Below are 72,089 nucleotides of genomic sequence, written 5' to 3' on the forward strand. Positions count from 1 at the left end.
TTGTGGAGAAGGTACCCTTCAAATTGGGCTTAAGATTCCCTTCTGAGAATGAAAATTTGAAGAATTTTACTGTGATTGAGATCAGTAATCTGTAACAATAACATAACCAGAGATCGCCTTTTAATATTTGATTAGCATTTGAGTAATACCCCAAATCCAGTCAAGGTGACATGGCTATAAATACAGAGAAGCAACACTTCTACATATGGCTCAAATTAAGAAAACTTAAACTTCATCACTTGTAATGAGCTCTTTTGGAAGGTAGAGTTATTAGAGGTAGGGAGTACATGATGCCTGTAATAATCACTTGGACAGTGAGGTGGAAAGCAAGCATTGATTGGTTATGTGTCTCCAAGATGGAGCAGAGGGTCTTAACCAACCAACATTCAGTCTACTTGGAAATGTTTATTCCCATGGATAATATGTGTATATCAGGTAAAAGCCATTAAGGTTAACCAACCAGACCCTGGTATGCTCCCTGTGGCACCTACCCAGGTTTATTTGGCTTCTCCTACAGGTTTAACTGCAGCCAGCCTAACTTGATCCATTCCAGTCTTATAAGACACATGGGTACTTTAGGAGTCATTTAGTTTTAACATCTTCCCAGTAAAAGAATATTCCCTGACTTCTTATCACTTCTTACCCCAGACTCACCGTCTATCATTCTTTTAAATAAACTTGTTCTGTCAGTCCCTGCATAAACTTTCCCTCCCACCTGCAGTCAAGATTTTATGAGGAGAAATTCTTCAGGCTTCTTTTAAGGTTCCTGAAACCCAAATCCACTTTTATCAGGGAAATAGTTAATGTTCTCACAACTTTATTTGGGGGAAGGAAACCAGTACAACTGTTACTTTAATTCCTTTATTTATCAATAGTATCCAAAAAAAAAAAAAAAAAAAATCAGGAGTTACAAAAACAAGTTAAATGCAATATGGAAGCCTACTAAATACATTTCACAAACACACAGGCAACAGAAACTTGTTCAAATTGCTTCTTGAAAATTGACTATTTAAAAACATAAGTGTAAAAGACATTCAGACTGGTTTACATGGGCTTATTAGCAGGTGGAGGAGCCCTGCTTTCCACAAACAGTGATGGAGTCCAGAGTCATGGCATGTGAGGTTTCCATGGACGCTGGATCTTAACAGAGGCTGTAATTAATGTTTATAAAACGTTATACACACAGAGAAAGCCTAAGGAAGCTTGTGGTCTAAGCCCTGTGCTTTTAGAGAGCTGGAGGAACTGAACCCAATTAAATCCTGTTTGCTCCATGCAAAGCTCTATGCAAGATTCCCCAAACTAGGCTAGTTAGCAGCTTCTCATGGATGGTCATTAGATCATGTGATTCTATGGTACAGACAATAGCTTTCCTATTTACAGGAGGAATGCAGATTTGCTTTTGGGAATTCAATGTTGCAGGGTAGGGTAACTCTTGGAGGGCAACCACTGTCCTAAATGTAACTGATGGGGAGACACTCTGGCTTCTTGCTTTAAACTGGTACTCTTGCCCTTTCTCCCATAGTGTCCAAGGGCTGGCAAAACTTGATCAAGGTGTGCTGTTGTGTTCTCCAAGGCACTTGGACAGGAGGTGCATTTCAGACTGCACATATGGGGTTTGAAAAGAGCTTTTAAAGTGGAATGATACATAAAAGCTCAGAATTTGAAACAAAGTGGAATGTTCTCCTTTCAAAAGACAGCAAGGAAAATTGTTTAGAAGAAATTCCATTTTCAGCACATCTTTCAGAGTTGCCTGCGCATACAACCTACATAATTTCCCTCTGGTGGTCTGTAATGTGCTTTCTGAAAATGAGATCTTATGTCAAGTTTTTAATCTTTATTATTCCAAATGGATCTTAAATATGGTATCGAATGGGTTAATAATCCTAGAGGCCAAAAGACACATGAATATCTTCCCCCAATCACAATTTTAAGATTTGATTTCCATTTTTCCCCTTCTTGAAATGTTAAACCTCTTTTTGTCTATCTTCTCTAAAGGAAAAGCCAATTCGGTCTCCAAGGTCAAAAAGGAAACGTAATAGTGAAGACAAAGTGGAGTAGTTCTCTTTCCCACTTTCTTCCCGGGCAGGCTTTACCCGAGAGGACTCTACATCATAGCACAACCTGTGGGGCCATTCAGACTGAGGGCAAATTTGGTCATCGTGTTTTTGGCTGCCTGACTCTTCTTGATATAACAACAAAGTTTCATTTATCCTAAGGAGAGGAAGGAAAATCTTAGGAACCTGTCTCCTCTGGACCAATGATCAGAACCACAGAACTTACCATTTATGAAATCAAAAGGTTAATGCATTCCTACCTACTCACTGAGGAAAGTGAGGCCCAGAAATAAGAGAAGACAGGGACACAGTCACTCTCCTAGTTAGTGGTGGATCAGTGAGCATATTGATAGGCTGGAATAGCTAAGTCTTACTTGGCTGCACTTGTCTCCATTCTTTGCAATACTGATTTGCATGAGCTTATCAGAATAAATGAAAACAAATTAGCTTTTCTAATCTTGAAAGCTTTGTATGGAGACACTTCTCTTCCCCTGGCTTCTATCTGAGGTGCCCACTGCTCCTCCAGACTGACTGCTGAATCACTGCAATCCAGGGGGGCTAACTCTGGGCTGCAGCTAGTATGTGGCAGGGTGGGAGAAGTCTGGGTTATAGCAGTCCCTGCACCAGGAAGAACCCCAAACTCTCCCACCTCTGAAATGATAGGGCTATGAAGAAATAATTACAAAAGCTTAATTTCTAGTCAAGAAAATAAAATATTAAAAAAAAAAAAACACAATAATATAATGATTATAATTGAAGAATGAAGTCAACTTGCCAAAAAAAAGTTTTACAGAAAAATAGCACCTTTGGTAAAAAGTATTTTTAAAATTTGGTTAGGTCTCTAAGGGGCTGAAAGTACACAAGTATCTGCATCATTTGGGTGCACCCTCCCAGAAACTCCATCAAGTCTGAGGGACACTGGGTAATCAGCAGGATGGCCGTGTATCTAGAGGCAGTGGTTGGGGCCATGAAGAGAAGCACAGATGCTGGAGTCTGTTATGTTGATGGCAGTGGAAAGGGCTGGAAGCAGAATACATTCTTCTCCACTGAGCTTCCCAAACCCTTCCTTTAGGGACAGTTAAGTTCTTTCTGGCATTGCTTGCACTCCATGCAGTGTGTTTATAGCTTTGGTAGACTCAGAAGTGGTTCAGATCTGGGTCTGCTCCTCTCCCAACCCTGATGCACTTTCCTTACTTGCCTCCAGCCCCCGAGCTCCATTTATACAGTTTCTCTCAAAGCACTCCTAGAAGGGAAGGCTTTGGTCCTTCCCTTCCTAGCCAGCCACCCTCATTTCCTTTATTGCAAAACAAATATACAAAATAAAACTCATTGCTATACAAGCAAATACTGGTGATTTGGCAATTGTAGCAGACACTTGCGTATACTGGACTCAGCACTGAAGTAGAAGAGAAGGTGCCAGGCTCTCGACACCATTGCCAGATGCCTCCTCATTAGATCTCTTTGGTGCTCACTCTCTTGGATTTTTCAGCTGTTTCCTTTGAGAAGCAAGAGAAAATAAGCATTATGAAATATAAAAATATTATTGACATTTATCTAGTCCTCAAGACTTTGTATAGCATTGACAGATACACATCTATGCTGAATTTTAGTTCTGTCTATTTGTCTTTGTGGATGGCAAACAATATGAGGGCAAGAATCATGTCTTATTCATGACATAGTCGTGTAGGGGCCATCACTGAATTAAGAGCTGACCTCATTTGAACTCCCATGAAACAATCAGGTCAGACATTATTCTCCCCATTAAAAAAGACAAACAGGATACTAAGTGGAAGTGCTACGAGATGTCCTGACCCAAGTGCAGAGAAGCATTAAGAGCAGCAGGCTCTGGAGGTTTGAGATTGAGTTGTGACTGTGATACTTTTGGGGAGGCTTTGGGCATACTATAAAACCTTCTGTGCCTTTATGTCTTCAACTAAAATATGAGGTAATAAGGTACCCCCTCTTACAATGGTGGTACATTTCTCCAAAGAAGTCATTCTTCTTATGGCCAATGAGCACACGAGAAAATGTTCAACATCATCGATCATTAGGGAAATGCAAAACTACAATGAGATGCCACTTCACACCCACTAAGATGGCTAAAATAAATAACGGACAATGACAAATGTTGATGAGTTTGCGGAGAAATTAAAACACTGCTGATGAGGATGTAAAATGGTACAGCCACTTTGGAAAACACTCCAGCAGTTCCTCAAAAGATTAAACACAGAGTTACCCTATGATCCAGCAATTCCACTCCTAGGTGTATACCCAAGAAACTGAAAACACTTCCACACAAAAACTTGTACAAGAATGTTCATGACAGCATTATTCATTAGTCAAAAAGTAGAAACAACCTAAATACCCATCAACTGATGAAGATACACAAAATGTGATATATCCATACCATGAAATGTTATTTAGCCATAAAGATTAAAGTACTGATTGATGCTACAAAAATAAACCTTGAAACCATTATGCTAAATGAAGTCAAACAGAAAATGCCATATATTATATAATTCCACTTATATGTGTCCAAAACAGGTAAACCTATAGAGTTAGAAAATAGATTAGTGGTTGCCAGGAGTTGGGGGAGGAGAGAATGTAGAATGACTCCTATGGGTGTGGGGTTTCTTTTGGGGATGATGAAAATGTTCTGAAATTAGATAGTGATAATGGTTGACAATCTCATGAATATACTAAAAACCATAAACTTTAAAAGGGTGAATTTTATATGTGAATTATATCTCAATACAAAAATTAAATAGGAAGTAAGAAGCACCAAGCAGCAACAGTGCCTAGCATCTAGAAGACACTGTACGGTTCCTATCCATGGCCCCTTGTCTTCACCATGTCAGTACACTGGCATGGCTTCTGACTGCCAGCAACTGCATCTCTTTGCTTGAGGCTTTCTTTGGCTTCTGGGCCTGTTCCACCCACACATACTGGCAGGCCAGAAATGCCAGGTAATTTAGGTTTGCTGGTGGCAGCCCTCAGCCAATGGTTGACTGGCTCTCGTGTACCCAGCTGCCTTCCTCCTCCGGCATGGTATGACTGTTCCCAGAGTTCCGCATCAGGACTAAGCTCCACTTGCCCACAGTGGTAACTCTCCTAAATACACACTCTTTATTGCTTCCTTCTCTTCCTGGGCTCACTTCCCAACTCCCTTCTGGTGTTTCCTGGGATTGCCTCCCAAATAAACTATTTGTACTTGAGTCCTTGCCTTTGCATCTGCTTCTGCAGGAACTCACATAAGACAGAGATCCTTAAAAATAAGAGCTATTATAATTCACTTTCCACTATCTACTCTGATCATATCTCCACCCTAGATAGAAGGAATTCCTAGGAAGTTCTTTTTCTCTTGTGGAGTGGTACTCATCTGGAGACTCAAGGCTGCTGAAATGTGGAAATACAGAAGGATAGGAGATTTTGCTTTTGCTTAAAAAACTAACATAAGGTTTCTACATTATCAGTCACAATAATGACAAAATTCATATGAAAATCAAATATGAGCAATTGTTATTTTTGAGCAATTATTAACAGTTCTTGATTTTCAAGTCAAATATTTTATTTCAATAGTTTAGCAGTTCTTGTGATTGTAATATTCCTTAAAAACTTCTGTCAGAGAGAAGGCTTCTGACAGGTGATCTAAAGTGCAATATCCTTTAAGACTATCTGGTGAACCAGTGGAAAGTCAGGCCTGGGAGTCCAGCATACCCATGTTTTCTCTCCAGGCCCTTAGCAAAATATGCCAGTGGACCACTATTCTTCTAAGAACCTTTGCCCCAAGAAGGCCTTCAACTTTCATTAACAGAATTCTTTCCTATTATCTTCTCCAGTCTCCAGGAAGCAGAACCTTGAAGTTCTCTGTGTTTGTCAATTCCTGGCTGTTTAATCCTTTCTGCGAGAGTCCAAAGCTGTTAATTTCATGCTCATTGAAAGCCAACTACATACCTGTGCTAAATGCAGGGATGCAATGGTGAGCAAGCCATAGAGCCTGCCCTCCTGGAGCTCATAGGCTTTGGGTCTGGGCATTGGCCACAGGCCACGATGGGGAAACAGTAACACTTCTTTAGACTGTACTCATTTGCAAACCACTTCCAACCCACTTGCAAATCACGACCTGTCTGATTCTTACTTATAAAGCAATTTACCAAGTTGTAACCCACACTTGCTGGGACTTGTAGGACCCTGCAAAGACCCTATCAGGGAACTGTATCTTGGTTTGATACTATAGATATATAATCCAGGACCTATTATATTAAACAGAGTATATCTCTTTGGTCCCCTGAAACATCAGGCAATGCCTGAGTGGTGGAAAGGCCTGGTGGCAGCAGAGATACCTGACCCACAATGGAGGCTGCAACTCACCTGGTGCTTTTGGAGCTCCTGGACATATCTGGTCATCTCCTCCTCTCTCTGGGTCTGGGCCCCTTTCTGATTCTTTCCTATAAGAAGAACCAAGGCTCAGAGCAGTGGTGGCTGAGGGGAGCCAGTTGGGGATCCCACAAATATCTACTTTCTAAGTTCTTAATTTTATCTCCCATTTAAATGGTGGAAGAGGAGAACTACCTGAATTTCTACAAATATGAAGAGTCCAAGTGCTACTGACACCTCCAAAGTAACTCACGGTAAGCAAGGAAATCTACCCCCACTCTTCTCTGGTTTGCATTCCTACTGCCTTCAACTGCTCCAGCGCATCCATGCCAGGAGCTGAGCCTGCAGGAAGAGCTACAGATAAAATCTGGATCCTGACTCGGGAAGTTCTTCTGGGTCAGTGATTCTCAACCTTCATGTGCCCTCATAATGTCCTGGAGAACATTTAGAAATATAATTTCTTAGATTCCACCTTTGGAGACTCTGATTTAATTACTGTGAGGCGGGGCCTACGCACCAGGGTTTTATAAGGACTCTCTAGGTAGTTCTAATGTACAGCTGGGGTTAATAACCACTGCATCTAGCTATGTTTCCCAAACTTGCATAGTGATTAAAAAAGAAAACTTAGAATACATCTTAAAAACAAAGGTTCCCAAGCTGCTCTTTTACAGATTCTGATTCAGTACGTTTAGGATGAAGCTCAGGAACCTGTATGTTTATCAAAAAAGAGTTTGTTAGGAAACACTGCTCAGTCACACCTTCCTGACTTCAGCATTAGGCTGCCCCTCATGGCAGTTTCTCTCAGCTCTGGCCCCAGCTGGCTTCACATCTCAGTGCCTCTTCTTCTTTGCTCTATTGCTATTTGTGATCTAACCAGACTAACTTTCAGGTACTGACCTGAAAATGCCTTGGGATGCCACCACTACAATGTCCTCTCAGATCCATGGCCCACACACTAAGACGTGCTCAGGTCTCTGGGGCACCACCATCAAGTGCTCTTTATACTGTAGAGCTCTGAACCTGGGCCATCCAGTGAGGATAAACAGTCTAGTGTATCTGTTGAAACGGGCATCATCCATGGGTGCAATCATCTGGATTTTGTCCGTTGCATGTGATGAGGCTTATTATCTAGATGATCATAAATCAGCCATTTACCAACTGCCTCCATCTTAGAAATGGATGGCTACCTTTACAAAGCTAGGAGCAGTTAGGTGTGGAAAGCTACTGCAGCAAGTTTTGGGAAGATGGGTAGAGGGTGCTTCCTGGTTGGGGTAGGCTGGGCACTGTTTTGAGATGTTCTCTCTTGGCTTCAGTAGCTATTGTGTGCTCGGCCTGGCTACCCTGGCTTAGTTTTGGCCTTCAGCAACTTTGAGGCATTTCTAGTCTCTAAATAGCCTCTTCCTGCTCTTCCACTTGTCTCTGGAGTTAGGTTGGTCTCCCACTCTCCCACTCTGAGAAGAGACTTGGTTCCGGGCAGTGGGAGACTAGACATCCCTTGGTTAGTAATGAGTTCTACTAGTACTATTGGTGTTGCCTGGGCTTCTTGTCTAGAAGAAACTCTTCCTGGGTTCTTGACCTCTGTCTCCAGTTACCAGCTTACCTGACCTTGAACATGATCCTAGAACCTGCTCTTTCTTATCTCTTGACTTTTTAAGATATAATTTTAGGTTCAGTCCACCTGGTATAAATTTTGGGCCTGATTCCTTCCAAGTGACCATTTTTCCCAGACTGAATGTGACTTGGCTTCACTCTTATGTCTTGCCTCTATCTGAATACTGTCTAGGGCTCAGCTTTGATTAAAGAGTCCCTCTTATCTTTGACATCACTGTAGCTCAAGACCGTGATAAGACTCTAGTGGTTCCAACATACCCTTGGGCTTCTTCACTGGCCCCCAAACTCTAACATCTCTATATCCCCAACCCATTCTGACTATGTCTCAACTACTTCAAACTTCTCTCTCTCTCTTTTTTTTTTTAAGGATTACCCAATTCTGTTAGTTCAAAGAGGGTCTACAAACATTTTTCCTTTTACTGCTGAGGACAGATGACAAGGAGTCGTCATTTTGTCTATCAAGGAGTCTTTTAGATAAAGGATTTCCTAAGTTGTCATAAAGGTTAAATGAGTTAATATGTAAAGTGCTTAGAAGAGTGCCTGGCACACAGTTCTCACTAAACACACGTTTGCTTTTATTATTATTTCTATTCCAATCTTGTATTAACCTTTGATCTTTCCCTGGGTCTTGAACCTCTTTTGTTCTGAGCTCTGGAGTGATTTTCAAACTTTATGTGTCTGGGATAAATGCTTTGCCCTCACTACTGCTCCCTGGGAACTCTGACCTTACAAGTTTGAATTTGTCACTTTCTCCTCAAGTTCCTTGCTCCCAGCCATCGTATTCTTCTCCAACATCCCCACCCTGACTCCTCTTGTGGTGATTTCATGAAGGAAGCTCCCTCCTGGCTGTTCCTTCTTCCCGCCTGAGGCACAGCTCACCGTCACAGGTCATGGCTGTGCAGACCCAGTTCCCGCAGGCGCAGACGCAGCGGTTACAGTCCACCTCGGTCTCGGCTCCATCTGCATACGTTTCGTCCTCCAGGGCACACTCTGTTGGCACCAGAAATAAGGGACAACAGTTTAGAGTGAAGGTGGAACACAGTGTCTTGGCTACAGTCTGTGCACCTTACCCTTTTCCTAGACTAGAACTGCCTGCCCCTCAGAGGCACTATATTTGAGCAAATGCTACCATCAACCCAGAGGTTTTGAGACCTGAACATCACCATGGAGATGATGGGCTGGGGCCTAATCTCGACTCATGGAAGGGGAATTTTATTAGCAAGCTCTGGATAATTCCATCAATTCCCTCAAAATGTTCCCACTCTCTATAACTCCTTATTTCTCAGGTTAAGCATACTCTTCTCTGGAGGGTTGAAGGATGGGTTGAGGCACTGGAGGAACTCTTGGAAGCTGAGTTTCCAGTCAGCATTTTCATCAGACAGTTCAATGAGAGCATCGACACAGAGTCCTCTGAAACAAAACACAGGAGATATGTTGTCAGCCAGACCTCCGCTTCACTCCCAAAGAAAGGAAATAAGCACCAGGATCATATACATCTGGGTTCCCAGAGGAGGCCAAGAAGGCAACGGTCAATGGAGAAAGTTTCTCTCTACACTGACTTCCCACAATCATTAACCATTCTGATTCCTGTAAGCATCCAACCTTTGGTTATTATACCAGGTGTTAGATCCATCGAGCTGTTCAAATGTTCCTTCCCAAATGACAAAAATTTCCTGAATAGTCTTGTCCACTTTGATTGACAAATGTTTCAATATCTGCACATCTTCCACTCGTAATTGCCTTTCCCCATAGCATAAATGTCAAGCCAACCAAACTAGGAAAATTGAAACAGAAGAGAAATAGATGATATGAAAGGAATGTGTGACTTCGTAGAATATGGAATTCAGCAAGCCTCACCACTGTTACCATTCTAGCAAGAGATGTTTCAGAAAAGTTTTATAGAACGCCAGCTTCCTCACTCTCCCCATAGCCTGGATTTAAGCCCTAGCTCAATCACTACCCAAATGGCCTAGCGCTAGTTATTCAACCTTTCTGCGCTTGTTTACTCATCTGTAAAATGGGGACAAGGAGTCTTCCTTCACTGGGATATAATGAGGATCAAATGGTAAACTTATAAAATATTGTCTAATTTTAGGTTATCAAAATATAAAGGATTCTCGGACACTATACTTTAAAATGATGGACTGTTATTAAGAAAGAATCTGTATAGAATCTGGGCTTCATGCTTTACACTTCTTTTGAATGAAGAGCTGCTTAAACTATTTTTAATTCTTACCAGTGTACTGGAATCACACCAGAAGTTTCTTAGTTCATTTTTATTAACATTTACTGTGGACTAATACCAGAGAAGGAGAGGGACATGCTCACATTTATAATAATTAGGGTTCTCTACAGGAAATTGCACCAGTTATCTTAAAAATCAGAACTAAAGCTATATATTAGATTTACAGTTAAGTGATACATTAAAGTAATTCCTTCAGAAAATTAACCATTAAAACATTACCCACAACACTCAGAAACAACTTTGCTCTGAGGTGACCTTGGTAATTTATTTTAAAATTACATTCTTATATTCCTTGCAAGTTCTAGCCAAAAACAATAACTATTTGATCAGATACCAGTGCTGCTCAATCTATTAGTTCATAATGTTTGTAATGATCACATAATAGACCAGGACAGAATTCCTATTTTGCTTTTTTTACTTCGCACTGGCACTGGTGGCTCCTTTGCAGGTAGAAAGGGTTCAAATCCCCTCTCCTATCCAGCCTTTCCCTCGTGGACCACTCCCTGCATCCCTTAACTCCACTCACCTGAGTAGCTTGTTGTTCTCCTGATCTGCATAGGTGGTGATGTTGATGGCGGTTTCATTCTGCTCCACAAATTTCAGGAATTCACTGGAGTCCAAGCGAGAGTCACCATTATCAAAGTTCTAGAAGGGCAATGAAGAGATCTTTCAAGAAAATGTTGTAGAACCCAGTTCCATCAATTCCCCCACTTGGCTCAACCTATCTCTGGTTCCTCTTGTTCTTGACATATTCCAACCCTGCCCTGGCCTACGAGAGCTATAGCAACAAAGGCTTGAAGTCCTAGGGCACCAGCGAAGGTACCTGCACCCAAAGATGTGAATGAAAGTGCCTGGGCAGAGGTCATTGGGGGCCTTTCAAACTCAGTTCCCCCTTAGGAGGACAGACAGGCCTGTGCTGCCCGAGAAGTCAGGTCTGGGGAGCTTGAGAATGCTCTGCAACCCCACTCCTGACAGTCCCACAGTCTGGACTGCACCCTGGGATCGGTCCAGCCACCATGTCTCATTCTCAAACGTTAACAAACATATAACAACAAAGTTGAGAGTCAGAATCTCTGTGGTGGAGCCCAGGATGTGTATTTGTGCCACACTGCTGTGAGATGATGACACCAGTGGCCCTCAGTTCTCACTTTGGGAATCACAGGACCATTTCTTGCTGCCTGATTGCCGGCCTCCCTGGCCACTCTCAGTGTTTAATTTTCACACTGGCGCCCCTAACCGACCACATCAGTGAGAAGTCAAAGGTAAAGGGCCTGCACTGATAACCTGCAGATGGAGGCGGTGCAAAGTGCCTCCTCCTTTGCCCAATGCTGTGGGCCCCACTACAGACATGTGCACCGGTCCTTGACTTACTCAGCTTAGGATACCCTCACGACCTAGCTGATATCCTGTGAGCATGAGGCGAGGGTGTAGCAAGCTCAGGCATTGTTCCTACTTTGGCAAGATGCTAAACTGAGACTTTAGCCTTCTGGGACCATCAAAGACACCCAGACTGAGCTGCAGGAAGAGGGTGTCAATTTCAAGGTTCTGATCAAATTCCAAATTGGATACTGCTGTTTTCTTAAATGGTTCCCATGGGGAAAAATCTTTTTTCTCCAAAATTCTTTTCCAAGACTGCTTCCTATACCCAACCTGGGAAGTAACCCCCATTATACATCCAGGCTTCTAGGTAACAGGTAAAGATAATAGCCACTGACTTTCCTTCCGTAACTGTCAGGGTCACATGTATTCCACTCTAAGGTTGAAAATCTTTCCATTGCATATACAATGACGGGAATGTGCAAGGCAATGATATAGGCTCTTGTTTAGTACCTATTCATCATTCTTGTCCCAATTCCTAGGAACAAGTTTCAGATGTTCCAGTCACTATATACTCACTCTGAGGAAACTTCCCTAAATGTTCACCTTGTGAGGTTTGATCAGTTAATGGAGAGAAATGATATCGGGTTGGCCAGGTGCCATTCTTAGCAGCACGGGGCTTTCTCGAGTCCAGATGTTGCAAATACCGGACAGAACGGAGCTACTCACAGACCCCAGCACCATCAGGGCCTGAATACAGGGGGAGTGTCGGGGGGAGGAACAGTCCAGCAATGGCTGTAGACCCAGAGGGCACCAGGGGCACCCGGAACCCAGCAACTACAACCCAGGCAGCTCCCAAAGGGCAGTGCTAAGTGTATTTGCTTCACATTCGGTGGGACCAGAATCCAGGGCTGAAGCTGAGGGAGGTGCCAGCCTGCCTACACTCATCTCATGAGGGCTCTATTGGGCTTCTTCAGGCCAGATTTGTATGTGGAATCCACAGGAAAACAGAAGTCTGTTACCTGCCCCAGAAACAGCCTGGAATGCCTATGGGGCCTGCCTGAGGGGTCATGAACTTGGACCATGAGTCAACCTAATTCACTTGACCTCTGTTCAACCAACCATTTACAAAGGCTTAGTGCCTGTGTATACCTGCATTTCCCAGCTATATACTTGAGATAAGGCTTTTCTTCTGTGTAACCATAGCGTTGTTAAAAGGAAGGAAGATTTGTCACGAGACCCACATTTAGGGGTTTACTGCAAGTTTGGAGACTGTTTGGGCTGGGCCAGGTGCTCACCATGCATAGCATCTGGGGCAACGGGGAACGTAATACTTGGGGAAGGGAGATAAGAAGGCTGGCTCCAGTTTCAGCCCTGGCCACCAGGAGTCTGTGTGTGTGCGTGCGCGCATGCACGTGCCATGAAAGGCGCTTTTTACCCGAGTCTTCCCTTCATTCTGCTACACTTTCACCTAATAGATAGTGACTGAATCACCAGTTGAAGGGACAGTCTGATTTTGGTCTTACCCAGATTCTGATTACATTTGCTTTTCAACTAATTTTGATAAAAGGAATGCCAGCTGGGCTAGAGGTCAATTCACTGGGTCAGAAACAATATCTGTGAGATATCGGATCTCTCACCAACAAGCAGCTGTTAGCTTAATGGAGGGACGCTGAAGACTGCACCACACGGGACTCAGATAATCATCAAAAGGTGGAGAGTGGAATCCCTACCGGCTCGGAAGACACTGGCAGAGTGTCTGGGAAGAGTGAGCGCTGTGTCAGTGATGATCAAACTTCCTTGGTTGGCAGTGAGAATGTCCTAGAGAAAAGCAGCTTACTCAAGGGGACTTGTAGGTTTCCGACAGGAGCCTGTCAGAAGAGGTTGCCCTGTGTCGAGAGGGATTTGGGACTTAGGTGCTTAGGAATCAAATTAATAGCCGGTGTCAGTGATGTCCAGGACAGGGTGCCATCAAGGGGCCACTACGAATGGCTATGAGATCCCGAGGCTCCTCAGAAAGATTGTCTTGGGCCCCACAATTTCCATGCTGTAATGGCCATGGCGAAGTCCCTGCTCACAGCAGACCCTGCAGGTGCCACTAACTCAACTTTGGAGAAATCATTTTAAGTTACTTTCTTTTCATGTCGAATTCTCCTGGTTCAGCACTATGATGTGTTTTGCTGTAGGTGAGTGACCACCCCCTGCCCCCAGAGCTCTATAATGTGGGAGTGGTCGAGGCAGAGGACAGAGTGAGAAGGGCTGTGCTTTCTCACCCACCTGTCATCTCAAACATGTGGAATCCAAAGAGATATACTTTCTGCCATAGAGGAGAGAACTCTCTATCTAAAGACAATAACACATACATACACAAAAAAATAAAAATAAAGACAATAACACAAGTGAATCTCAAATGACTATCCTATTTCAGCCCAATCCAATGTTTTCCATCTGCGTCCATAACATCAGTTAGAAAGAGGACTCCATAGACTACGATGGTGCTGACCACATCTGGTGGCCACAGAGCTGCCAAGAAGTCTCTCGTGTGTCTGGGGTTGCTCCTGAGTTTGGGCTGGTTGGGCGCTGGGATGGCAGGCCCTGGAGGTGCTCGAGGGCGTCTATGTCTGGGCATGAGCGTCTGAGGGCATCGACCCAGATGTGTGTCTGTAAGTGAAGGGGCTTTTTTGCTTATGTGGGAATGTGGGTGACTGAATGTGTGTCTGTGAGGAGGCTGTGTCTCTGTAGGGCGTGCACCTCTCTGTAAGTGGTGTGAGTGTGTGCACTATTGCATTTGATACGTTCATCTCTAAGTGTAATGTACATATATATGTGTGCGTCTGTCCTCATCCATAAACTGGAAGAGCGCCTTTAACTGCTTCTTCCAACAACTGTCTCAAGTTCTCTGAAAGATCTCCATGCCACTGGAGCCCTGCTCATTTCTAAGTACTACCTCCTCCTTTATTTTCCTTTTTGAAATCAGCATCTCTCCCGTCCCTAACTGGAACGATATGCCTCTTCAACTAAATATGAAGGGAGCAGCAATATCTAGGTTCATGAAGGATCCTGGGCCCATGAAATGCCAGTCCACTGCCTCTTCTCAGATGAAGAGGAGCTCTGCAGGCCAAGTTAATGACTTGGAGAAATGTCAAAGTGGGTGAGAAAGAGGCTGAAGCGTCCTGTTTCTGGGTGAGATCAGGAGATAATTCGTATGGACAGCCAGATCTATAAGGTGTCTTACTGGCCATATTTTTCATGGACAGGCTCTCTAAGACTTTGTGGTTTTATTTGCCCAAAGGGCACGTATGTGTTAGATCCCAGAGGTTCTACTGCTGGACTCCCACTGACCAAGCTGGTCAGAAGGCAACTGTCTCAGCTCCACGGAATGATCTGCGATGAGGAAGCACACCGTGACTCTGCACAGGTTTACACTTCCTCGTGGTCGGGGAAGATGCGACCAGGCAATGGGAGAGGACGTCTCCCTTTCTCTGGGACTGACCAGTCTTTGACCCCAACTCTGGATTACCTTAAAGTACTTGTCTAGGATTTCACTGTAGTTGCTGCCTTTAGAGAACCAGCCGTCTGGAATGATCTCTGCTTCCAGCCACTGGATGATGCGACGCCGGAGCTCATCGCGGTTGGACTGATAGCAGACAACTGCAGGAAAGGGGAGGGAGGTCTGCTGGGTGGAGAGGACCCCAGAGTCACCCAGCACCCACTACAAGGGAGACTTGTGCCTGGGACTCCGTGTGTGTCATCACTTTGAATTTCCACAGCACTCAGGGAAACCAGATGATCACACATGTGTCACAGAGCAACAAAGCCCAGGTATATACTGGAAAGTGTCTAAACCAGGAATCAAGCTCATGTCTCTAAAAAGTTTATAAAGATTGAGAATACTGAGACAGAGAGATTATGTTGCTTAGCTGAGGAAAAAAGCAGAGCAGAAAATTAAAGGACATTTTCATTAACTTTGGGAAGCAGAAGGAAAAAACGTCAATAAGACAGCTCTCTGGCTCGAAGATGAGTTGAAACAATAAGTGAATAAAAGGGAACATTATAATTGTTTATGCCAGTGGATTTCTGATTCTCTCTGCATAGCTTTTCCTTCTCTCACCAACTAAGTGTATCAAAACTTTCTCCCACCCAAATTTTACACTGCTTATATTGTCCTTTATTATAAACAATAGAAAACTGGGCCAAGGAAGGGCCATGTTGAAGCCGGCTCTGGACAGCTGTGGTAAGCCACATGGAAAGAACAGGTGGGGCTGAGAGTTAAGTGAATAGGGAAGTAGAGAAGGGAAAGACTCGGCAAAAGGGAATTCCTGGAAGACAACACGTGTTGGGATGTGAGGAGGGCACTGAGCCAGGGCAATGAAAATCTGGGCGCTTCTCCCCTCTCTACCACATCTTAGCTGCGTGATTCAGGGAAATGCGCTTGGCCTCTCTGAGCCTCAATTTCCTCACCTATAAGGTAATTACAGTAAGATCTACCTCACAAGGTTATTTGAAGATCTAAGGATAAGTATATGTAAAGGGGTCTATAACTATAAATCACGAAGACATTTTACTTTTTACTCATAGAAAATTAAGGACAAAGTCTTACTGGCATTTCCAATTATCCCCTTTCAAAAAAAAGTGCCTTCTGATTCTGTTTGTCCCATGACATCAGCATGTCCCATATAGCACTGAAGGAAAGAACTGGTGGCTTTCATGTCTTTGCAGTTCAGTCACGACTCAGCAAAAATGGAAAACACGGTCTACATTCTGACTTAACCAGTTGCTTCAAATGGCAAACTCACAAAAAATGCAGTTTTGTAGCTTTTCTGAGCTGTGTTGAGGAGCAACCAGTTCTGGTTCACAAGTGCTGACACAGAGAAGGTACTGTGACCTTCAGCAGGGAATGTAGAACATGAAATTTCTGTCATGAAAAGAATTTCCTTCCTAAGATGCACACCTTAGGAAAAAAAGGCACTCACCTGGGCTGGCAGATGGGCTTACAGATTTCTTCTCTGCAAGACAAAAGGAGAAAATGCATAATGCAAAGTGAAGAAAAAAGAAAATTTCTGTGTGTTACTAGGATTAAAACTGCCTCATATTTAAGGGGCCCGCTTACAACCTTTTCATCATTTTGTCTTGAGTCCTTGCCCCATTCCTTTTTCTAGAACCCAAGTATATGGATCTTTCCTCTCCTGCTTTGTTTGACATTTTGGGGCCACTGAGTTGCCCTCTTGGTCTCACACCTTGTCCTGTTAGGCTGAGGGGCGGAGGGGTCACTGGGACTTTGAGAATTCACATGGAATCATTATAGACAGGGAAATAGAATAGAGACCAACATGTGGGAAACAGGTTCTTGTTTCTCCAGGGAAGTTCAAGGCTGAGAGGGGCCAGGCAGGGTGGCTGGTGTCTAATTAGTTCTAAGCTTGGGACCCTTTCTCTGTTATTCTAATGGCAATGGCTTGAGTGCAAAATAGAGGAAATATAATGCTACCAGGACTGAGAAGTGCCCAAATTTAAAAAGCATGGGAAAAGTGAAATTTACCTGCTTTTTAAAAAGGTACAGAATTCATTTAAACACTTTCCTATTATTATTGTTGTGGTCCCTTATCCACTATCCAGCTGCAGACTGAGCTGGAAGCCTATCGGGGAATCTAATGCAGGAAACCCTGGGCAGAGGCCTGGGGCACCCAGGGCGAAGCCAGCAGGCTCCTGAATGCCAAGAAGGTACGCCTCCAAGAACCCAGGTGGTCTCCACAGCTTTGGGTGCTGTGGTCAGAGTGGAAAGGACTCTAGGAATCCACGCCGCTCTGCTTAGTTCCCTGGCTCCCCACGGCTGCAGTTAGGATGTAGTGAGAGCACTCCTTACCTTTGCAGTGTCCATCATAATCGACCTGGATTTTGGATCCAGTGAGGCAGGCATCTCGATGCAGCTCACAGTGGTTGAGGTAGGTCTTGCCATTGCTGCCGCACACAGGCCTCTTGTGAGGTTTGCATTGCTGAAACAGACCCGCAGAGGATGTTTGTGCAGCCAAATGTGCCAGCACACGCATAAGCATGTGCACACGCACGTCGACCCATCTTGTGAGGGGACTTCCACCAGCAGAGATGGCCTCTATCCAATCAGGGCATAGGGAGCCCCAGCTCCGGCATCAGTAGCCCTACCCACTCAGTGTCGGAGGCACCCCATCACCTTGCATACCCTCTGTGCTGATCCTGGTTCAGAGTCATGTATTCCGTGGAAAAATAGAACCCCATGCCCACCCTCCACCCCCAGTCCAGCTCCTATCAAATTAGCAGGAAAGGCATTTTATTAGAAGTCAGGAATTTGGATTCTCCATCACTTTGTCACTTTGTGGAAAGTCACTCAGTGTCTTTGGATAATCTAAGAACATTTAAAATTTCAACATTCTCTGACACAAAACAGCCAGAGCTGAGAGCTGAGAATGTGGAGAAACTGAAAAGCAGGCACCCCCAACCCCCATTTCTTCAACTTTTCTGAACTATGAGGATCTTCGCTCTTTTGCTTTGTTTAGTATTTTGGGGCCATTCTGTTTCTCTCCCAATCTTATAATAACTGTTGCGAGGCGGGCAGTGGGGGTGCCTGGGTCTTCGTGAAGTACTACAGAGAATCATTATGGACAAGGAAATGGATTAAAGTTCACTTGGCAACTCGGTTCTACTTCGGCTATTTAAAGTGCCATGGGCACAGGCAAACTCAGTGTCTTGAGACTTTTGCGGTTTTTGAAAGGAGGGAGGGGGAAGCAAGTTCAGCTCAAACCTAATAAAGGCACCAAAGCAAGAAAGAGGAGATACGGTGAAAAGAAACAGAACAATGGAGCTGGGAGGTAGCACAACCTCTCTAGTTTACAGACGAGAATACCAAAGCCAGAAAGATAAACTGCACTTAATCAATACTTATTACTGAGTCCTCACTACGTACAGGGCCCTGGGCAAGGCCAAACATAATTTCTGTCTTCCTGGCATCCAGTGGCAACTACTTCTCTCAAAATCATACAATCGTGTGTGGCCGAACTAAGACTATAGATGCCGGGTTTCTGGACTCTGAGTCTGGCTCAAGCTACCCACAGCGGCTAGGTATAACTCCAGTGAGGCCCTGCCAGGGTCCCCAGAAGATCTTATTTTCAGGTTACAGAGTTGGAAGACTTCCTTTCTAGGGCAGTGGATCATGCTTCTTCACCTTGGGACTAAGATGGGTGTGTTTGTTTGCAGAAAAACATGTATTTCTAGGCGTGGGTTGGTTTGACAGAATGGGAGAAAAGGCCACCCATACAGGATATTTATGTCTGCCTGAGGAGTGAGAACTCATTAGAATCCTGTTTACAAAAGAAGTATTTCTCAAAAGCTCACTTTGCTTTATATATAGTTCATTAAAAACCAAATCAAACTTGACAAAACTGCATTCTATTTTTTTAAATTTGCATGTTCTTTGACCTACTAAGCCCTAGTGGGAATCAATCCTACAGAAATAAAGACAGCAGCATGTAAGGCTGTTCGCACAAGGATGTTATTATTTAGTAGTAAACAACCTAAGTGTCCATCTATAGGAAAATGATTACATAAATCTGGTTCTTATATATCACTAAATATTATAAAGCTGTTAAAAAATGAGTTAGAACCATATGTGCTGACTCGAGGGCTGTCCATGGTATATGAATGAGTTCAAAACACAAGTTGCATACATATATCCATATCTCTATACATACTAAGATCCCATTTTTGTATAATACAGGAGGAAACCTATATGTTTATAATACCAAATAAAAAAAAATGTGGAACAAATATCTACTAAACTGTTAACACTGGTTATCTCAGACTAATAGGATTAGAGTTCTGGGGAAGATTATTCATTTTATGTTTGTACAAATGCCTGTGCTATTTAACTTATATAAAGCAATTGTTCATTTTGTAACTTAAAAATCTTATAAAGCTAAACATTTTTTAAAAAAGAAAAGGCATCTCTACATTCACATCCGAATTTTAACTCCTGGGATGAAAATTCCACTTCTTTCAGATAGACAAGGTGTGTTTTTATAAAGATGATGAAATTGTTGGCACTGTTACACTGACTGGCAGCTCCAGCCAGGTAGCCACACTGGCCTTGGCCACTGTCCTCTGGCTCCTGACCTCAGGACTTACCTCAATGCAGAGGCAGGTGGGCTCTCCCTTCTCTGTGACTGCACATTCCCGGCCGGCTCCACAAAACACATTGGCACAGATCTTGGATTTGCTCCTTAGTTCTTCCTAAAACACAAAATCATAAAGGAAACCATGTCACTGAGATGAGGCTGTCACGGGATGAGCCAATGGTGGTGATCAACTTTCAGGCTTAGGCCTCAGTCTGGAGTCACGGCTCATGGTATTGAAGGGTCCTGAACAGCCAGAAGCTGTCCCAAGCAGCCCGCACCAAACAGCCTTTCCAGAACTGCTCCATCCCAGGCCAGGCTACCTCCGAGTCCTTAAAACTGTTTCTTGACGAGCAAGAGCTCTTTTCTTGCGTGTTCCCTTTCTTCTAAGAATGTTTATTGTGCAATAGAATATTACCCATTATATGCCAACACTACACTAAGGGGTGCAGATATAAAGGCACAGTCTCTGTCCTCAAGAAGCTCCATGACCCTCTGAGGAAACACAGAGACCTGTAGGAAGCAATATGGAAGCGCAACAACGGGAGCACTGTTGTTGGAGGGGAGGAGGGCGATAATCAAATGAGACTCTGAAGATAAGATGCCTTAACTGATTCCTAAAGGATAATAAGAGTAAGCTAGACAGAAATGGAAACATTTGAGAGCAATATGGATATCTGAAGGACCAAAATCTTACTGAGTAGTGTTCAAGGCAATATCATCTCAAAAGGCAAAACAAGGATAGCTAAACCATCAACATCTGGATCTGCTATTATTCAACATGGTCTTATTCAGCTGCCATCCACATCTGCCTCTGGCTTCAAGACTAAGAGGGCCAAACCACCTGACAAGCAGCAGAACCATTCTCAAACCACTTATGGTCAGATATAGGCACCAGAACTGACAAGGCCAAGAATGGCTCTAATGTATGCCACTGAAAATGTGGGTGATTGTAGGCACTGATCTGTTGGTGAAACATTCCTTCCGTCACATTAATTGGTGGCCAAAAGCCAGCCCTACCTCATTTGCTCCTTGGGACAGCAGTAGTGGTGGTTGAATGAAGGAGAATTTGATTCCTTCAGCCACTCTCCCTGACTGCCTGAGCAGGCCGTCACCACCAGCCTCTGCGCCCCAGCCCACTGAGGTAGCATTGGCTGTGACAAAATCAGCAAAGATGGCAGGAACTGTGATGGGGCCATGAGACTGGCCGTAGTAAAGTAGGGATGGAACCTAAGATTCTGCCCTTCAGGCCATGTCTACCATGTCATGCAGAGAACACAAAGCTTTTAACAGTACATTCTTATAGTCAGTAAATGTTTTAGATCAAAGAAAGATTAGATCAAAGAAAGCAAGAAAACAAAGTAGATATTCAGAGGCGAGGGGCTGTGTTCAATACAGCTGGTTTGCTGCCACCTGGAGGCTGCTTTGCAAACTCCAGGTTATTATTTCCTCTCCGGAGCCAGCTTGCCTGTCATGCAAGGCTCCCATTGGTCTAGAAACACTTTCCATGTTCACATTTCATTGGTTCACACGCTGTTGCTAAACCCATTCTTTTTTGGGTGTTGCTAAGCCAAATGCAATCTTGCTGGCAGGCAGGGAAGAAAAAAGGAAGTAATTCCCAGAAGGCTGAGAGGACTGGAGAGCTGTTTCCTAAACCAGGAATGGAGATAAAATAGAGCATATTCTCCAGGCAGAGCCCTCTTGGAAACTGTGCCTGGGAATGGAAAGCAGCTTTAAAAGGGAAGAGGAAAAGGCTATCACTGACCAGTGTAAAAAAAAAATTTCAGATAAAACTACCTTCTTTCCCTTTCACGAAACAACATGCTGATTGAAAGATACAAATATATAACCCTCTGTGGGTGTGTCATGTGAGTTACAGACCACAAATGTGTAAAAGAGCATGCTGAGACAGAGGCTTACACTCAAAGACACACCAGCACATAGCTCCACAGGCAGATAGCTACAACCTTTAGCATTTATTAGCTCAGTGTCCATAACCAGTCACTTTAATTCTTTGAGCCTCAGTTCCCTCATCTGTAAAAAAGGTGTATATACCAGCCCTGCCCTGTGAAGATTAAATGAAATAATATACTTGGAAATACATCATGAACTGTAAAGCGAGCTGTCTATGAAAAATGTTATTAATGTTAGTGCTTATAGAGTTTCCTGCAGAATAGCCTGTGGCATTTACAGAACCTCTTTTTATCTTGTTATTTTTAGTGAGTATTAAAAATAAAAGCTTTTCGTTATAGGATGAATTCAACCCAAGTCATTGTCCAGAAATAGTTACCAAAAATCCACTTGAAGAAACAGATACTCTTTAAAACATAAAAACTAATATTTGAATAGTACAATTAAAATTTACAAAGTGTTTTCGTACATATAATTTCACTTTCTGTGAAGACAGCAAGAACATGTATGTTATCAACTCAATTTTATGGACGAGAAAGCTAGAGATCAGAAAGGTCAAGTAACTTCCCCAAGGTCCCAAAGCTAAAGATAAAGGATCAAGGATCCCAACCCAGATCTTCAGACAGTAAATGATCGAGCTCCCATTTATAAAAACCTGGCACTCTGCTAAGAGATTTTTATTGCGCATTATCTTATTTAAACTTGACAACAACGCCATAAGTTAGACATCATAATTATCCCCATTCCACAGGTTAAATAACTAGAAAGTGGCAGAGCTAGGATTCTACCCAACCAAAAGGAAAAGTTCTCTTATATATATATTTTTCATATTCAGAAGACTTAATGGGGATGTGATCTGCATAATTAGTAAATGTGGAGAGAAAGTGCTTAAGACTGCATCGGAGTTAGATTTGAATTCCCACACCCCAGCTCTGCTCCTTACTTGCTCTAGAGGTGGGCAAAGCACTGTCTTTAAGCCTCAGTTTCCTCATGTGTACAGTGGGAACGCCAATTCTCGCAAGGGCCATGTGAAGATTAAATAAGATGTATACCACATGTGGCAGAATGCCTGCCACACAAGTGAAAGTGGCCATCACTACCGTGGGCAACTGATTTTCAGACAATTTTCCCACTGAGATGCTCTTACCACCTGAACTGTCGCTTCCCCACCCATCCTTCCTTACACTGGAATGACAATCCTGAGAGCAGGAAGAATGACTGAATGGAAAAAAAAAAAAAAGATGGAACTAACAACCCCTGTTGTCCTGTTTGAAGACCACAGAGAAATGCCAGCATTCCTCTTTGCAGGCGGCACATCTGTCAATAGGTGGCAATCTCTCTCTTTGTCTCGCAGAACTCAGAGCCGCAGTGCAGAAGTGCAGTCCTGGTTCCTCCAGCTCCTTCTGGCTCCATCCTTTCTGAAAGATGTGGCTCGAGAGGTGGGGAACCGGAGCAGGTGCCCAGTAGGCACAGGCAGCGGGGACCAAGAACTGGGGGTTTGCCCACTTGGGAAAGAATGTCTTACCTGAAGCTCTCAAATCCTCCCAAATTCTTCTCATTCACAGGCATGCTTAATGCAGAAATTAACAACGAAGACACCTTTCTCCCAAGAGGAGGCTTCTTTGTGCCTTTGAAAGCCCTTCCCCAAACCCTATCTTCTCTAGCAGGAATGTCAGGAGCATCCACAAAGCTCCTGGAAAGTTCATTAGAGTAGGAGGTGGTCTTATCCATCTGCCGAGTGACTGATGCTGAGTGGGAGAGAACATCTTAAGGGGATGCACACGGCAAGAAAGTGCTCTTAGGATGTGGTAATGGCTGCCCAGCAGGGAGAGGCGTGGTGAGGAAGAGAGACGTGAAGCAGAGCAGGTCTTGCAGCTGATCTGAGGCGGCAGTAAGGGCCTTGGGAAGTCTGGGATGGGGTAGATGACATGATGAATGTAGTGCTTTGGAATGCTGTGTCCAGTCCCTTCCAACTTACAAATTCTGACTCAAAGTGTAGAGCAGCTGGGATGGAAAGAGGCTGGAGGCAGGGATAAGGCAGGAATCTTCTGGGGAGTGACAGTGGTCTAAAGCCCACTGCTAATATTAATTAGAGCACCTGCAGCCGAGTGAGGTTCTTCGCAAATAGCTCTGTCTTCACAATGTCTGTGCAGGTTTCCATATTTTTAGTCCCATGTAACAGATGGAGAGGGATTTAAGATTCAGAAAAGCTCTGTGATGTGCAGAGGCCACATAACTAGTGAGTCTGGACTGGAATACAGGTCAGCCTGACCCCAGAGCCTGGATACTCCCTTACTGGGAACAGTCAAGGGAGTGAGCTGTGCGGAGAGGGTACAGCTACAAGGGTGCGCACAGGGAGAGGTCACAGGGCACAATGCAGTTCTTGCAAACGAAACAGAAATGTTTGCTTTACCACTTTAACAATTTTAGAAATCAGGTCCCAAGGCTCTATGAGAATTTCATCTACGTACAGATAACCACATTGGCACATGAATATTCTCTAGGAGTGTGAGGTCACAGGTATACGAACATGCCAGTCTGAATGCTCCTGTGACAGTGTGATTGATTGGGGAGAGGAGGCATGCTCTGGAAGCGTAAATACCCTGAAAGATTGATAGAAATCAACAAAATACTTATTTCCAATGGAGAAACATCAGGTTTCTAGCTTTATCCTTCTGCATCATCTCCCTGACTTGCTTCTATGTTGTTTTCATTGTGTTACAAGCCACGCATTGGGGGTTTGGTCTAATGGTTAATTTTCAGAATGCAAACTCCCTTTGGCAAAAGACCAACCAGGAACTTTTACCAGGGAAATAATTCCTCTCTGAGCTACTGCCAGCCACTGCACGGTAATGATACTCTGTACTTGTACAGCAGTTAGGTTAGTCTTTAATTGTTACTATTATTTTCGACTCTCAAAGTCTTTTAGGATAGACAGGCAGGGGTTATCTCTAAGGCCCTTCCAGATTTAACATTCTACCAGGAAGAAACCGAGACTCATGGTTACATGTGACTGGTCCAAGACCTCACGGGGCCTGGCTTGAGGTCTCTAGACTTTAATTCCAGCCCTCTTTCCTCTAATCCACTTTGCCTCTTTACAAATCAAAGCTAGAAAAGTGCTGTCTGGGATCCAAGATTTAAAAAAATCAGCAATTATTTTTGCAGCTGAAAAAGATCCTTTGCAAGCAAAAGGGAAAAGCAAGTTATTTTCATAACCACCTCTAGAGGTGACAGTGTGTCTCTGGGCCAACCAGCATTACGTCTGAACATAAAACACACTTTTAATGTTTTAAAAGTCTTCTGAAGTAAAACAATTTCTGGAAGAACAATGTTCTTTGGCAGAGGAGAAAGCCTGTAAGCAAAGCCACAAAACTGCATCTTAATACACCGTCAGTCACTACAGTGAATCGTGCCCTCCATCCTTTTTCCTTCTCAACTTTTTTTCTTTTTGGGTGGTGTGGGGGGCGGGCGGTAACCCTTACGTATGCCAAGGTGGAATTTTGGCTCCATCTGCCACTATTCTGTGACAGAGCAGCTTTGTTGACGTGAGAAAGGCTCTCCTTGCTTTACCAGTATTAGTCATGGAAACTTCACGGGAACACCAGGGCCCCTCAGATACGCACAGCACCATGGAGTTGGGACCAAAGGAATTAACAGAATTAGGTACAGCAGGAGACTCTAGTGGGTGTAGGGTGGGATGCTGGCTTCTCCCAAGAGGCCATTCTAAAATGGAACCTAGCTGCACAGGCCTGAGAAAGCCAAAGAGAAAGCAAAACCACTTCAGGACCTTGAAATCTAGCTGGAGCATCCTGTGACCTTGCTCAAATTCTCTTGATTCTTTTTCTCTGAAAAGAATGGGTTGGTGCATCCTACATATTCTAGGGAATGAGGAGGAATAAGGTGACGTCTAGCAGAAGTCCTCCGTGCTTGGCAGCAGGCACTGCATTTGCAGAGACAGTGTCCCTCCCTGCAGGTGCTCACAACGAATCTCTCATCTCGAAGTTAATGCACTAGGGTCAGATACAGGTTTTGTGGGGCCTGAAGCATAAACAATTTGAGGTGCCCTCCTTAATAAAAGGAATATATATGCAACTATGACTGCAAAACTGGGCACGGGGCCTTGGAAGGGACCTTGCAAATAAAAGGTCTAAAACGGAAGCTTAATTTGCTTCACAGTAAATCTGACTCTCCATCTACTCTATTACTTTCTTCATAAACAAGACTGCTTTTGCGCTGTTAGTCTATTAGAGCCCTATTCAATGTTTTATGCACATACAGTTTATCTCAAGTAGATTGAGTGTTTGCACATTTTGGCTTCCCACAGACCCACCACATTGTCCCGCCTAAGAAAATGCTCAATAAACATTTTTTACATTAAATGGGGTCCATTCAGATTAGTGTTAATGTCAGTTGCCAGTGACAGTGGCATTCAGGATGTTTGGGGAAAGTGTGGCTGGGCTTTATGACATCAAAATAAGGAACTATCCAGTTCTCTTTTGTATAGATTTCTATGTTCAGCCTCTATCACACAGCTTATGGGTTAACATGCTCCTGGCATTTTTTTACTCATGCGATAATGTAGTGTCTACCTGGAAATTACTACTTTCAAATTTCAAATAGGACAAGGCCACTTACCTCAACCATTGTCTTTATTATTTTACAGATTCTGTCACATTCTCTAAGTGTCTGCCTTGTCAGACTGAAGGACCTAAACTGCCATCTTCACAGGGAAGCCCTTTCTTTGGAATGCCTCTCCCTCCATATTGTAGGTTTTTCTTGAGGAGGCCCAGATACAGCACAACAAACTGGATGCTTGGTTTTTCCATAATGGTAAGTTCCATTTTCTGTAAGGGTCTTATCCAGTGCTAGCAGAAGGATACAGCATCATTCAGTAAGCACGCACTTACAGAGTTAGAAATATGCTAGGCACTTTCAAACAGGACTGAGAAGAACCCCACGAGGGTCTATGAAGTTGGAGGATTCATCCCTGTTGGCAGTGAGGAGACTATGACTCCGAGTTGTGCTGTGACTGAGGTAGGAGTCACGGTGGCTCTGACTCCAGCACCCAGGGAGGGTCTTTATGCCTACAAGCCTTCGGGTCATTGTCCACAGCGATGAGACCTGGAGTATCTTCCCAGGGAGTGCTCTGCTGTCTCTTCAACTCAGGCATATCCGGTAACTCCACCGTGACTGACAGGGTCTATGAGGCTCCCCGATACCTGTCTATAGTCCTCAGAGTTAACCCTGGGAGTGTCCAACATCCTGTCTTCCTAAAGAGTGCTTTTGGCAAGTCCCTTGATTTCACAATTTCACCCTTTCGTTTCTTCAGAACACCTGGGGGGAACCTTTTAAGCCAGACCACTTTCTGCCCTGAATTAGCCTGTCAGGTTTCAGTGTGGTATTCCTTTTCCATTCTCCAACTGTCTGCCTAAGACCTGTCCAGTTTAGAGGACAAAGTAGGGGATATGAATAGTGCTCCAGTCTTCTTCAGTAAAGGCCAAGGCAAGTAATTTAAAGCCATCAGAAAGCATATTTGATGAGTGCCTATTAACAACAAAAGAAGAATGATAACAGTCTCTGACCAGCATGGCGCAAGCTCCATGGCATAACCTCGAAAGGAGTGGCCTCTGGCTTCACAGAAGTCTCTAACCTAGTCAGGGGGATGAAACTAACTCACACAGACCAATCTGTTCTGAAGGAAACAGAGCTGACTCCAGATGGGGTTTCATGGATGAGATGGGGCTTGAGCTGAGCCCTGAAAGATGGTAGGATCTGGATGGAAACCCTAGAGATTTTTGAGCAGGAGGGTTTTAAGAATAGTTTGGCAGTGGTACATGGGAAGAAATGGTTGAGGAGGAATAGGAGGACAAGGAAACCAGCTAGAAAGAGCCTGGGGTGATGAGAGTCTCATGTAAAGTGGTGGCAGGGATACAGAGAAAAGAAGGAATCCAAGAGAAATTTCTAAACACCAAGGAGATCTGGCAAAATATCGAAGAGACGAGAGGAAGGGAGACTCTGGGGAGCTACCAAGATCTTTGGCTCTGAGGGTCTGCGAGGTTGCTAGTGTGTCTGTCAGAGATGGATCCCTGGGAAGCACCGAGTGGGGGAGGGGAAGGTGATGATGAGTCAGCTATGCACATGAGTCTAAGGAGATGTAAAACATCCCACTGACAGTTGAGAATAAAGGACTAGAGATGCACATCTGGACATCTATAAGCTGCATGCAGCCAAGGGAACAAATGAGCTCAGGAGGGAAGAGTGGGAATGGAGGGCTGAGAGCGGCTAAGGAGAGGAAGGGACAGGACACGGACAGAGAGGAGCAGGAAGGAGAACAGGTTGCCATCAGCTCAACATGGGGTCTTTGTGAAAATCAGAAAAGGTGCCTTCCCCTCTGAGCAGATGCAACACCCAGCCAGGTTACAGGGCTTGGCAAGCAGGGTGCAGGTTGGAATTTAGCTCCCCTGACCTACTCATGCAGTGAACAGCCTGCACAATCACATGAGGGCTCTGAGGGCAAAGCAGCCAAGAAAGCAGAGTAGGCACATTCAGAAAACTGGGAGCAAAACCAGGAAGTCTAGAGAGCTCCAAGAAATGGATGATGAATGCCACTGTATAAAATAATTTGACAAATGTTGGATGAGACAGCACCTCCTCCCCCCCAAAAAAGATCTTTTAAACCTCTACTAAAACCTAAACCAGCTACCCAGGGCAGAACAGGCAGAGGCAGTGAGGTCCTGTAAGGAGAACTGATGGAGGAGCCTGGAGACAGACTCTGGACATATCTCTGCCTCTAACATGCTCTGTGACTTAGGGCAAGGTGCTTGACCTCTCTGGGCCTCAATTTCCCGATCTACAAAACAAAAGGGTTGGGGATGATGCCAGAATCCCTTAAAATTTTAAGATCCTCTTAACTAGAAAGCACAGAATTTACCATTTCAGATGTTCTCAAATAGCAAACTTTATTCTCCCAGGAAGCTAATCCAAACTAAAGAGATAGTTACATATGGAACCTCTTAAGGGTATTTCAGGATTTTTGTTGGGTTTTGGTAGGGGAATTAAAACTCGCTTTCATAGTCAAAGAATTTTCATAAGCAATGCCTTTTCATTCCCTTCTGGATCATGGCAGAGGAAATCAGGGGAGCGGTAATGGGGCCCCAATTGAGTGGCCCGACTTCACTAACCAGTTAACTGGTTGGAAACTTCTACTCCCCTAGAATGCCATTAATGACATTTTTACTCTATTTGTGTTTGCCTTACAAGAGAAAAAGGAAAGAAAAGGGAGAGAATGGTTAAAGGAAATTCACATGAGATTCACAATTCTTCATTCCTGCCAAGAACCTGTCACTGAAGTATGTCTGGGACTGCCAGAGCTCACATTTACTCAGCGCTCATGGTCTAATTATTTCCACATATAGTCCAAGGAGAATGGTTGATTAAAAGTTAAAAAAAAAAAAAAACAACAAAAACAAAACCCAAACCCCACACCTAAATCCCAATACCCTCAACTAGAGAGGGGAGACAGCTCTAGGGCAGCTGTGGGAGAGTGTCCCCTGCAGGGCCTGCCACATCTGGACCAACATTCCTGCACATTCCTGGCACCCCCAGCAAGCCGGCCCTCCACCTCTCCAAGCCTCCCTAGCCCAGAACCAAACAGGATTCACATTCACGGGCTTCTGAGTGGAATGTAGGATTTCCTCCCTGGCTTTGGTGAAAGGCAGATGAGATATGGATAGGGCGTAACAGCTAGAGTTCTCTCCACTTCTTGTGCCCTGGGGTCTACTACATTTAAGTAGCCTCTGTGTGTTCCTGAGATCACATACTAGGGAAGGAAGCCCCTGTGGCAGAGAACTTGGGGACCATCTCTGAATTAGGAAATAGCCCGCCCCCACTACATTTGTGGCTCCTTTCCATAATCTCAATTTGCACATGCCTCACCCTAATACTGAAGGCTAAGCCACCGTTCTTCAAGGTGGTTCACAGGACCAGGCTCTGATTCAGATGCCTGGCACTGTCACTTACTGGCACCTACTTGGCCACATTTAACAAGGTCTTTGGCACGTGGCTCAGAGTCTTCTTCCTCTCTCCTGGGTGACTTCATTGTTTCCTTGGCCTCTTTACCTTCAGTAATCCTCGCTTACGTCCCCTGGCTACAGGGAGCTTCAGCTGTGTCTGTGGATAGAGCGGGGAGCCACAGCAGATTTAAGTCACAAACAGACTAAAATAGAGTGTATAAGGCTCCTGAGGGTCTACATTTTGAAATGAGAACTCATTACCCTTTGAAAACGTCAGCACCGTTAGGTATTATTAGATGCTTCTTCAACCTTCAGATGGGCAGTGAATGTCCCCCAAGAACTGCTAAAAAAAAAGTCACCTTCTGGAAAGTCTGATTTATTGCCTGGAGTGCACAAATTCTTCCTATCCTTCAAGGCTTAGCTCAAGTTACAGCACTCCAGCCTCGGTGACCTCTTCCTTTTGGTTGATATGCATTCCTTCCTCCTTCTCTGAACTTTAATTCCTCTTTGTCTAAATTCATTTTTTAAAATTTTAATTGACTGCGCTGATTCTGTTTTCCCAGCTGCACTATCAGTTCCTAGAGCACTATGATTATGCTTTGAAGTTCTTTCACAGGTCCTAGCTTAGGACCTGTGCCACTCAATCGACCTTTGTTAAATTGAGCATAAAAGTGCTACTGAACCACACTTCACAGAGGTCTTGAAGAGGGGCAGAAGGACAGTCCCTGTGCCAGCTCCTTTTCTAGGGCTGACCCCTTCCAGGACCAGTCTTTTGGAGAAATAGCCTAAAGACCCCACCTTTCTTCACTAGGCCATAAAGACTCAGCCAAGAATTTCACTAATTAGATATTGTCTTAGACCCACAGAAAGACTTTGCTCTGTGTGTGTGTGTGTGTGTGTGTGTGTGTGTGTGTGTGTGTGTGTAAATGGACAGAACATTGGGTAATGAAAATGGCTTCCAGTCATTTCTTTTGTCCACCATCAATGTATAACCTAGCTGATGTGCTGAGGGAACGAGAATTTGGTGGAAACAGGATAGAAGATGAGGTAATGTGGGAACACGAGGCACCTTGGAGGAAGGCAAAATTGGGTGGGACTCCAGATTGTAGGGTGGTGTCTTATACAAGGGAAAAGTAGAAATGAAGAGAAGCAAGTGAGAGGCCAAGAGAAAGTGTGAAAATGGGCTTATTATTCAAGGCAGCTGTTTTGTGTTAACTCTTCCCAGGAACCCCACCCCTACACTGTCTCATGAAGTAGAAGGAAGGCTACTTGGTCAGTCTCCCTAGACCAGAAAGAAAGCTTCTTGCCTTGTCCTTCCCCCTCTCCCACCCCCAGGATGTTCCAGAGTCTTCAACCACTCACCCTCTGGCTCATCCTCACAGTGGGCTAGAAAACACTGCACTGTGAGTTGCTAGAGAAGGGCAAGGCTTTAGCTGTGCCCACGTGGTTTATTTCCCCTGGGGCTGGGTACCTTAAAAGGAACTGTGATGTCTGACCAAGAGCTAAGACAATTTGACACATGAAGGGGACCAAGATCGGGGAGATAGCGGGGAGGTCAGCGTTGACTGGAACAGAATGGAGCAGAGAGACTCAGAGATCCAGCACAGCAGAGCAGCATGAGTCTCCACTTTAAAAACACAAAGCCCTGGGAATCTTTGGGGACAGTGTGGCTGCAAAGCAGCTGTCAAGTTTCTAGCATCTTGGCAATTATTCTCCAGTCCGAGGAATGCAGAAGGGGTTAAAAACCCAGCAAGAAACTCCTGCTAAATGAAGTCTCCATATGTGCATCTCAGTATGGTTCTAGGAGAAGCAGACAGATGTAATTAGAAGTTCTCAGGCGCTGTGTTGCCATGGCAACTGCTAGCCTAGAGAAAACCAGGAGTCCGAGGGATACAGTCTTCCAAAGAAACATCAGAGGCAAGTGGTGTTCATCACCCTTGGGCTCCCCAGGTAGGGCTTGTGACTCCAGCTTGCCCTCTCCCAGACTCTTGAGGACCCTCCCCACCCAATTCCCATTCATCCTTTCTGCACCTGCTCCCCCCACCCAGATACACACCCAGAGCAATTCCAAATGCAAATAAAAGGCTCCCTTCAGATAGCTTCCAAAGGAAGGAATTAAGGAGGAGTTTGTAGGGGTGACAGTTCTCAGGGCAGTCTCTTGTTCCAGGTGCTTTCTGGATCTGAGTCTGAGGCTCAGTGAGCAAAGCTGCAGGTTTAATTTATGTGCCACTATGAGGCTCAGCTCCTCTATGGTGGGGGGATGCTGGATGGGTGCTCCAGGACAAGTAGGGGTACGTGAGCTTGAGCAGGAGAATGTCTCAGCTTAGTAGGGCAAACTTATATTTTATCAGCCAAATTGGGACTTTTTTGAGAGTAAAAAGGGACCTTTTAAATAGATACACTTGGACAACAGGCACAAATTGTGACACGTGGTCACCTTAATCATTAAGCTACCTAAAGAGAAATAATTATTTTTATTTTATTGAGTAGGAATTCTAATCTGCGGTCTGTGATCCCCTAGAAACCTAGCTATACATTTTAGGACTTGAATTTCCTAGGGTACAAGCTAGGAAAGGCGAGAAACCCAAAGAAAGGACTACTCTGGGCATGGACTGCCTCTTATAGACTTAAACCTCCCTTGATTCAACTGCCCCATGAAGATATTCATGGGGTTCTGCTGTTGCAAAGCTGCGGATCCTGGACCACTTTTGCTTCAAAATCTTGGGCATTACAAATCCTCCCAACAGCTCTAGTGAGAGAATCATTCATTTCAAGCATTGTTGCCAAAGGGCGATGGTTTTCTAGAATTTATGGCAATAATGTGGTCAACAGAGTGGAATCATTCCACAGCAGTGATTACTGCTAAGTCTCCCCTGAAGAGGGGAGGTTTCCGGGAGTGCATTCTTACACATTCCTGAACAACTGAACCAAAAACAGAACCAGAAACAGATATCTGTGGTCACGAAACCCAGGGAAAGGTCAGACTCTCCCAGGGAACCAGCAGAAATGACTGTATTTTAGGCATCATGTAGTCAGCCTAGAAATTATGAGCATGTGGTTCAGCCACAAGGTCTGTTACAAAATTGTAGGATGTTTAAAGGGTAAAGCCCACCCAGGGAGCATCCCTAGTATTTTCTAAGGACTTTGGGAATCACAGCCATTTGGTAGGAGTGCCTCGTCATTACTTGGCAACCATGGCTGGTGGTGACCCTCCTCTCTCAACCTTGACTCAAAGTCGGGAGCCACTGGGGCCAACGTGCCTTATTTACCTGCACCCAAACCCAGATGGGCCCTGGACAGTGGGAGGAAATCTCTGAGCTTCCCCAAGATTTTGGGGTGGTAACGAGGGGCCCTTTACAATCTGTAATCATCAATTAACACTGTCGCTCTCTGCTAGGCACGCATGTCAGGAAATTCAGGTGCCCACTGCAGGTCTCCTGGGTTTCAATAGTCTAGTTTAGAGAAATGTTAACCTTTCTGGAACAAATTAAGAACTACGTAAAATCAATCCCTTTGAAAAAAGCAACACTCCAAATACAAATTAACTTGCATTTCCTTATCACTGTCTGAGGCAAAATTGGACTAAATCTATTTGTAAGCAAGGAAGCAATATAGGAGACAATCAAGCAACAAAATACTAAATATCATGCTGGATGCTGGGGACTCAAGAAGAATGAGGCACAGTGCATGTCCCTAAGCTACTGAAAGTTTAGATGAGGAAATGGGACAGAAATATGTGGAATTTTAAATAATAGGACAACACAATCTAATAAGAGCTAACTCGAGACAACGTATGGCTAAATGCAATGTATAGTTAAGTGGCAAGTCTCTACAGCAGTGATGTCCAATCGAAGTATAATATCATCTCAAAGATGATTTTTAGTAGCCACATTTTAAAAAGTTAAAAGGAACAGATAAAATTATTTTAATAATTTGTTTTACTTAAGCTAATATAGCCAAGATATTACCATTTCGGTATTGAATCAATATTATTTTTTTAATTAAAAATTTTTTTGCGGTTACAGTTGGTATTTAATATTACATTAGTTTCAGGTATATAGCATAATGGTATGGTTAGACAGTTGAATAACTTACGAGGTGTGTAATCAGCATTATTAATGAGATACTTAACACATTTTTTCGATACTTTGAAATCTGGCATGTATTTTATACTTACAGCATTTCTCAGTGGGACGACCCACGTTTCAAGAACTCAGTAGCCATTTGTTGCTAGTGGCTTTTCCTAATGAACAGCACAGCTCTAAACAATAAGTATGAGTAGTTCTGACAAATTACTGAGGGCTGAATTGAGGAGAGTTTAAGTAGAAAGAGTAATATTTTAACTTGGAATGTTTTAGAGGTGGTGTATAAAACTGGAGTCAACAGATGTTACCTGAACACACAGTTAAGGCAGCACAGTGGGCTAGATCTGGGACCAGGATCCTGAAGTAATGAACACTTAGTTTTTTGAAAATAGGGAGTCATCATGGGCACTTAAACCTAAATCTGACTCTACTTTCAACTTGTCCTTTCAATGGACAAGTCACTTCCTCCTCCTGGTCTCCTCTATAAAGAAGATAAAATGTTTGCCACCTCTTGTCTTTAGGACTCTATATAGCTTCTCTCATGAAACAATGGTAAGGGGCTAATTAAACTATGTATTTGGGGCCTTTTCTTAACTATTTAAATACACCTTTTTTATGTGTGTAAAAGTCCATGGACAAATTTGGCGATGAAGTGGGTATTTCTCAAAACTTTGTAGCTTGACTGCTACTCTGTTGCCACCAGCTTTCAATAATATTACACACATGCACACACACACGCACGCACGCTTTAGTGCCTTCGGATTAAAGTCAATGAAAACATGCACATTCTATTCCGCTTGAGACATTCCTGCCTTGCATTCTTTCCTTGGAGCAGTTGGGAAGTCACAGCTGGGGGGAAGAAGCCGTAAAACCTACTTGTTCTGGCCAATGAGACCTAAGCTAACAGGAGGCCCACCAATGAGAGACTGGTAGGCATTCTACTCCATAGTAGCAAACTCCCTATTTCTGCAGAGGTTAAAAATCCTGCGAGACTCTCAAGCTGTACCAGCAATGCAAAGATCTCCTTTTCTCTTCATTTTGCTTTCCTCCAAGGACTGCATTAAAAACTCTACACAAAAACCTACTAGCTTAGTGGCAAGTCATCTGTAACAGAGTGTCATTTGTGATAAAAACACTCCACTCAAGTATTATATAGCCGTATAGTTCTCAAGGCTCTGTTCTCCTTCATTTTTAACTGACCAAACACTGGAGAATTGCCAGATATTTAGCTAGTTTTGGTTACCCTGACTCTGTTGAAAAGTAGAGCAACAGGCTATGGAAGTCAGGAAACTTGGTCTACGGGTGAACTGTAAGAGAGTAGGGCTACAGGCAAGTGGGGGTCTGCTTCCTGGAACTTCACCCACTGCCGATCACTGTGGCATTGGTGCGACTTTCCCAGGATAAAGACTTCTCTGAGATCTAATGTGTACATCCATGACATTGTTTTATCTATCCTGGGGAGATCACGCTTGCTATTCAAATGAAACGGGAGAGAGCAAGAGCAGAAATAATCTCAAAAAGTAAAAGTCTCAGCAAATGATGACATCAGAAGACAAAATGACCTGAGAATTTGGGGCCAAGAATCACCAACAACAGAATTTAATGCTTTATTTTATATTCCTTTTGGTATTAGCTTACTCTGCGAATCATGCCCAGTTAAATCAGAATTGCTGATTATGGAAGAAAATAATAAATAAATAAATAATAAATATTCTGCTAGCCTCCGTTTAAATTCCAACTTCACCCACAGCCTAGAGAATCAGAATCCAGGTGTGAGACTAAGCAAGCACAGCATTACTACCATGTCCAAGGTTAAGCAAAGTATTGACGGGCAAGTGTTGTTAGCTATCTTCCCAGGTGCATAAATACTTGCAGAATCTGACGCAGAGCTGACTGGGTACAAAGATTATAGGCAGGCTACTGTCCACCTTCTCATATCCCATAGGAGACATTTGGATTCATTAATTGATCCATTTGGTCAGTGGATTAATTCAGCAAATATTTACTGAGCACCTACTATGTGCTAAGCTCTTCTAGGTGCTGGGAAGTCATTGGTGAGACAGCGAAGGGCTCTGTCATGAAGGAGTACATATTTTAGAAGAGGGACAGTGAATAAACACGAATAATAAGATCATTTCAGATTGTGATGAACATTTAGAAGATATGTTTGACAGAGAAATCTGGGAGAAAGGGCACTACTTAGATTGAGTGGTTACGGAACACTCTCTTGAGCTGAGACATGAAGGATGAATAGAGCAATTCAGACAGAAGAAGTAAAGTGCAAAGGTTCTGAAGAAGGGCGGAATTTGTTATGTTCCTTGAAAACAAAAAAACATTTGGCTGCAACACAAGGTCCAGCAGGGAGAGCAGTGAGAGGTAACCTTGGAAAAGCAAGCATGGTCTGGAGCCTGTAGAACCTTGTACACACTGATAAAAAGTTTATATTTTATTCTCAACAATACAGGGGCCACTGGAGGATTTTACATAGGAGAGCGATGTGATCAGACACGTGTTTTACAAAGATTACTCAGACTGCTGTGTAGAGAAGTAGATGGAGAGAGGCAAGAAGAAAGAAGGGGAGAGCAGCTAAGATGCTACTGCAATTGTCCAGGCATAGAACAATGGTGGCTTGGACAAGGGCAGTGGCAGTGGCAGTCGAGAACAGTCAATAGAGATGTGATATATTCTGACAGTAGAACTGATAGGACTTGCTGAGGGACTGGGTATGGATAGGGAGAGTAAATGATAAATAATAAAAAAGAAGATTCCTGAGTACTTTCAGGTTGATAAACAAAAAAACTGAGCTAGTTCTAGGCAGGTATGGTCATGCCATGCCAATGGTCCAATATGAAGTCACTCCCAGAAGGATCTACCTTTGGACTGGCTCTGGGGTCCAGATAAGTCTGATACCTTTTTGATGAAACTGAATTAGTTGAGGGAAGTGAGTTCAGCAAGACCACTAAGACCTGGGGTCAGATGTAAATAGACTCTGCTTATGGAAATCTGTCCAGGATGGACCCATGTTTCCAAACTGTCCGAGTAATACTAGCCTTGGAATATTTATGGTAGTTTTGGATATGGTGTTCTGTGGTGAAAGGTCTGGGAAACACTGCTTATAATACTTTCCTCCTAGAGAGGAAAAGATATAATGCACGTGAACATTGTAAGGCTCTGAAAAGTCCTGCAACTAAAAACCATTTAATCTAGCACATATATTAATATCACTCATACACAGTTTGAGAAATATGAATCTAGGTTCTGTATCTCGGGCCCTTAATTCTACTGTCCCCTGGAATTCAAGCAAAAACAAGAATAGCAGCTACTATTTATTGAGCACTTGATCCGGTATAAGGTACTTTAGATCATTATGTCCTTTGCTAAACATTATGTACAGGTGACATTTTAATATGTATCTTTTACATTACTGTTTGTTCTTGTGAGTTTTGATTATGGACCACACATGTACTTAGTAAAAGCAGACAAATCTCTTTTCTGATCATATATATCAGCAGTGTTTACTCACAATATTTCCTCGTGAAGCTATAAAGACCAGACGTTCTGCATTTTATCACCCCATCTCCATTTACTTACCCAAATATAATTAAAAGTGACTGTTTCCACCTCCATCACTGCCTCCTTCCTCTTCCCCCAGTCCTCCTCATCACTATTTTCCTTCTTCCTTTTACTTCAATTCTAAACAAGAACCATTTGGGGACAATTCACATGCTTTGGACACTCTTGGGCTTAGAATCCCTAATTTTTGTCTCCCTCAAAAAAAATGTCATGACTTTCTGAATATGGCTGCTGTCACATCTAAATCCACAGACTGGTAATCTAGAGCATAGTAATCCTCAACTATCTGGGAAACACACACACACACTCACTCACTCACTCATTTCACCAACCTGGGCAGAAAGGAGGACATTTTCCTGGACTTAAACAACAAATCACTGGGAATGAGGAGGTCTTTACATTCCAGGTCACTGTAACATGAGTAATTACGGTCACAAAATGACAATGCCATTTACACTACAGAAAACAATGATAACATTACTTAGAAAAAATAACTCAATCACCAATTGAAATATAGCCACTCTGGAGGAACCCAGCTTGCTCTCTAATCCACACAACAATTCACTGAAGAAACATAAGCAGGAAATGAAGAGCTTAATTAGCCAATTAGCTGAGCTGTAAAATAACCAACACAGCAGGGTTAATAATCCTCAAGCATCGGTTGTTCTCATAGGACAAAATATCACCTTCACGGTTTCTTCCTTTCTTTATTTTTTTTGTCTTTTAAGAAAGAGAGTGCCTAAATAGGGCATGTAATGAACATACATACAACTTTTATGGTTTCTTATTGTCATCCAGGTTATAATATACATATTCTCCTACAAAATATAAAAACACGAAGACTCTTTTTCAGTTCTCTTTCTCAGAAATAAAGCTGTTAACTTGGCAACTTTCCTTTAAACAATATGGCCCACAAACACTTAAGGAAATGTTATTAAGAAACAAGTCAGCAGTGAGTACTAAATTTATTATACCCAACATTTAGCAAAGACTTGAATATTTGGCCTCTACTCAAAGCACTTCCCAATCCTCTTCTCCCTTCCAGTCTTGTCCCCCAAGAAAGGAAATTGAGAAACCCCAAAAGAACTCACACCTGAAGTGGGTGGGTGTCCTTTCCCTGGGGTTTTCTTTGATCATTAGCCAGCCCTTGGTGCCATGCAGAAAGTTACTCTTGTGTTGAACATGACACAGACACCAATTAATGCATAAAGTGAAAAGCTTTACCCTAAAATCAATAGCTAAACCAGGAAGTCTGCTTCTCTGCGTGTGGCTGTTGGTAAGGTCAGGGCCACACAGGATAAGAAAGGAAAGAAAACAGAAAATGCCAAGGATAGAAGACTAAAAGAGGGGTGGGAGAACAAAGCACGAATGGACACAATTTTGAAATATTTTTAGGACTCTAAGGAGAAGCCAGGTGAATTGACTGCTTCTGATATAGACCGCAGCCTACCCCCAATAATTATAGCACTGTAATAATATACAGTGAAGACTCAAGGACGAGGATGCCCTTGGAGACATGATGTTGAGTGTTCTGAGCATCATGATGGAGTAATTCTGCCTCCATCCCAAAGCAGGTTTTTGTGAGCTGAACTGAGCTGGGCCACCAAGAAACCACACCTGGGCCCTACTGACAGGGACTCTGACAATGACTCAGTTATGTCTGAGTCTGCTCAGTTCAATAGCTTTTAGCTGCTTTAAAAGAAATTTCACACATATCAATTTCATGCTGAAGTTTAGATAAGCTAGGTATCCTGGTGACAGTCACTAGAAATTTCTCTGGAATGTCCTTGAGTTCTTCATCCATTTTATTTTCCTCTGTTGCAAATGTTATGCCACAAACTTGGGTCTTTCTTCATAACCGAAAATAGGCTTAGTTAGCCTAATGCTAACAGAAAAGCTAGTTGGACATGCTAGCCATGGGATTTGAGAGGAAAAACATACCTCTTATTTTTGGAATGAGGTAGGGAATAAATGAATGAATGGATGAATGAATGAATAACATACATTGATTAATGTTCATTGACAGCCAAACTTCACAACCACAAAAATAAGCACTCCTCATTACTATTTTCTATGTGCCTAGGCTCAAGAATCGGTACAAACAATAAACTAAACAAAACAGTCAAATTAAAGGAAATTTAATAATATATATGCTTCTCTTCACTGGTTTCCATAGGAATTTGTTCTTGTGAGAGAAGTATATTTGAGCTATAGGTAAATGGTCATGTTCTCCAAGTGGTGAACATTAAGTCAATTAAGTAGTGAAATTTATGTGTGTGTATCTATGTATATAGTTTACTCTGGAGCACAGCCAAATTTCATTCAATTCTGACACTGTACAAGTAGCCTTATTAGGAAAGCCACATGCAGCCTTGGGCTGGCCCTCCACTCATGACCAAGTTAGCACAATTTAGCATACTGGGATTATCTAGTGGGATTCAGGAACTGGAGTGCAGTTAAGGTACCAAGCATTTAAGCAGGACTAAAACTTATGCACTGGTCTGTTTCCTTGCTGCGTTCACCCTAGCAATTCACTTAATTTAACCGCTGAGGTCAAGGCCAAAGAGTTGTTTCCTCAGCTGTAACAAAAGCCCTGAATTGATTTAGAGAGGAGGGCATGGGGACCAAGGCAGCAACTTCATCAATATCTGCTCAGGAGACTCAGGTCATGGGCCAGGTAACATGGTGAGAAGGCAAGAAGCATTCCAGAAAACAAAATTAGGGTCCCTGCCACATTTTCAGACAACTATTTTTGTAAGCCATTTCACTACTACATCATTATGTTTAAGAGAAAATGGGAACATTTACAAAGGTCAGGAAAAAGTTTCGTTTTTGTTTTTTTAATAAGTTCAATAAAAGCTCAAGTTGCACACTTTGGAATTTTGAGTTGTCTTCTTTTTTCTTTCTTTCTTTTTTTTTTTCCTTTTTTCTTTTTTAAATTAATTCCTTGCTCAACCTTAAGGGGACCCAGCATTCTTCATTTCTTGCCCAGTGGAAAATCAGGCAATTCCTTTCTATAAAGAGCATTTGAGATTCCTGGGCACGAGAAGTGTTCAGTGCCACATGCTGTACTGTTTATATCATACTCAACATATGCAGGAGGCAGTAAGGGACACAAGATGCCTCCTGCTTTTACTCATTCTCTTTTTCCATTCCTGCACCAGCTTCTCTTTCAAACTGCTCCTCCCTGGGCTGTCAATTAAGACAAGAGCTAATCAAATATTCTTACTCCATTCAACTAGAGAGATGTGAAAATAACAATAAAAGCGAGATAGTTCATGGCAACCTTTGAAGGTAAGGTTTGGACTGTAATCTGCGAATTATTTTGGGGTAAACGTTGTAGCCACAAACGCCGCCAGTGAGTATTCTCGGGGCAAATGGGAAAGGGGTTAAGTAGAATATTTTGATAATCCACCTTAAAATGTCTGCCTTCTTTTTTATGGACAGGATTTCAGAGCTGGGTTCTGCAGCTCACCTACTCTAACCCCCATTTTTGCAGATGAGGGGTCCACTGACTTGCCCAAATTCATACTACCTATGGAAGGCACGAGGCATATTAACTGAGTGCCACTGTCTGTCCTGGATTATTTGTTCCCGCCCATCTCTGGCCAATCAGTGGAGGGTTGTTTGGAGCCAGCTCACATCAGAAACCTCTGTAAATAGCCACAGCTTCAGGCAGCACTGTGGTATTTTCTCAACTCCAAACCTCTCAAGACAGCGGAATCCTGACAGTCTCATAAATTCACTCACCTGTTTCCTATGTGTGCGGTCATGTCAGTTCCCCTGAGACAGGTTAAGGCTGACCGAAAAAACTGGGGGAACGAGTGAGGAGAAGAACCTAAGTCAGAGCTGCAGAACTGTAGAGATTGTGCTTAAAAGGCGCAGTGCCAAGCAGACACTGTCTAGACATTAACTGGCCTCTCCAGAGAGGGGTGCGGGGTGGAGGGGGAGCAAGGCCGGAAAGTCTGCCTGCTTTTTGTTCAGCTAATGCAAACACATGACACAACTACTGACAGGCTCCAGGCTCGGAGTTCACTGTCTAAGACATTTCTTCCTTGGGGCTGGAATTCAGCTGTGAGCTGAAGGAAGTTGTGCTAATCCAGCAATCAGAAGGAAACTAGGAATGTTTTTCTTAATTCCTGGGGAATCAGAGTTCCCAAACTAGACTGAGCTGGGCAACAGCCAAAAGTAACACATTTGTGAGTGCAAAAAAGTAAGTTTTTAAAATTTCCATTTATATCATCTTAACCAATCCATGAGGAAAATGCACAAAAATACAGAACTGGCTTTTGATAGAGGCCTGTTATGAAAATTTTATAAGACTCTGAATGATGTCAATTTATAAAACGCACAGATGGAGAAATGGCCACCATAGTACAAAATACATCATATATCGAAAAATGTTGGGCTTGGAAGCTTTGCACATCAGTTAGAAAAACAAGTGCCCCTTTCTCTGGCTCAGAGGCTTCAGTGGGCAGACGAACCCCACGCCAGGGCACACGGCCGGGTAAGCAGAATGCAGGGTAGGATCAGCCCCTCTCATGCCCTTAGCCAGCCGCACTGGTACAGCAGGCAGTCTGAACAACCATACTCGGCAACTAAGCTAGAATCTTAGACCTGTCTGCAGTTTGGTCTTATTCAGTGTGGAACAGCTGTAAATATATATGAAGGACAAAGAAACTGCCTTAAAACATCTCCTGAGCCACTGACCATTATGTGGCAAATGCTCTGATGGAACAATTACACTTCGGGGAGGGTGAGAGAAGCAGCTGGAGCTGAACCAAGTCGAGACTGTGCCCATATTTATGTGGCCAGAATGACCAGGCCTAAAGTGTCGATCCAGGCACTTAACAGCTGATGTAACATGAAGAGGACTGTACAGCATTTTTTTCGAGTCCCTGTTACCTAGAGAAAAATGTTTTTGGTTTGTTTTCAAAGTCACTTTCAGAAATAAGACACAGTGGGCCTAGAACATAGCGTAGTTGCCTTGACAGCTGAAGTCCTAGGTTTGTACCCTGGCTTTACTATTTAGTAAGTGGCTGATTTTGAGTAACTGAAGCCTCTGAGCCACAGTTTCTTCATCGATAAAAATGAAGATCATAATATCTTCATTATCGGGTTGAGAAATAAGATAAGGCTCTTTCTCTCTCCTCCAGCTCATTGTCCAGCTACCACTTATTTTTCAAGGCTGAGTTTGGGGGCACCCTTTTTTAGAGGACTTCCTGGACCCCCCTCCCTCCCCAGTGCTAGGTTAGGTTCCCAGCCCTGTCCTAATACTTACCACACTGGATCACTCAGCCTGTGTCCCTGCCTGCCTCCCCTACTGGACTGAAAGCACCTTAGGGGTGGGCTCTGTGTGTCTGTCACCAGCACTCACTCAGTGCCTGACAGAACAGGTGTATGATACTTTTTACTTTTCTTTCTTGAGTTATTTTGAAATTTTTACTTTGGTGAAGCAGAATACTGCATCAAGACTTTGTGCAGCTTTCTCTCTGCATAAAATATGAAGCCTGGTGCTCTGGGGATGTTGGCAGCACCTAATGCAGCCCAAACACTCCAGGATGACCTCTCTGCAACGGTGGAGGAAGAAGATGAGAAAGAGAAGACAAGAAGGCAGAAGGGAAACATGAAGAGGAGCAAAGAGCAACACGGGAAGCAAGAGAAACCTGGCTCTGGGGCCTGTGAATGGGTGGTCACGTGAGGCTGTAGTCAGGGCTGGCTGCCAGATGCAGCAGTGCCTAGGCTCAAGGTTTGTGTGCAAAACACCCAACGTGTTGCCATGGTTCCCAAAGGGACAAATCCAGCCTGCTCCAGGAATACCTCCCACCCTATCTTTGAGAGGAGGTATTCATTTTTCAAATAATGAAAGCAAAAGATTCTGTTCCTTTGCCTGATCATATTTTTCCAAACCCCCAATTCAGAAATTGTGGCCCAGTAACAAGACATGTTATAGGGACCATAGCAGTAATATACGAAAATGAGCATACCAGAAAAATCCAAAATATCTGGTGGTCGCCTCCATGTTCTAAGGAGAGACACAAAATAAAGAGACATTGAATATGGAAAAATTCCAGAGAAGTTTTATTCTCTCTCTTTTTTTGCCTTTTCTCACTCTGCTTCCCTTTCTAGTTCTCTCCTTAATTTACTGTCTTTAGGGAGAACGTATGCTGGCTTGCACAGCCCACTGCCTTTGCACGGGAGATGCTCAATGGGTATGTACTTAATTCTTTTCCTGGAGGACTGATGGGGTTATGGCTTCACAGAAGAAGCATTAGAAGTTTGAAGGCAAGATTGACTCAGTAGAAACAAGGGTTCTGATACAAATTCTGGGTGTCAAAGCGTCCACTGAAATAAATATCCTGGCTGTCTTTCAAAAAGAAGGTGATCTTTAATCCCTGGAGAGACTAAGAGGCGAGGAGAGTTCTGCAAGCCATGAGTACATGCATGCGTGCACATGCACACATGCGCGCACACCCGCACACACATACCCATGGCTTTTAGAGCTATTCCAATAAATAGATGCCATAAGAAAGGTAATAATAATAGCTAACACTGCTCTGTTTCAAACCACTTTTCTAATTGCTTTGCATGTAATTAGCTTGTTTGATTCTCACAACTGACCTATGGGTAAATACTCTGTAGTAAGCCTATTTTTAAGATGAGGAAATAAACTCAGAGAGGTTAAGTAACTTCCCCAAGATCCTAGGGCTATAATAAGGGCAGTGCTAGAATTTAAATTTTGGTAATCTAGCTTCAAGGCCTGAGTGCCAAACCATTATGCTATACTTTCAAAGATAAATCAGTAAACAACCCAAGCCAGCACACAGGTTGTACAAACACAGACAATGCCAAGTGGATGTTAATGTATAAATTGAGAATTCTCTTGTTGAAATCATTAGAGTCAAAACATTGCCAGTGCCTCATAGGGACTGGTGAGAAGCACTTCATCTCTTACAGACATTTGGTGTTGACTATATGCCATAAGTAGAAGAAAACTTTTCTATTATTAAGTTGGATAGATAGGCAGAGAGACAGCCATTATTCCCATTTCACAGATGAGGAAAGTGAGCTCAGGGAGTTTCAGTAACTTGCACAAAGTCTCACAGCCAGATGACATGAGAACTCAAACCCACTCCACTACCCCAACGCCCTCACTCTTAGCTGAAGCTGCAGTTAGAGACCTCAGGTGGCTTTTAAAAGGTAACATCAGCAAGAAAGGGGCCCAGCATGCCTTCTAAGTCAAGGACTCTTTCATTATTTTATAGTGTCATTCTTAAAAATGAGAAGATTCTATAACCAGGTCCGTGTAAAAGATAAGAATTGGAAACACCCAGATATGAGGACGAGAGAAGAGAATGAAGAAAGGAACTCAGTGGAAGCCTTGAGTGGCATGAAAATAGGAAATCAGAGGAAAGCACCAGCACTCCAAGAACAGACACAATTTCAGATGAAGTTGCACACAAAAAACTGCCACCTACTGGACAGACTAGTCAAGTGGTCAAGGTGGACAGGCTGAAATAGCCCCAAGCAGTTCCAGTGGAGCCTCTCAAATTCTGAGAAGGTGTTCATCCCACTGCGGCATTTCGGGGTTCTCTGAACCAGCGGGAGGAGGTGAAGAAGGGGTTGGCAATTTTTGCAAAAGCCATAGATTTGGACCTAACGGCCAGCTCCATTTGAGCTGGACTGTAGCTACGGCGCAGCAGCTCCTTCAGAATAGGGACCTATATGGTATGACTTTCAGTTCCACACTATTCTTTTGTATTTGTGCAAAGTGCCTAGCATAATGGCTGGCACTTTTTTGGGAGATTAATAAATTACACTCATTTGCTACCACTGAAGGATAAAACTCTGGGGAAAAAGACAAAATTTTGCTTCAGACGCAAGGATTTTAAATCCTGAACACAATAAAAAGTAAAGACAAAGAGACATTTTCCCTACATCAATTAAAGCCAATATCTCATGACACATACATGTATAAATCTGGGCTTGCAACATGTCATGGCTTTTGTCATGTGTCACATGACTCGTTTTGGCAATAGCTTAGTTGGTCACAAATAGTGTCCACGATTACTCAGGAGACATTTTAACGGTCATAAATTCAGACTTAATCCTGGGAATAGCTTATTGGTGATGGCTTCCAAATGAGCATATAAAAAGTCTGTGAAGAGATTACATGGAAATCCTCCAACCACAGCAGAAAATGCAGATTTATAGGATATATTTTGTACTCCAAATACCCAAAGAGCTTTCTATTAGCACATATTTGCCAGACGGCTGCTGAGGCAGAAAACTGTTATCTATGACAGCAGCAGCTCTTAGCACCTTAGCAAGAGCAACTGTTTACTCCATCAGAACAGCCAAGAAAATTCTCATTATATTTTTGTTGATGGCCAACATTAGAAGGTTTGCCTTCCTTTGAGGTGTTCGAATTCATTAAAAGAACTCAGAAGCTTGGTCCGGGAACAAGTGCTGTGTTTTTGTTTTGTTTTGTTTTTGTTTTAACATTTTCATCCATTTTCTACTCTGGTCCTCTCACCTATAACTGACTTCATGTCACATAGTCCCAAATCTGCCTCTAATTATCTTAATTTTGACTAAAGATATACTAATATTTGTCAAATTAGATTGACTTTTCTAGCAGGAATGCCAAGTATCTTTGTATAGATGCAGATGTGAACAAAACCAACTTCATCTGTGTCCTTTCATTTTTAAGTACCATACTGTGATATTTGACTAACCTCACTGTCCTTAGTGAGCATATTAAAGCTTTCTAAATGATAATTAAAATATAATTCAAATATAGCCATACATATTTTTGTTAGTAACAGCCAGAATAGCATGACAACTGAGACAAATATCAGACTGGTAGTAGTACTGATTATAAGCAATCATCTATCACAAGACCACCAGGAAGTATGGCCCCTGGCGCTACCGCATTCTTTGTCCCTTTGTCTTGTTGATCGTTAGTACCTGAGTTATAAAGGTACTGTAACAGTTGTCTGTTAGTGGAGAATAATCTGTGTAGACCGCTGAGTTGTCTTTTCTGCTCCAACCCAATAAGTAAATTACCTTATAATAAATTCTGTTATACTCTACAGAGTTGCCTGCTTTGTTTTTCTGGTCTGAAGATACCTTCTCATTACAGTGGTCATTACACATCTGCACCACCATCAGACAATATTTTATCTCATACACAGACCAACTGATTGCTACCTAGAACATTGCTGAAGATTTTCAAACCTCTCCCAGGCTCATAAGAAAGGAATTCTGTGATTGATTAGCAACATCTGTCATGGATAAGGGATAGGGTAGTAGTGACATGCAGGCCATGTTCGTGCCATCTCTGCAGCCCATTTATCTCATACCGTTGGGAATTCCTATATTCTCTAAGCTTTTTTAGAGTATATTTTATTTTAATATTTTATCAGAAAATGACGCATTAACTTTATTTAAATAAAGAGTGTAAATTTCTCTTGAAAAAGGAGAGGGGTCACAAGAACCTTCACGATGGATTTAAAGACATTTTGTTACACTTATCTATAAATTTTTACACAATTGTGAGGATAAGGCATTGGAGTGAGGGGTGATTTGCTTTCTAAATTAAATCAGAATCATTTGCAAATTTTGTAGACCTAACATTACTGTTAACTCTTAACTCTTCTACTGTTGGATATGTAATAGGCTTTAAGTTCTTAGCTATTATAAACAATGTGATAGGCATCTTAGGTAGAGTCCCCTTAAAAGTAATAATGACCAGGGCAGAGTGGTCAAATAGAATTGAGGGTTTTTTTCCTTGATTCAGTTTCTCAGTGTAGACTACAGTGAGCTCTGGAACACCCACCTGCAAAGCAGTCAAGTCAGCTCCATCAAAGCTGATCCAAAGTTTGCTAAAATTGATTCATGTCAATAAAGACTACATTTAACTATGTTAGCTATATGTCCCTGTAGCTAATAAGGAAAAAATTTTCTACTGCAAGTACAGTTAAGTACAAGTTAAAATGCTTACAATAATATTCAAATTGCAAGTCTCATATCGATGGGGTTAATTTACCTTTTCATTAATTATTAAAGGTTTACAACTGTTGCTGAGCCACACATCAAGAGACTGGACTAATTAAACCATAATGATCCTTGAGTGATGAAATGTAACCTTAATCATACCTATTGCTCACTTTTTTCATTATAATGTTTCCACACACCATGTGTTCTTAGCCTCCTTTCTGCACCAACTCCCTCAGTCTTGGTTGGGTGGTGGCTACATGGGTATATCCATATGTAAAAGTTCATCAAGCTATACATTAAACATTTGTGCATTGTACTAACATAAAAGAACTTTAAAAATCAAGAAAAGCTCTATGATAATGTAAAATAAAAATAATAACTGTAAAAATACTTGTTTACCATCTAGTTATAATAATATACAATACAGCTGCTGCAGATTAAAGCACCTGGCCCACCATCAGATTGTAAGAAACCTGAGGGCAGAGATCATGTCTTGTACTTCATCCATGACTCTGCCTTGTGTGTAGGGAGTGCTCAGCCTGCATAGGGAATACTGCCTGATGGCAACTTGAATGGAAGGCCCATGCCATCACTCGCTCCTGGAGAAAGGACCCTGCACCAAAGTCACAGGCACCAGAAGACAGCACTTTAAAGTACACATTTGACCTGCAGGACATTAATCACCTTGCTTACAAAATTAACCCTTCTAAGTGTATTTTTTTCAATCCTATAATATCTAATGTCAGTAAGCTAATACTATTTGTAGCTACTAGAAAGTTTATGTCCAGATGTCCAGTTATTTGAAGAGGAGTAGGAAAAAGCTACTGTGACATTTCCAATTCTCCATTTGTGACCGACCACCAGTATTTACAGCTCATCCTTTACTTTCTCCATTCTCCCGGAAACACATGTCTTTCTGCCTCAATGACTTTATTTTCTTCTTTGGGACATTGCATCCACTGCAGCCCATGCCCTGGATCTTCTCTACATCACAGCTCCTTCCCGACAACTCCTCTGAGCCTGGGAACTGACTCCTGCTTTCTATCACCCAATCCAGAGACTTCCATGGGAACGGTAACATGTCTCCCTTCTAAAGTCACTTTCAACAGTTAGGGCTTCAATCTGCAGGTGCTTGCCCATCTGTTTTGACTATGCAGGAGAGTCCCTGCTATGTTTTAATATCCCAGTTTCCAACAATGGTCTTTAGAATCACAGTAAGTAGTTTATTTTCCAAAGGATAAAGGAACAAGAGATTATTTTAGCGGTTAGTGTACAAGATGAATATTAAAACCCTAGTTTTGCTGAGGCTGCAAGAAGTCAGAGGGTGTGGGTGAGACTCTAGGCCTGCCTTAATCTACCATTACAATAATTCTAAAGAATATGGAGAAGATTCCACATCAGCCAACAAAATCCCTCAAGGTTGAATAATTGTATATTGATAATAGGGTATAAATGAGGTTAAGAAATCTGGCTTTAGAGAGACAATGCCCTAATAATCTTCTTGTCTTTCTGTATAATTGTTATTGTTCTTGTTACTGGTAAGTGATGCACTCACAGTTCGTGGGTCAAGTATTCTTTTACTGGAATGAGTGGTCTGATTTGTGAATCAGTCCCTGTACTTAAGTGACTTACCATGATGAATGTATAGGCCTGAATGCTGGGAATCAGACTGCCAGCAGAGAATTACCAAGGGAGAGCAAGAATATGCTTGCGCACTTGCCAAGGCTGTCTTTCAGAAGACATTTGGGCAACAGGTTCTCATTCAGCCTGCCATGTAGGAGTGGACTCAGATGAACCTACTGAGACTCAAGGGCACATGTGCTCTAACATCAGGTTCTCAACCCTTCCCAGCCTCCACCACTGACGGCGCTCAGTCAACTACAGTCATTCTCAATGGGTGGGAGATGGGTGAGGAAGAGTGAATAGGTCCACACAGCCCCCTCCCCAACAGAATCTAGAAAAGGGGTAATGGTGCAGTTGTTAGTTGAAGCATTCCCTCTGGGGCTGCCAACTCCCACTTCTCATCCATACCTAATAAATGCCACACCCCCCTACACCCCTAAGAGCAAAGACTCTAAAAAGAGAGTGTGAGCTCAGGTAGATGGGGCAGAATGTTGATGGAAGCTGCCTGAAGGAATACATTGGTGATGGAGAGAATTACAACAAAGAGAAGGTAAGAAAGAGAGGAAGCATGCAAAAAAGCAACCCTGAGGTGCCAAGTTAGAGGCCATGGAAAACATTCAAAATCTAACACTTTCCGTAATGAGATTTGTTACTAGATTCTTCAATCTAACCAAACAGGATTTATAGACTGGCTTTAATAATGTCGACGACCATCTCTACCCAAGCTTGGGACACCTCTGATTCTGCAGATCTACTATTCCAAAGGCTTGGCTGAATTGAGTCCTTGTGCTTGTATATAATCAAAAAAACTTTATTTTTAAAAAGTTCAATAATAGTTGTACAATTTTAGCCCTGAAGTCTACTAAAGTGGATTCATGTCAATGAAGACTGAAAATATTATTTGGCTTTGTTTGCTATATGTTGTTATAGCTAAAAAGGAAAACAATTTCTACGGCAACCATTGTTAACTGCACAATAAAATGCTAAAAAGAATATCCAAATTGCTAGGGTTAATTTACCTTTTCATTAATAATTGAAGGTATATTATTAAAACATGGATTAAAAACTTGCTGAATGTTACTAGACACCAGGAGACTGGGTTGATGAAAACATAATCCTTAATAATCAGGAGTCATGAGATGTAACCTAGATCATACCTAGGCCTTAAGTCTACACACCCTGAGTTCACAGCCACCTTTCTATACCCACTTCCTCAGTTTTTATGCCACTTCTTGAGTTTGCCTCTTTCACCATGGATTTTGCCTGGGAATTCTACGTGAGTACTCTCTGCTCTTCTACCTGAAGCAGGAAATTACTGCTGAGGGAACTTCCTAGGAAAGCTAAGCTTTTTCCAGCAATGCATTGGAGGGAGTGGGAGGTAGTAAAGGCTGCCTAGAAAAGATCCAGGACCTTGGGCCAGCCACACAGACTTGTGGAGAGAGAACCCACAGCCTCCTCGCAACTCATATTTTCATTCTAGTTCACAGAGCAATTTCACACACTAGCTGGCAATTCCTAAGCCTGCCATAAAACCAACCAGGGATTCACCTCATCCATCACTGGACCGCAGCTGCCTTTTGTGGGCCACAGCAGGGATGGAAGGGTGTTCCTTAGCCAGGGCTAAATCAACCAGTGAAGAGAGATCCTCTGCAAACTCAAATTCTGGGAAACAAAATGCATGAGAAGCTGACCTGGAGTTCAAGATGGGATCCAAAGATGGAAGGAGCTGAGTTCAGATCCTTCTTCAGAACTAGCTGTGTGACCTCGGGCAAGTTACTTAATCTCTCTAAACCTGTTTCTTCCTCTGTAAAATGGGGTAACAAAATGGACCTTATGAGGTTGGAGAAACTTTAAAAAAATGATGCATGTAGCCCAATGTCTGCTATACAAGCAGTTGTGAGGTCCTTATGCAGGGTAATGGTTAAGCACCTGGGGTGTGATGCTAGATTGTCTGGGTTTAAATCTTGCCCCCACTGTCTAACAGCTTAGGGCACTGGATAACTTATGGAACCTCTATGACTCAGTTTCCTCATCATTAAAATGGAGTTTTATCACAACACAAAGTAGATATCCAATAAATATTAACTATTTTTTATTTCATTGTAAAAACAGCCCGTGTTTCCAGCTCAATCAACACTGAAATCGTGAAGACCTTGCACTTTTATAATTTTTCTGGGCAGAGTCAAGCTGCGGTGCTAAGGGTGGGGCTAAACTGTAATATGAAGAAAAAAATTCAAAGAGGGAGAATAACCACCCACCAGGGAGCTATTTCTTTTGTAATGTACATTCCATTTCTTCTCCCTCATGCTTTTTAATTCCTTCCACATTTCCTGTCATAATTATCAAATGTTTGGTTTCTGACCTCACTTTTCTGGAGACTAGAGCCCAGGGAATTTAGAATTGTTTATTTTCTGTCCATAAACCTTTGAGTTAATGGAGGGGCTTGTGAGCGAAGGGTTTGTTGGTTTGTTTGTAGTGTCTCAGGAAGGTCACTGGAGTTGAAAAAAAAAAAACATTACCAAAAAAGCGCTGAAATACTTTGACTGGAAACGCCAAGCCCGCAGGGAGCAGAGCAATGGATGGCTCACACTTGAGCAACGCTAGCTTAAGAGGAAAATTAGAGATTTTAAAAGGCAGTTATATGGCCTTGATAACACAAAATCCGGGGGGCACTTTAGAAAGACAGAAAAAAAAAAATCAGGGGTTTTGTGGTGGGTTTTTCTGTTGTTATTTATTTTTTTTTCCCGAAGAGACAGACTCGGAAGGTAAAAGTCCCCAACTCTTCTCAATTTCCTCTGAAGTGAAGGAAAGAACTCAAGGCGCCTTTTCGAACCCTGCTCCTGCTCTTGTCGCCGCCTCCGTCCCAAACGGCCCAGCTCGTCCTCTCGCCCCCTCCCCACTCTCCCTCCATATTACCCGCGGTGGGGCTCCCGCTTACGGCCCAAACTTCTTTTCCTGATTTTGAGGCTTAAGTTTCGTAAGTAGCTAGCATTCCTGCCCGGAGCGTTCCGAGACGCCCAGCCCCAGCAGCGGAGAGCATCCCCCCGGACGCAGCAGCGCCCGCCCCCCGCGCAGACCCCGGAGCCCGGGTTCGGACCTCCTCGCCGCGCACCTACCTCGGCGTGGACCCAGGCGACCGCCGCCAGCGCGAGCGCGAGCCAGCGTGTCCACATCTGCGGAAGAGGCAAGAGCGACACTGAAGGCACCGGGCCCCGCGCCGACCCCGGAAACTTCCTCGGGTCCCGTGAGCTCGCCCCCTCCGCCCAGCCACCCTCGGCCGCCCCGAGGGGCCCGGCCAGCGCGCTCGGCTCAGCGCCGCGCCCCGGACCCTCACCATGGTCCCGTCCCGATCTCCCGAGGGCGCGGGGCAGGGCGGCTGCAGCGAGCTCGAAGGCTGGAGCTTTGCTGATCGCCAGCCTCGAAGGAAATCCGACCTGGCCTCGCCGCCCCTTAAGACCCCTCCTTCCCCGACTGCCTGCCCCCCAGCTCCTCCCATTCTCCTCCCTCTTCTGCAGCTGCGGCCCCCGCGGCTCCCGGCTCCGCTCCCTCCGCCCAGTCCCTGGCTCCCGGGAGCCCGCGTGCGTCCTGGCGCCGCCCAAACCGCGCTCCCTGTCCGGCCTCCAGGACATGGAGGCGGAGGCAAAGAAGGGGTGTCCTGGGGGACACTGCAACAAAGGTTGAGGGGGTGTGTGTGTTGTGGGGGGGGCGTTACCTCACCCCTAGGAGGGGCCGCTGGCTTGCGGCAGCTCGGGCGGGCTGCGAGCGCAGGCTGCAGCGGTGCCCAGGTGGGCGGTACTGCGGGGGACGAGGGATGGGGTGGGGATCCGGGTGTGGGGCGGGAACCTGGAGGAAAAGGCGCCCTGCATCCTGGGGAGCCGGCGTTGTCCCCCACGGTTGATATAGAGAGGTCCAGAGGTGCAGAAGGACCCCCACAACCCGCGGGTCCCTGCGGCCAGAGGGAGCAGGGCCTGGAAGACCCGCCAGCGTGGGGAAAGCTGCTTTGGGTTCAGTTGTGGATTTCCTGGGGTAAAGGTGGTGGCAGCCCTGCTCTGCTGGAAAGATCCTGACTCCAGCGTTTGCTAACAGCCTCCCTCTTCTGTCCTTCCCTCCAGTCCAGGAGAGGTGTCCCTTTCCTCTCTTCTGCCCACACCTCACCTGTGTCCCTGCTCCTACCCCTGTCATCCCAGGTACCCTTCATGCTCATGCTTCCCATTTCCACCAACTTCTTCCCAGCGACCTTCAAATGTGTGCTGCCTTAGTTCCTCCTTCAAGTTCACCGGGCAGACGACTCCCCCAAACTCTCCACTGGGGCCTCTTTCCTACCTTGCATCCAGTGTCCCTGGTGCCCAGCACAAATCTGTTTGACATCTCAGATTTAACATGCCCAAGGCTGAGCCCTACTTTCCACCAAGCTTCTCGGCTGGCTCATCTGCCTCTTTGAGAGAAGTGCCAGGAAAGCAGTTCTCCACTTCCCAGACCCGGTTGTCACCATATCCTGGCAGTTTTCCTTTTGAAATCTATGCACCCTTTCGCCTCCATTCATATTTTCACTTCCCTAGGCCAGACCTTCATTCGCCCTCACTGGAGAATTCTGGAAACCACCTCTGGTTGCCCTCCAGCACCAGGCTCTCCGCCGCTAGTCTTCACTACAACTCACTACCTTTCTCGGGCTCTTCTGCTCAGAAACTTTAAGCACTCTTCTTCCCTCTTCAAATCCAAACTCTGCCTTTCATGTAAGTCTTTCATTACTGAGGCCACCCCATCCATCTAACCTTACTTCTGCTACTTAATATACTCCCTCTGTTCAGATCAAACCAGTCTTCTCATTGTCCTCTCAACCTGTCACACTCACTCTTCTACTGTGGTTTGTTGAGTGCCTACTGTTGTGATTTTAGGGGCTTCAAATAACACCCATATTCCCCATGCATGTTCACAGTCCATTGAAAAAGCTGCCGGAGTCAGACCAATGGAGAGCAAAAGGCCAGCGTTGTCTCTGGTAAAAGCTGGATTGGCGGCTATGGCTCTAGATCTTCAGGGAAAACGGACCTGCTCATACTTTACCACAGAACTAAATAAAATAAGACATGTTGAATGGCTCTCTTAGTACCTGGCAGTTACAAGCAGAAATGAAAAATGTGCTTGTGCAAAATTAGGGATCTGAAGCTGTGCCCCCCTCCCCCGCCAGGCTGCTGATAGAGTGGGTAGAGGTGCAGAGGGACCACTCTTGTGAAAATTGACTACAGTTTTACAGTTTCTGGAAAAGCAGAAAACACATGCTTCCTAGGGCAGGCCTGCATCCCAAACTTAAGGAGTCAGAGCCACACATGCTTAGTTCCTCCTTCAAGTTCACCGGGCAGACAACTCACTCCTACTTCCTTGATATGGAAACAAGAGAAATAAGGAATAGCTTTTTCCCACTAGCTACTCTGTCCCAGTTTCTTTGCTAGGACTGAAGGGAGATATGATGCACGAGATTTTGCTTCTGCCATCTAATAACTCGCAATAGTTTTCCCTTGTACATGCACTGTACCACCTCAGAATCTGGCATGATCCATCATCAATCACCTTTCCTTTCTTCCTCCATCTGTCTATTCCAACTCTGTCTTTTTTTTCAGGACCCAAGTAAAGTTTCATTTTTTCTCTAGAATCTTTTCTGATAATAACTTGACTTAGTGGAAGGCACAGGAGGTTTGAGGTCAAAGGAGTCCAGCTTTTAATCCTGTCACGACCATTTACTTAGCTAGCTGTGCGACCCTCCATTAAATTTCATAGGCTCTCTGAACCCAGGTTTCTGCATCTGAAAGTTAGCAAAGATAATGCCTTATGGGGCTGTGAATTTAAATATGGTACATTATAGAAAGTACCTTGGCAGGTAGTAAACTTCCTCAAATGATAACCATTATTATTTCTTTGATCTGCTGTGCATCTGAATTGCAGTTGGTACTATGTGCCAGGTACTATAGAACCATTCAACACATCTTATTTTATTATCACAACACATTGAAAGGTATTTTTTTATTGTTTTTATTTTCCAAATAAGGAAACTCAAGCTCAGAAGTATTTGGATACTTTTCCAAGGTTAACAGTTGGTTATGCAGCCTTTCGACTTGGCATTTTATTGCATACTGTTATAGCATAATCTTTAACACTTGTTCACATAGGTTTTGTTCTTGATTTTCCAGCTAGACATTAAGTTGCTTAGGGCATAAATGATGTTTTTCATATCTTTATTTTCTCTACATTTGCGGCAAAATTGATGGATTTGACCATACCAAAATTAAAGATTCCTGCTCAGTCAAGGGTACCATAGGAAAAAAAAAAGATAGATTAGAAGATGTTCACTATCTGAAAATAACATGGAACTCACAAATGCGATATACAAATGTGACCCTTGCAAATCAATAAGAAAAATACAGGAAACCCAATAGAAAAGAAAGGAGGGCGGGGGCAAAGGATAGAACAGATAATTCCCTAAAACGCTATCCGAAATGCCCAACAAGTAGAAAAAAGATGCTTAAAGTCACTGGTATTATATAAACTATACAACAACTCTATGAAATCAGTATTATTACCTTCATTTTATAAATAAGGAAACTGAGACACGGATTTTTAAGTTGTCCAAGGTTACACAATAAATGGTAAATCTTACTTTACTCTCATCACATTAGACAGTTGGACAATGCCAAATGTTAGTATGTAAGTAGTGCATTCTTTCTGGTGTACTGTAAAGATTAAGAGCATGGGTTTAAGAGGCAGATTACCTTGGTTCAAATATGTGTTGTTAGTAAATCTTGGCCTCACTACTTACTGTGTAACCTTGAGCAAGTTACTTACCCTCTCTATGTCTCAGTTTCCTCACTTGTAAAATGGGGATAATTATAGTACTAATTCCATAGGGTTATTGTGCAGATTGAATTTGTTAATATGTGTAAATTACTTAGGACAGTTCCTGGTACATAAGCTTATAATTAATGTGTGCTACTAAGGAAATAACTCAATAGAACTTGCAGATACTGATGATAATTCTGTGCTACAGAGTATGGTTTACTTAACACTCTACAGTAAACAAAAAAACAAAACAGACAACAATACCAACAAAACAAACTGCATGAGGAAGCGGACAATTATATCAGTGAGGAATTTTTTGATTGCACATAGAGAAGCAACTTAAATGGCTTATGCAGTGAGATGGAATTTATTGGCCCAGGTAGCCAAGGTATCCAGGGATAGGTCTGACTTTAGGAAGGACTTCATCCAGGAGCTCAGATAAGGTTGTCAAGGACCCAATTTCTTGCCATGTCTTGCCTTTAGCTCAAGCGATCTTATTTCATCCCTGGGTTCCACATGGTGGCTCCTGGGAATTCCCATCTCAGCTCTCAGGGTGATAAACTGACTGCAGCCCTGGCCTCATCCATTCTTAGATTACATCATCTAGGTAAGGGAAAGAGCCTCGAGAGCTGCTACAAAAATCTTAGGATTCACTTTTTTTTTAAGACTAAATTGGGCTTTTTGATATCTGCATCTCCATGCCAGTCACTGCCCCGGGGGCAGGGCTGAGGATCTACCCAAAAGAAAATCAGGTGAATGTTGGCTGGAAAAGCTGCTAATGAATGCTGGAACTAGCCAAACAATGTTCACTGCAGCAACGAATCATCAGCCTATGCTGTGAAACCAGTGTTCTCCAAAGTGGGGTGCAGGGTTCTCAGAGGGCATGAGAAAAGAATATTATGTGTTTTTACTTATTTTTAACCTAAAAACAGAAATTGACTTTGCAAATATGTAGGTAGACTCTGGTGCCTATATTTGGTCTGCTATGTCAGACAGTCATGAGTTACAGCCCATTGCCAGGTACCATGAGGAGAGAGTGGGTGTTCTCCCACACAGAGGGGCTGACAGCAGCTAGTTCCCTTTAACATATTGTGATATACCACAGGATGCCCACCGAATTTGATTTACATATTACACTATCTAGTTTTAACTAAACTAGATGAAAAATATTTCAGCTACAAAACCAAAAATTGAGGATAAAACTTTTTTTCTATTAATTAAGAAAAGGGCAGAGCTGACAGGTTTCCTGCTTCTGCAAAGAACTGGCTGCCTGCCACATTAGCAAGGCAAAAACAATGACTCAATCAGATGTGACAGTAAGTCAGTCAAAAAATTCAAAACTAACAATAAGGCTATTTGAAATACAGATTTGCATTTATTATTATTAGTGATATCTTCATCTTAAATATGCTTTGAGATATCCGTTAAAAATACTTAGAATTTAGCAAGAACTTTAGAAACCAGGCATCCAAAATGTAAAGACAAATAACTACTTTTTTTGGTGGGGTGGCGCGCGATGCTTGAAAATATGCAATAGTCAATTCAGTACTTTAGAAAATTTCACTCGATTTAATATTAAATGTTTAGAGACTTCTTTTTAGGTTTCTTACTTAATGGCAAAAGATATACCTTTAGGAGAAACAATTGTCTTCCTGCTCTAATCAGGAATAGAAGGAGCAGTACATGGAAAACAACATGATGACAAGCTAAAATGTATTCTTTAGTCAGCATACGCCATTGAAATTGGCAAAAAAAATTTAAAATATATCTGAAGATTAACAGGAAAAACAGGTATTAGAGCAAATTACACAATGCAGATGGGCTAGACAGGGAACAAAAATATAGATGTTTCAAATATTTCTTGGTTTATTATAGTGGCTAGAACCTGTTTCAATAATGAAATAAACCAAGAACTGCTTTATTTGTGAGCAACTAAGGAAAGCTATATTGGAAAAGATACATTCTTAATAATAAATTCCTTCTTTAAATAAAGTAACATTTTCTGAAAGAATTGTGTAGTGAAGCCACAAAGGAATGGCTGTTTTAAGCAGATTGGAAAGATTCAGGGTAAAGTTGCACAGTCACCCTCACACGTGGAATTCTTGGCTGTACCATTCACAAATGAGCTACTGCAGCGAAGACACTGAAGCCAGAGCATTTTATAGAAAGTCACTGATGTGGTTAATTTTATAAATGGACATATAGCAGAATATTTGTAATAGTTATGATATGGGAAGTGACTATGAAAATACACTATAGCACATTGAGGCTTACAAATGATCTTGAGACAGAGGCGGTAAATGTCGAACTTGAAAACACAAATTTTTCTTTGACATAAAGATGGCAGTTCCAAATTTGCTATCTTTTTATATGATAACAAGTAGACTGCTACCTATCAGTTAAAAAAAATAATCCACACACGATCTACCACTTCAGTGAAAGTTTGTGATGTAATAATGAATCTGAAAATAATAGCTTTTAAAAAAGTGCGCCATGAAGAAAATATTTTGAAATTGGATCCTTGGAAATGTTCAGCATTAGATGATTTTGTCGTTTAAAACAATAAAGGTGTGGCACCCATAAAAACTCATATATGCACATTTAAAAAATTTTGACAAAATTTTCTAACTTATTTAAAAGCCTTCCAACAAAGAGTTCTAGTGGTTTATTTTCTTATTTATGAAAAATATAAAAATATAACAAGTTTCAATTCTTTTGAAGAACAAATAATTTCTGGAGCAGATGGAAATTTACTAGCCAAATTTTGACTGAAACTTTTGCATGATTGGTTTACAGAACCGAAAAATGAATGCTGTAATTTTATGAGTGAGCCTATACTGCACATCTTCCATCTAGATCTACATATATTTGGATGTATTAGTCAGCGAGGGCTGCCATACAAAATACCAGACTGGTTGGCTTACATACCAACCATATTTTTGCACAGTTCTAGGGGCTGCAAGTCCAAAGTCAAGGTGCTAGCAGGGTTGGTTGAGATGTCTGTCCTCGGATTGCAGACAACCCCCTCCTCATTGAGTCCTCACATGACCTTTTCTCTGTGTGCGTGTATCCCTCTTCCTCTTTTTATAGGACACAGTCCAATCACAGTACTCCATCCTTCTCACCTCATTTAACCTTAATTACTTCATTAAAGGCCCTATTTCCAAATACAGCTACATTGGGGGTTAGGGCTTCAACATGAATTTTGGGTAAACACAATGCAGTCTATAACAGTGAGTTATCTTTTTCTCTTCTGTAGTCGTAAAAGGGAATATAAAAAAAAAACTCGACTGAGAATCAGATCTTCAACTCTATCACAAAATGTTAAGCAAATATTTCTAAATGAAATAAAAATATTATCCTCACTAAGTTTATTATTTTTTCCCTTGAGAGCAAAAGGTTTTTGACCATTAACAAGTAAACTGAAGTGTTTTTAGTTGTTGCTTATTTTATCTTTATCTTGTTACTTTATATTTTGTGTATGTTTTATAACATGCATAATATATTAGTCCATTGTTGCTGGTGGGGGTATGCCACCATACAGTCTGAAGACCACCACTACAGAAAAGAAAATTTCACATTTAGGTCAAAAGAACAGTTCTAGAATTGAGTACAATATTTATTATTGTTAATCATATTATCGTGACATTAATCACATTCATTGTGTCATTTTGTTGAATCATTGAGAGCACCTGTGATAGGAAGCTTTCATCAGCAACTCGGAGAAATAAAGTATTTATTAAATATTCATTCGTGTGTTTATTGACTTATACAGAGCAACATATTTATTTATTTAGGCGGAGGAAGGCTATTTTATTGAATGATTGATCTATGTAATCACCAAGGCCACTATGCACAGGTAAGACAGGTGGAACTTTGTTTCTTGGTCTCTTTTTCCGTGCTCAGTCTTGACGATTTCCTCCTTGGCCTGGAGCCACTCTCCACGGTGCTTGTGTGCTTCCTTGATCTTAGACCTGCAGGCCTCAGCCTGGTCAGCCAGAAGTTTCTTGCGAGCCTCATTTGCCTTCAACTTGTGGATGTGTTCCATGAGAATCCGCTTGTTCTTGAACACGTTGCCCTTCACTTTCAGGTACGGGCTGTGATGCATGAGGCTATCAATCTTAGATTCACCGTATCTTCTGAGCAGTCAGTGAAGAATTCTCTCCCTCCTCATCCAGGTTACCTTCTCAGGCATTCAAGGACTGGCAGTGCCCTGTCGCTTACCTATACCCCTATGCCTGCCCTTCCTGCGAGCCAAGGTGTTTTTCTGGCATTGAGCTTGGAAACGGACAGTCACAGACTCCTGGATGATGAGTCTATCTTTGATCAGCTTCCATATCTGCTGATGGGAATTCACATTAGCAATTTCATTGGTCTCTTGGGGGTCCAACCAGACTTTTTTTGCCACAACGTAGGACACTGGAGGTAAGCCTCTTCTGAAACCTGAGCATACTCATGAGCGACATATGATTTCAATGTATGCCTGTCCTGCCCTGTGTACAGATGCTAACTCCACACAATCCCCTCAATTAATTTCTGAACATTCTGTAAATTAGTAGTATAAAATTTCATATTATATTCATGGAACTATGATTTATGATAATCTACTTATCACAAGCTTGGCAGGCCAATTAATTTGAATAAATAAAGGAATTTCACATCATGAAATCCTCTTGATATTCAGTACATATCTATTCCTTTTGCAGCCAGCATGCTTTCACCTTGCTTCTGGTAACCATATCCACTTTCCCTCTAGAATACGATTCCTCTTTCACTCTTTATCTGTGTGCTCTACTCCACTCTAGAAGTAAAGCAATGATCTAGGGAAGCCAATCACTGCATTTTATTCCCCTGGACACAGTTCAGGAGTAGGCATCTGACAAGTCAGGACAATAGGGCCAATGAGATCCAATTCCAAGATTTTTGTTCTACCCATCAGGAAAACCAACCTTCCTTCCACTGGCTTGGGTACAAGATAATGTGAGTCTGAAGCTGCAGGGGGCACCTCCTGGGGCCTGAGATACTACCAGCTCTGCAGAGGCTGAGCCAAGAGGTGGAGCCCAATTTTATCATCAGAGCCTCAAACTGAGCTGGACCTGATTAGCCCCAGACTTTTTAGCTTTGTTTCCTGCTTGTTTTTGTTAAAGCATCTTAGATTGGGTATTTTGGTCACAATTGAAAAAAATTCCAACTGATCATCAAGCCAAAAATATAATTACAGAGTGTTTAAAACAATAAAATAGCATAAATAAATACAACAATCTTTTAAGCCTAATATTTGTAAGAGCTATGAAACATCAAAGCTGGGAAAAGGAAATTATTTTCTCAAACACTTGCAGAAAAACAGATGTTCTATCCACTGCACCAGGCTGCCTCCTCCATTTCCCAGCCTGCTAGAGACCTGGGGATGTGTATTATTTAAAGACACCTTTAATACAAGTGACTAAACTCAATTCATACTAGCTTAAGCCAAGAGGAAACTTATTGGCTAGTTAGAGTACGTGGAGTTGAAGGAAGAGCTACACAACTAAGGTCTCAAAGACTTGAATGAGATTATGGTAGGCCAAAAAAAAGTGTTCCCTCCATCCCCACCAAGATTTAATCACTTCCTAATCTCTGGAACCTACAAATGCTACTTCATATGTAAATGAGTGAACATGCTATTACATGACAAAGACGTGATTAAGTTAAGGATCTTGAGAGGAGGAGCTTATCCTGGATTAACCAGGTGAGCCCTAAACACATCCTTGAATAAGAAAGGCAGAAGGATAATAGACACAGAGGAGAAGAGACACACACTGAGAAAGCACATGAACTTGGAGGCAGAGATTGGAGTGCTGTGGCCGCAAGCCAAGGAGCAGCCGGGAATGCTGGCAGCCACCAGAAGCTGGAAGAGGCAAGGAACAGATCCTCCCCCAGAGCCTCCATAGGGAGCACTGTCCTACTGACACCTTGATTAGTCTTCCGACCTCCAGAACTGGGAGAGAAGAAATTCCTGTTATTGTAAGCCATTAATATATTTTAATTATACTAAATTTTACATTAATATTTTATGGAAGCCCCAGGAAATGACGAATATAGGACTCAATGCTGTAAGTTTTTGATTTCACTGTCTCTCTTTCATCAGACTCTCAGCTTATCCTGCAGCTTTAGGTTCTCTCTATGTCTGAGGAGATGGCTAGTACAAGTCCCCAAATTTGCATCCTGCTAGCTTTGGAACCCCAGCAAGAAGAGAGCGTTTATTTTCCCAAGATCCATATATCCATCCCAGGGAAGAATTCTGATTAGTCTTGTTTGTGTCATGTGCCCTCCCGCTCTGGCCAGAAAAAACATATTGCCAAAGTAAAAGTCCAGTGGTTGGCTGGGTCATATACCACCTTCCCCATAGCAGGCAGCACACTGCTTCACGAACAGCTTCACGAACCACACGATATTGAGAGAGGAGGTTTTTCCAAATAAGGAAGACTGGGCAAACTAAAACTGCAAGGAAGTTTGCCAGATTCCTGGGCTCTTTCCCACCTTGGGACACCAGAAGAATAGAATTGTCCCAGGGACATAGGACATTGGATAGGTAGGGGTTCCCCTGAGAAGACCCTGGGGATAGGGATTTTCATGGCCAAAGCCCAACACTGAAGAGAGCCTTTCCTCCCTCTCTGGCCTCTTCATTTCAACCTCTTAACCTCCCCTTCCCTCTTAGTTTCCCTCCCTCCAGTACCCTTCCTTTGTCTTTCTCTCTTCTCTCCCATCTCCTACACTTGGGAGAAGAAGCAGGATGCTAACGCACCAGCCTTGGGCTTTGCAGAAAGCAGGTAATGCTTTTTTTCTCCACTGAAAAGAAAATGCCTTCCCCTGCCTACTTTTGGTAGAACGCTCTGTTATCAGCATAATCACTGACATTTATCATAAAACCTCACTGACCGAGATTCTCTCAGGGACTGGCTGCTCCCCAGGAGTAAACCAGACTCTTTTGAGCAATGACAGTGCTTCTTTCAGATCCTCAGGTATTATGTTTAATGCGCCGGCAAAATCTAAAAATGGAAGTGAATAAATGCAGCTTGTTAAAGGAACTGACCTGCACACGAAGGTCACGCAGTAGAAGAATTTGGCTCATTAAGAATGTGTGAAAGTGGCAGAAAATGCTCATTTCTACTGGCTTTTCATGGTAAACATTAACCTGCTAATACCGCTGAGAGTGAGCCTACCAGAGATGCTGCTTGGAAGCCCCCTCCAGTTGGGTCTGTCCCCTTGACGGCTCCTCTTTGCCCTCATCAATTTTTAGTCACTTATGGCTACTTACTTTCCTTTTAAAAGTCCGGAATTCTGGTATGCCCTGGACAGAGAAAGCTGACTCTTTCAAGTTACTACCTTAAATAGCTGTAATGGATGTATGAGGGTGGGGGATGTAATATCTTTGCAAGGAATAGACTTATAATTTCTTTTTTCAATGTAAGGAATGGTGCTACTCCAATGTGAATGAAAATATATGGACCCAACTGACTGTGTATTGGGGGTCCCCAAGACCACTCACTCCCAGTTTCCATGATTCACTAGGATTCACGTGAGTGGTCACGTAGCTGTGCTCACAATGATAATTTATTACAGTGAGAGGATACAAAGCAAAATCAGCAAAGGGAAAAGGCACATGGGGCAAAGACCAGAGGAAACCAGGTACAAGCTTCCAAGAGTCCTCTCCTAGTGGATGCATTTAACTCCTCTAGCCACAAATTGAGACATGAGTGAAATGTTGTCTACCAGGGAAGCTCATTAGGGACTGTGTGCCCAGGGGTTTTACTAGGGACTGGTCATCTTGATAGTCTCTGTCCAGTGCATACCAGAATTCCGGACTTTTAAAAGGAAAGCAAGTGTTCAGCATAAGCCATACCGTTTGCACAGTTTAGGCACTATAAGCCACTCTCATCATTTCTGGGAATGGTGAGAATCCTGAAATTCAAGTTTCCTGATGCCAGTCATGGACCAACCTTGTATTAGGGTTTCTAAGGATGGTGGTCTCAGGCCTTATGTGTTAACTCTTTAATTCCTACAATTTACCAGTGGCCATAGCATTTCCTGCACTGAAGAAAACTTTGAGTGATAAAACAGAACTTAGTAAATATAAATTGGGAGATACACCATGAAGTCTCAAATGTTTGTCATGTCCCTAGGATGACATGTGTTTATCCTGCTATCCTGGCCCTTAATGATGGAACAAGGGATTTCTCCTGGAGTCAAAAGCTAAGATGTATGGTTGGACATAATTAAGACCAAGAGTCGCTGAGTCTGACGAATAAGGGGAGCTCTGTAGTAGAGGGGGGCGGGTGACAAACTGATCCAATCCACTGTCTTTGGAAGAATAAATGCTAGCTGACGAAAGGGAAAGTGGGTGACTAGAGTTCAGACTGAGTGAGAACAATGTTGAGTTATGGTTTCAGATCTCTTGAAGCCAGGTCTGCTCAATCTTGGAAGTCTATGGCCCACATGGAGATAATGCCTCCTGGCTCACATTTTAAATCCTTGCAATAAACACATTTTTTCACTAATAGGGGTATCTTTTCCAAGCAGCCTGAAAGAAGCTAGCTAACCACAGGGGTAAATATTCCCTTTACAAAGGAATTCAGCAACTAAAATGAGAATCGTTCTACTAGAAGACATCCAAAGAAACTTGAAAGAGTATAGTTTAGGCCAATAACAGGAAGTGGTACCTTACACTGCAAAAAGGAAGTTTCAGAACACATTCTACTCCTTTGAAAAAAAACCACAAGTAGGCTTAACGAAGTTTTGAAAATTATCTGCATGGCTTAATCATAAGGAGTTTCGGGAAAAGCTCAATATGTTGAAACTATTTCATCTCCTATGAGATGGATAGCAGGAAAGAGAGTGATGATCTCTTATAGCATAACTGGTGTCCTTGGCACATACAGCCTCAGTGCAGGATGAACACAGGATGGTCTGGAGCAAGGGTTCTCTTGATGAAGCAGCCAGAAGGGGCTGTGATGTTGAGAGTAATCCCTGAACCAGCCAAAGCATCCTGATGGGCTCAGTGGGAGGTAATATTCAACCCTTGTATCCCAATCAGGTTCAGAGACAGGAGTCTAGTATATTTATCAATTTGTCTGTAGATTAAATATATCACAAGAGTCACAATTTGGGGACTCTGCAAGGATGAGAGTAATTAGAAGTATACTCCATGGGCACTGCTTAACCCAGAATGTCCTTGTGAAAGGCCCCTCAGAACACGCAGTTAGTGTGGGGGAATGCATCATCTGAAATCTGGCTAAGCACTTCATAGACTCCCATTGACATGTCGTTGGCTGAGGCAGGGCCGTGATTACAAAGAATGGTTTCATTCCAACACCAACACCTTCTTAAGGAAAGGATAACCTCCCTTTATCTGGCATGTGACCTTTTAGTTGATCTTGAATTATTTGGGGCTGTTCAGAGATAGTGCTAAATGGCTCAAGAATACTTAGTCTGTGATGATAGTTCCCTAGTGAACTTCCTGCAGTAAAAGTGATAAGGGTTGTCTGAGACTATCTGCTTTTAGTATTAGGAACATTTCCATCTTTTGTTATTAAAAATAGGCTCTGGTTTTCTTTCTCTATAGGCAGAGAGGGAAATGAATAGCTTCCATAAGTACTCAGGGCATGCTTATGATTTTGAATAGAGTTGTGGTTAAAACTACAGGTTCTGGGGTATTAGAATCCTGCAACTTACTAGTTACCTAAGTTCTTTGCTTCTTTGTTTCTTCTGTAAAATGTGAATAATAACAACAACAACAATAACAACAGCAACAATAATAATATCACGCAGGACTTTTACGGGAATGAGATTGAGTAATGTATGTAAAACACCTAGCATAGTATCCAGCACAGAGTGAGCACTCAATTACTACTAGCTATTTATTTAACTATTTTATGTTTTCGTAGGTAGTGAATTCTGTATTTGATTGTTCCTAAAACTTCCAGTATCAGAATTCCAACACTGGAAGTGGTCAAGAGCAGAACATTTTGTAGACACTTAGCAAGGGGAGATTGACTGCAAAATGTAGTAGACCTTTGGCAGTTGTGGATTTCAGTTTTGCAGTTTCAGCTATTTTTATACAACCTCAAGGGGTCATGATATGGTATATTTTATTCATATATGTCTCACCTTAATCTGAAAAGGATATAAAAGTAGTCAGGATGTAGGAGGATCGTTTTGAATACCCACCCAGCCATGTCCTCCCCTGAGAACCGTACCACTCCTCCCCCAAAGAGATGGACCTCAGAGCAATTGGTATTGTGCCTGGTGACCCCACATCACAGCCAGCTGGATACCTGTCCCCAGGAGAGCCAATTTGGGGTGTGAGTCAACCCAATTTTGTCTCCTGGATTGTTCTTGTTTTCAGGACATAGGTGAAGAAGAAATTGAGGATCACATATCATGATAGGTACAATTTATTTTTTTTACAAATGGTTCAGGAAAAAAGGTGTATATATTAGAGAGAGCAAGCAAACATCACAGAGTTATAACAATTGGTAAATCTAATTAAAAGGTACACAAGTGTTTAATGTGCTATTCTTTCAATTTTTTCTTTGGTTTAAAATCTTAAAAGTTTTATGAGCAGAGGACCTGAACAGACACTTCTCCCTAGAGGACATACAAATGGCCAACAAATATATGAAAAGATGCTCAACATCACTAGCTATTAGGGAAATGCAAATCAAAACCACAATGAGATACCATCTCACACCCGTTAGAATAGCTATAATCAACAGGACAAGTAATAACAAATGCTAGAGAGGATGTGAAGAAAAAGGAACCCTCATACACTGCTGGTGGGACTGCAAATTGGTACAGCCACTATGGAAAACAGTATGGAGATTCCTCAAAAAACTAAGAATTGACCTACCATATGATCCAGCAATCCCTCTACTGGGTATTTACCCCAAAGACTTGAAAACCCATATCCGAAAAGATATTTGCACACCGATGTTCATAGCAGCATTATTCACAGTGGCTAGGACATGGAAGCAACTGAAGTGTCCTGCGAGAGATGATTGGCTAAAGAAGCTGTGATACATATATACAGCAGAATATTACTCAGCCACCAGAAGAGATGAAATACTGCCATTTGCGATAACGTGGATGGGACTCAAGATAATCATGCTAAGCAAAATAAGCCAGACAGAACAGGTTGAAAATCACATGATATCACTTATATGTGGGATATAAACCTAAAAGCAACAAATGAGCAGGACAAACAACACAAAGACTCATGGACATGGACTATAGATTAGTGGTTACCAGAGAGGAGAGGGGAGGGAGGAGATAGATGGGGTAAAGGGGGTCAAATATGTGGTGACAGAAAGAAATCTAACTATGGGTAGTAAACACACAGTATAAACACACACACATATATATATATATATATACCTTACTGTTAAAGTGTACAGCTGAAACTTATTGGATTTCATTAACCAATGTCACCATTAAAAAAATAATAATAAAACAAACAAATAAATTGTGAAAAAAATCTTAAAAGTTAGAAAGAGACTTTAATGAAAAATTGAAAGTCCTACTAAAAAGATTAAACAAAACAAAACAAAACTCCTTGAGTTAGAAATTAGCTCCAGAGCCTCTAGCCATCTCTCCTAAACTTTGAGCTGAGAAACTGCACGTTAACCTTGTGTGAAGGAGCTAAGCACACACAGAAGAGAAAGCTTTACTTCAGGGAGACACTAGAGAAGCAGAGGCGCAGAAACACGCAGAGAGTGGACAGCCCAGGAAATGAGGAGCGTAGGCTGGATTCCTGATCTCCTGGTTCTGGTTCCAGTGGCCTGGTTCTGGTGTAAGGACTGGCTTTTTTTTCTGCCTTATGGAGGACCATGAGATACCCTGGTGTTCTTCTATTAAATTCTTTTAAAAATAATTTTGCTGGTAATAGCTTGAGTTGTTCTGGTCCTTGTGAACAAGTGGACTTGGATCATACCCCCTGGCCAACCTGTGGTGACAGGTACACTGAGGCACGTATGGGACTCTTCTGAGTTGATGAGTGAAATGAGTAGCTCAGCTAGAGATTGTGTCTAGCAGACTGCTAGCAACTGCATCTCAATGGAGTGTGTAGGACATGAAATACAAGTATTAACAGGAAGCATGATAATCAGTTATACTTTACAGCTTTAAAGAAGGTAAATCATATGTGCAGTGGGAGCATATTCCTCAGGACATGAGGTGGGGTGGGGCTTGGGGGAAGAACATTCTTCCCTTTTCTGTGCTGAACTTGAGTCCTATCCATAGTCTCCTTCTATGGTGTAGTAGAGTCTGAGTTTGCTCACTGGGTTCATTGTTTTCTTTCTTTTCTTCTGGTTAAGTGTATTGGGGAGGATATGCTCTAACCCTGGGTCATCACCACCGATGCATGCCTGGAATCTCTAAAGACGTCCCCCCTACCCTCTGGCCCTATGGGGCTTCTGCTGGCCCACCTGCTCTTAGGGTCCAGATCTGCTGCCTGGGTGCACAGAGACTCTGAGGCAGCTTCTGGCCTCTTGGCCCACACCCTCTCAAGGGCCAGACCATTCAAGTGACCCCTGTCTCACTGGTGTGCAGTCTTACCACTCCCTGGGCTCAAATCACCCCAACAGATTCGGAGAGCTCTGTTTACCTTCCTCCCTAGCTTGTGTAAGGGCACAGGGTCATTTCAGGTCTCCTAGGTGACATTCTTTCTTCCCTCTGTGCAACCCTGGAATGGAGGACCAGATCTTAGACACCTCCTGGAATTCCTCTCTATCATTTGTGGCACATTTTCTTTTAAAACTTACGTGTTGTATTCTCACTAGACTAGCTGCATGGAAATAGTATATTTTATTGTTTTCTTTAATTACTAAATAGCCAGAACTAACAAAGAGAGACTTTCTATGTTGCTCTTTTAGAAACATGGGATTCACAATTTAATAATATATAAGCTGGCATGATTTTATGCCCTGAGTCATTTTGGGTATTAGCTTTTGATATCTAAAGATCAAGCTTTTTTGGATCTCAAAACTCTTTTTTCTTGCAAAGCTTATTTTGAAACCCAAAAGCTAAAACTGACTGCTTTGTTATTTGCATTTTGTTGTAACAAACCTACCCCAAGGCAATAACAATCAAGTCTAGGTCAAACCAGGAGATTGGTCAAGGGATATAAGAAAGTGTGAGATGGATAAGAATAGAACAAACACATCAGGTTATATTACTCACTCTATAAGCCAATATAGTGTTCATGAATTTGGGGGTTTAAATAGATCCCCAAGTTTCCCTTGCCAATGTCAAGGCTCTCCTCTCCTGACAGGCACAAGATTTTTCCTTGCCAAGATTCTACTATGTGGGAACGTCTCAGGGACCCCAAACATGCGTTGAATGGGGCAGCCTCAACAATCTCAACTAAGCTTGGGATAGGAGATAGCAAGCAGCCTCTAAGTCACTGAAACAGGTTTCATAGAAACCACACATAGCAAAGAGTATTCATTCCTAGGCAAGCTCCTTAAATCCTCAAATAAAGCCAATTTGTTTTTATTTACATACTCAAATACACTCAGTTATCAAATTTCTAGGCTATATTGGGGTTGGTAAGGGACATGTTGTATACTGCAAACAGTAAGACAAACTGTTGATAGCGTGATAGCAGTGGAAGAATCAAAAGTACAACAAAAACGAAGTATAAACATTTAAAACATCAATGCCATCCAGGGACTTTAGTGTAAAGATAACATGTCTTAAATTTCTCGTGTGTTCCTGTAACCAGTATTATAATTGATCAGTGTCTTAGAACTCAGTGAACATTCAGAGGAATTTAAACCAAGTATGAAAAGTGGAATTTATAATTTAATAATATGACTTAATAATAATAGTGTGACATGATTTTATGCCCTGAGTATTTTGGAGGTATTAATTTTTGATAACTAAAATCCAAGATTTTAGATCTCAACACTTTTTTTTCCCCCCAAAGACCATTATGGGCTAAATTGCTCCCCCAACACTCGTATGTAGAAGCCCTAATCCCCAGTACCTCAGAATGTAATTGTATTTGGAGGTAGGACCTGTGAAGAAGTGACTGAGTTAAAATGAGGCTATAAAGATGGCACTAATACAGACTGACTGGTATTCTTATAAGAAGAGATTAGGACACAGAGAGACTGAGTGATGTATCCATACAGAGAAAAGACCAAGTGAGGGCACAGTGACAAGAGGAGAGAGGCCACAGAAGAAACCCAAACTGCTAGCACCTTGATCTTAGACTTCCAGCCTCCAGAGACTGAGAAAATAAGCCATCCAGTCTGTGGTTTTCTGATATGGCAGCCCTAGCAAACAAATACAAAGACTGTTCTGAAACCCAAATACTAAGAACCATCATCTTCGTTATCTTCATTCTGAAAAAAAAAAAAAAAAAAAGCCCAGCTGAGGCTTTATAATTTAGTTTTAGAGCAGTCTAGTGGTTTTTCCAAGGTCTCCAGGAAGACAGAGAATTAACCCCAGTGTTCTCCCCTCTGCGCATGCAGCTTGGGGTAGCAGAAAAGGCATAAGGCTTCAGGTTCAAATCTAGGCCCTGCCGCTTAGAAGATGGGCTACAGTTTACAATCTCCTTCACTTCTATGAGCCTCGGTTTGCTCCTTTATAAAACACAGATGAGTTGTGCAAATTACATGAGATGACATTTGAGTTGCATATGTCAAATACCTACCTAGCACAGGCCTGGCACATAATAGGCAGGTCACAAATATAGTTCTATTATTATTTCTATTTGCTTTATCATGACCTTAAACCATCAGTAAAAGAATAAACTGTGTTTGGTATTCTCTGTTAAAGAAGGGGGGAAATATATTATTTTTAAAATAGATATTTAGCATTACGTGATAAACCTCAAACATCTTGGGGGTTAAGGGGTTGAGTATTAGGTATTCAGGATGCTGAATTATCCAGAACTATTCTCCAAAGAATTCAGTGTAAACCTTTTGTGTTCCCTGAAATGTTTTCAATTCCTATTCTCTATTTTTAGTTGTCTACTCCAAGGACCCCAGTATGCCTCATGGCTTCTCAGAATCCTTCAGAATTTTTGAAAAATGTATTTTATTTTTTTCTGATTTTCTGAAATGTCTATAATGATGTGTATTAATTTTAAAACAAGGGAAAAAAATAATAAAATCTACCAAGAGGTTAGGTAAGAGAAGTACACAATGAATTCAGTCATTTTGTCATTGCCGAACCTCAACGGAAGGCGTTTAAGTGAGCGATAGTGACAGATGCCAGAGTACATGCATGGGTGGAGGGGTGACTGAAAGTGAGGAAGTAAAGATGCATGCAGATGAAAGTGTGAAAATGGAGCTGGATTTGGGGAAACCTTTTTTCAGATGGGAGACTACTTAGATGTATTTATAGGTGGGGAGGAAGTAGCTCTTGGAGAAGGAAAGATTACAAAAATACAAACAGGAGAGCAAGGCCTGTTCCTGTCAGTGTCACTCCAGGAAAAGTTCTTCACCCTGTCGATGACAATTGGTTCTGGTTTCCACACTTTTAAGCCAAACTCATAGTCTTCTCTTGGAGATACCAGCCCCAGCTAGCTGTCCCTCTGTCCTCAGAGATCTGAGTTCCAGTTTGGTGGGTCCCTCGTCTGAGCTCCTGGAGATACCAACACTGACAAGCAGCCTCCAAGTCTGGGCTGCAGCTCAGCAGGTCTCCTCTAAGCTCCTATATTCTAATAACCCAACCTCTTCCCTTTTCTTCATCCCTAGGGATGGTAGTTGCTTCCTGCAATTCTATGTTACCTAGTGCTCCCCTTTTACCTTTTAGTCCCCAATACCTCCTTAATTAATTTCTTTAGTTAAATTCTTTCTGTAAAAAATAACTGGTGTGGTTTTTGTTTTCTTGACTGAATCCTTACTATAGAGTCACTTTATTAGTTTGCTGTAGCAAATTACCCCCAAATTGGGTGGTTTAAATAACAAAAATTTGTTTCATAGTTCTTCAGGAGGCTAGAAGTCTGAAATCAAGATGTTGGCAGGGTTGGTTCCTTCTGAGGGCCGTATTTACCTCATGTCTCTTCGTACAGTCTTCCTTCTATGTGTATCTGTCTCCAAATGTCCCCCTTTTATAAGGACACCAGTCGTATTGGATTAGAGCTCACCCTAATGACCTCACTTTAACTTGGTACCTCTCTAAAGATCCTCTCTCCAAATAAGGTTGCATTCTGAGGTACTGGGGGTTATGACTTTGACGTACAAACATTGCAGGGAGTGGGGAGGACACAATTCAATCTGTAACAGCTGCCTTCAGCATGATGAACGGCAATGGGAGAAAACTGA

General features: G+C 42.6%; 1 protein-coding gene, 1 long non-coding RNA gene and 1 pseudogene across 7 annotated transcripts; all 3 read right to left on the reverse strand.

The window, feature by feature from the left end:
* Nucleotides 1–977: 977 nt before the first annotated feature.
* FSTL1 (follistatin like 1) lies at nt 978–52,459 on the reverse strand. Of its 2 annotated transcripts, XM_039843124.1 has the most exons (11): nt 52,283–52,459; nt 52,065–52,121; nt 19,756–19,860; nt 17,465–17,594; nt 16,578–16,610; nt 15,125–15,255; nt 10,814–10,932; nt 9,340–9,452; nt 8,922–9,032; nt 6,426–6,502; nt 978–3,550 (listed from the first exon to the last, which is right to left on the reverse strand). In XM_039843124.1, the coding sequence occupies exons 1-11, from the start codon at nt 52,442–52,444 to the stop codon at nt 3,506–3,508; spliced, it is 1,083 nt and encodes a 360-aa protein (XP_039699058.1). In that variant the 5' UTR covers nt 52,445–52,459; the 3' UTR covers nt 978–3,505. The 2 variants fall into 2 exon arrangements, with proteins under 2 accessions (XP_039699058.1, XP_039699059.1); XM_039843125.1 differs by lacking the exon at nt 52,065–52,121.
* Nucleotides 26,285–47,401, reverse strand: LOC120586675 (uncharacterized). Of its 5 annotated transcripts, XR_005648774.1 has the most exons (4): nt 37,827–47,401; nt 37,656–37,733; nt 29,683–31,465; nt 26,285–27,197 (listed from the first exon to the last, which is right to left on the reverse strand). It is a non-coding gene; the product is annotated as an uncharacterized LOC120586675 (long non-coding RNA). The 5 variants fall into 5 exon arrangements; XR_005648773.1 differs by having other exon boundaries at nt 29,683–29,822; nt 37,656–47,401; XR_005648776.1 differs by having other exon boundaries at nt 31,137–31,465; nt 37,656–47,401.
* Nucleotides 52,460–59,369: 6,910 nt separating the features above from the next.
* Nucleotides 59,370–60,233, reverse strand: LOC120586674 (60S ribosomal protein L19-like; annotated as a pseudogene).
* Nucleotides 60,234–72,089: the final 11,856 nt, after the last annotated feature.

The sequence above is a fragment of the Pteropus medius genome, unplaced genomic scaffold, assembly GCF_902729225.1.
Source record: "Pteropus medius unplaced genomic scaffold, Ma_sr-lr_union100, whole genome shotgun sequence".
In the NCBI taxonomy this organism is placed as follows: Eukaryota; Metazoa; Chordata; class Mammalia; order Chiroptera; family Pteropodidae; genus Pteropus; species Pteropus medius.

Excerpts from the sequence above, each read along its gene's own strand:
- FSTL1 (XM_039843124.1), bottom strand. The coding sequence starts at position 52,444 with ATGGGAGGAGCTGGGGGGCAGGCAGTCGGGGAAGGAGGGGTCTTAAGG. Across the intron at positions 19,861-52,064 it reads TCGCCTGGGTCCACGCCGAG|GAAGAACTAAGGAGCAAATC; the intron begins GTAGGTGCGCGG and ends TTTGTGTTTTAG. Across the intron at positions 9,453-10,813 it reads GAGAACAACAAGCTACTCAG|AGGACTCTGTGTCGATGCTC; the intron begins GTGAGTGGAGTT and ends GTTTTGTTTCAG.